The 65,581-nt window shown below is 39.9% G+C and overlaps 1 protein-coding gene across 1 annotated transcript; it reads right to left on the bottom strand.

Moving 5' to 3' along the window:
* Nucleotides 1–35,100: 35,100 nt before the first annotated feature.
* On the bottom strand, nucleotides 35,101–47,756 carry LOC134965360 (nicotinamide N-methyltransferase-like). Its single transcript, XM_063941828.1, has 3 exons — nucleotides 47,606–47,756; nucleotides 42,276–42,483; nucleotides 35,101–35,524 (listed from the first exon to the last, which is right to left on the bottom strand). Exons 1-3 carry the CDS (start codon nucleotides 47,754–47,756, stop codon nucleotides 35,101–35,103), a joined length of 783 nt encoding a protein of 260 aa, XP_063797898.1.
* Between the last annotated feature and the right edge of the window lie 17,825 nt (nucleotides 47,757–65,581).

The raw sequence follows: 65,581 nt of genomic DNA, 5'->3' as shown, positions 1-65,581 counted from the left end.
CTGCTACTGCCCTAGACAGAAAGGGCTTTCAATGACAAGGAGTGCATGCAGATGTACCTCTTTTGTCATTTATTAGAAAGCCTTTTTGGATTGGAGGGTTGCATGGAGGGGTTGGGGTGTAATGAGGTCAAAGCCATGGGGTGCCTAGCAAACAGCAGGGAACCCTGCCTTTTTCATTTGTAATGGTCCTTACAAAATCTACAGAAGTCACAGGGGCCATTTTGTCAGCCTTAAGATGGGTATACACTAGACAATATGTATGTCATCCGATCTGGGATTATGTGAATCCCCTACAGTATGTCGCTGACGATGTGCACTACCATGTGGCATCAGCAACATCCTCCAACACCCCTACATGCAGGAACAATGGAAGACATTGCTATTGAGAACCATGCTGCCAAATGCAGCACAGCTCCCCCATCATTGCTGCCAGCATCAGCTATTTTTCATGCACTTGCCAGTGCCTGTACCCCTGCCAGCTCCCGTTGCTGCTGATGTCACTGGTTACACACATCGTGTAGTGTGTACCCAGCTTATCATCAAAGCTGGACCTGGCAGCTGCTGACACTACATCTGATTGCATAATTGTGGCATGCAGAGGAGTCTATTGGCATAATAGTGGCATGCAAAGAACTCTGATGGCATAATAGTGACATGCAGTGGAGTCTAATGGCATAATAGTGGCATGTATAGGAGTCTGATGGAATAATAGTGGCATGAGGAGGAGTCTGATGGCATAATAGTGGCATGCAGAGGAGTCTTATGGCCTAATAGTAGCACTTGGAGGAGTTTCCATACTGTCCTTGGAGGAGTTCAGTCTGCTGTCTTCTATGCCATCTATTTTATCACGGTGTCACTATCAACATTATTTCTTTTTGCCCTTTGTAATTTTCCTTTGTTGACCTGTGTCTCTGTTTATTCCTGAATTGTAGTATGTCAATCTATTATGCTCCATCACTATATTAAAGTTCTCTTGTACAGAATCACTGCCTCCCTTTCTCTTGCAGTCTCTCCCACTGCCCCCTGCAGTGTCTCTCACTGTCTCCTTTTACTCTGCACAAGTGGTGATCAAATGTGCTATAACCTGCATTATTTAACAGTGAATAGAGGTTATAGAAATGACTCATTGCACAATATAAGCAGCCAGTCAGTATTAGAAACTACTAAGACGTTTCCTCACCACAAGTGCAAAATATAGAAAATTGGAGCAAACACTTAGCCAGCGCTTAGACAGGTTCTCTTGGTCTGATGTACTCTTTATGCCTCCACCATAAATCAGATTACCATATAGAACAATAAAAATATGTATATATAGTGTGATACCATTTAATACATAGACTTAAAATACATTAAACTCCAAACAAAATGGGTCAACTTCAACACAAATCCTAATTACGGGTAATTACTGAATATTATCAGAACTGTGGCCAAACAGTTTCTAAAAGTGGGAAATTTAGGGATTCCGAATAGTCCCCAAAAAACCTGGATCGAATCCGCTGATAATCGGTCATCCAGTCCGCCCAACTCTGCTGCCATAGGAACATCATCAAGTTTCTACCCCGGGCTGGGGTCTTTTTCATGGCGCTGCTCAGAATTTTGATCAGTCTAAAATGCAAGTTATTTAAATGTTCAAGCTGGATCCTATACACAATGATGACTACATGTCCCATGATTCTCTGCTGCGTACATATACTCCTCCGATACAGCCCTTTGAATATCCGGAATGTCATGGTAACCCGATGCCCAATAGTGACTCGGCACGGAGCTGCAACGTCACTTCCGGTCTCCGGGCATCATCCTGATGTTCTTTTAAAATATTCCCCATGGAAACAGTAACGGCCTCTTGTATTTTCTCTTAGCTCCTGTCTCACATTTGTTAATGGAGCTACTGGAGTCTTTTCATCCGAACAGGGCTGGAAGTGACGTTACACAAATTCTGATACTAGAGGGTTCTGTGATTCAAAAAAGTTTGTGAATCACTGCCCTCGATGTTTCTGCATTACTACAGTATCTATGGTGGGATTAAAGCAAAGATAACAAAATCTTTTGACAAAAAGTATAGATTTCAGTTGTTTTTTTTTAAATATATGAGATTTGGCTATAAATGAAAGCATAAATTAGAGTCAAGGTAAACACTGAGCGTTTCATTTGCTATTGGCCCCAAAGTTTTTTGTATAACTTTTAAAGTAATTGAAATACAGACCTTGGTCTATGATAAGCATGAGGAAGTTATAGCAAGTGTTGAAAGTGTTTTCTTCAATTGCTTTAAAAGTTATAAGAAAATATTTGGGGCCATCAGCTAGTGAAACACCACTGTACATTAGAGATGGGCTGTTTGGTTCTTAAGAAATCTGAAGCCACGTAAATTTTGCTGATCCAAACCAATTCCTAGTTCGATGCACCACACATTTTGAATTTGGATTTGAAATCCAAATTTCAGGTGTTGGATTGCAAAAATTGATTGATTTTAGCTATTTTCATCCATTTTCAAGAAATTCAGAACCTAAGATTCAGGTATTTGGTGGGATGTAATGCAGTCCAAGATCACAGTTGAGCATAACCACGCCCCCGAAACCACTCTTTTAACATTATGGAAGACAGAGGTCAAACTGGTCATCGGACAGAAAAACCTGTAGGGGAAAGTGTTAATTGGCAAGAATTATCCTGAAGAATATTATAAAAAGTAGGGCGATGCATCACATTAAAAAGAAAGATTGGCTGAATCTTGACAATGCACTAGCATGAGAGATAAGATTCAAGTAATACTGACACTGAATAGCCCAGTAGTCAATGTCTTCCAGTTTGTCTTCAACTCATGCCAAATCAATGTGCAGAGGAGAGAGAACAGGACCATACCATGGATTCTGATTTGAGTTCTGTGATTGCTCTGCTGATTTTACACTGGAATGTAATTTTTTTATTCTATAGAACATTGTTTTTCTTTGTTATAGACATGATGGATTTGCTTTGTGTCTGGGCTTGGAGGAGAGCTAAGAGTCTTACTTGCTTAAGATCAGTATATCTTTCTGAAGCATTGGGAGGAATCAAATAAGGGAATGTGGAGGAAAGTGCATAGGAAAGAAGGTAAGCCAGGTCAGAAAAATGGCAGTACAGATTACAAGACAGTAGAACTATTAGTTACATATGAAGCATTAGCATCGGGCAGGTATTACAATTGTTTATAATATCTGAAACATTAGAACTAAAGTCAGGTACAATTTATCCTTTATAAAGTTTCTTCTAGTAAATGATTTAACTGCTCAAAAGAAAAAACAAGAAAGGGTGTCAGGTGTAACCATATGCAGTAGATCACAACAACTAATTTCTATATACTGTAGTCTACAGTTTTGACAAGACTGAGAGTTGGCATGTTTCAAGAATGAAGAAGGTTCATATGGTGAGGTCAGAAGATTTGCTTCCGGGATGGAAGTGGAATGCTTTTCTAGTACTTTGAAGCCACAAGTAATGCCCAAGACACATCTCCGTGATGCACTACTGACTCAGGCCATGGGAGGACTCATTATACATGCACAGTGGAATCTCTGGTGGCTCTAAAGGCAAGGAGGCTGAACATATATTTACTACAAATGAAGAATACTTTTTTTTGTTGCTATATGCTTTAGACATACTCCTTAGGGCACCAGCCAGAAAGTATATCATTAAATACAAAAATAAAAAGGGAAACAGACATTTCATTTATGTTCTGTGCAGATTATATCCTTTCCTCATATACTGGTCCCACTAATGCAGAATGTTGCATCCCACCTGTAACAGTAGATGTCAGCCCTTTAATTGATCTGACTTAATAATATGCTCATTCATTGACCATAAGAGGTCAATAATGATAAGCCAACAGAATGGTTTCCCATGTTGCAGCCAGACTCACGCCCGGTTGTATATGTGCTACATGGCTCCTCTTGAAAAATTCATAGTTGTACTCCACGAGGAGCAAGTTCATGTCCCTCATTAAAGGGTTTTTATTATTTCTACCTATGGCTCTACTTCAGGAGAGAAGAGAACAATAATCCATATGGATTTAGGTGATGAATGAAATTAAATCCTAGGGATTTGGGCAAGGTGTTTATTTCAATGAAAGAATCAAGCAGTAAGGGGTTTAGTAATATTAAGCAAAAACTGCTTAACTACATGTACCAAACCATGGTGTGTACTGTACAACAGAGAAAAAACAAAAATCCATCCAAGACTACTTGACAACCAGTAAGAACTCTGTTTTATTTTTGGTGGGTAAACATTTGGAATAATTTTTTTGTGTACTGACACTGGGATTACTCACGATAGATGTTTAGGAAAATATGTTACCTGTTTCCTTCCAGGCATTTCATATATGTCATTATGTGAGACCAATCAAAAGCTCCGGTACGTGTGTTAATCCATCTGTTCAGCTCCATAATACATTGCTCAAAGCACTTCAGTACAAGTATCTGTTTTAAAAATCCACTGGCTATATAGAGATGATGAATGAGTGATCCAATACTGATGTCAATCAAAAGATCTCCCTTAATGTGACCTGAAGGGAAAGATTACAGTAATTACAGAATATAATATGTTATGTAGCATCTATTCTATTTATCATTCTGTACTATCTCCTTCCTTCATTTGCGATGCAATTGCATATGGGATGAATATCACAATCATCGATAGCAATGTTTATCTGCGATGACAGCCTGAGTAATCCTGGGCTTACTCAGGCTTTCCGTCATAGAGCGGCTTGTGAGAACAAGGAAATTGCAGTCCTTGGCCTCACCACTCCCAGAAAATAAGGGCAATACACATCCATTACTGGCAATGTCAGCTACCCCCACCCACTCCCTCCCTGTCAATCAGGCAGAGGCATTTGCATCCCTGCTTTGTGATCGCAGGACCTGCTCTGCACATGTCCCGAATGGGGTGTGGTTCATAGGGTCGACAGTGTCTAGGTCGATCATGTTTGGGTCAACTACTATTGGTCGACATTAACTAGGTTGACAGGGATGCTTGGTCGACAGAGTCTCTAGGTTAACATGGTCTAAGTTGACAGGTCAAAAGGTCGACATGAGTTTTTAATTTTTTTTGGGTGTCGTTTTCTCCGTACAGTGACCGGGAACCCCAATTAGTGCACAGTGTTTGCTTGCCATGGTTTGGGCAAAAAGCCTCACTCTGCTACCACTGCACTTGGCACAGCTTACTATTCCCAATCATAGTCCATGTGGATCATTAAATATGAAAAAGTTCAAAAAAATAAAAATATGTGAAAAAGTCATGTCAACCTTTTGACCTGTTGACATAGAACATGTCAACCTAGAGACCTTTTGACCTTGACACCCTGTCAACCTAGTTACTGTTGACCAATAGTGGTCAGCCTACACATTTTCAACCTAGTTACTGTCGACCTAGAGACCAGATCCCTGCCGAATGAGCAGGACCCCACCATAATAAGGACCTTTGTGAGCTTTTATTCAGTACATACTTTACTGTTACTTGGGGGGAAAAAAATGTGGGGAGTAAAGGTGTTGGTTAGGATTAGGGGTTTTTATTATGATGTGAAGGGCAGTGGCATATCTCTAATGGGTGCATTGTGTGTGGTACACCTGGGGTCCTGGATCCAACAGAGCCAAAGCACACACCTTGTACCCATTTCTTTAACATTTACTTCTCCGGACTCTTACACTGGCAGCGGCAGCTCTGCATAAATCAATCATGCCAAATTTTCCATTAGGCATGTGAGGCACATGCCTAGGGGCGGCACTTGTGTGTTGGAGACAATTAGATGCTTGTGTTAGTAATGTCAGCCCAAAAAGTATTAGTACCTGCAAAATGTTTTCACTGTACTTTACCATATTCCATCTTGAATAGAGTGTAAATGGGCAGAACATGCACAGATTGCCCCTGTAAGCCACCTCATAGCTCACAATACTGGTGAAACTCAGAAAATTTGAATATCTTGCAAAAGTTCAATTATTTCAGTAATTCAATTTAAAAGGAGAAACATATATTATAAAGACTCATTACATGCACAGTGAGATATTATAAGCCTTTATTTGTTTTCATTTTGATGATATAGAAGAATTTGTGATATACTGTATGTATATTTTAGCTTGTATGGTTGGTCTTTTTTGGTGTATTGAGATATATATATCTATATACACATTGGAATGATAGAAATATTTGAAATGTATTTTTATTATTTTAACTGAATTCGAGCGCTTTCAAATTTCTTTTTGGCTAATTTAAGGGAGATGAGTAACTCCCTCATCTGTGAGCTGCAGGAACTCAATTTTAACAAATATTTGATCACGCCAGGTATATTTTTTATTTTTAAACTTGCAGTCCGGTTCTAACTGCATGAATCACAGGGATTATAGATGCACGTGAACGAAGTGCACTAGGATAAAGCGCACCAAACAGTACAAACAATGGATTTATTGTTTGTTTTTTCTATTTTTAAAGTTGCAGCTCTTTTCAAACCATATGTACTACATGGCTTCTACATGCATGTGAACTAATGCAATACCAAACAGTACAAAGAATAAATATAAATAATTTTTTATTTTATACTTTCAGCTCATTTCAAACTGCATGGATCACAGGGCTTATAGATTCATGTGACCAAAGTACACTAGAGTAAAACAAACCAACCAATCAGAACAAAACAATAAAAATATATTTTATTTTTTATATTTTTAAACTTGCAGCTCAGTTCAAACTGCACAGATCACAAGGCTAAAGTAAAGCACAGCCAATATAGGAGAGTACAGTGCAACACACACCAGCATGCAGCGTGCCCCTATATACACAGTCACTATGCTGCACAGCCACAATGAGTCTGGAGTTTCTGGATGGATACAGCCAGCTAAAACAGCAGCATATGGTGCAGCATGCCCCTATATACAGTCACTATACTGCACATCCACAAGTAGTCTGGAGACTCAGAATTGACACAGCAGAATATAGTTCAGCATGCCCCTATATACAGTCACTATACTGCACAGCCACAATTAGTCTGGTGTCTCTGGATGGACAGTGCAGAGTATAGTGTAGTGTGCCCCTATATACAGTCACTATACTGCACAGACAAAATGAGTCTGGAGTCTCTGGATGGACACAGCAGAGTATAGCGTATTGTGCCCCTATATACAGTCACTATACTGCACAAACACAATTAGTCTGGAGTCTCTGGATGGACACAGCAGAGTATAATGCAGTGTGCCCCTATATGCAGTCACTATACTGCACAGCCACAATTAGTCTGGAGTCTCTGGATGGACACAGCAGAGTATAGTGCAGTGTGCCCCTATATACAGTCACTATACTGCACAGACACAATTAGTCTGGAGTCTCTGGATGGACACAGCAGAGTATATCGTAGTGTGCCCCTATATACAGACACTATACTGCACAGACACAATTAGTCTGGAGTCTCTGGATGGACACAGCAGAGTATATCGTAGTGTGCCCCTATATATAGTCACTATACTGCACAGCCACAATTAGTCTGGAGTCTCTGGATTAACACAGCAGAGTACAGTGCAGTGTGCCCCTATATACAGTCACTATACTGCACAGACACAATTAGTCTGGAGTCTCTGGATGGACACAGCAGAGTATATCGTAGTGTGCCCCTATATATAGTCATTTCACTGTGCAGCCACAATTAGTCTGTGGTCTATTGGCTGGTATTTTTTACCTCTAAATATTACCAATCTCCAAGCAATGATGCTTCCATCTCTGACTATATTGATGGATTCAATTACTAATATTATTTCAAACTTCAAAATATTTTGCAATTAAAAATAACCATTAACTTTATATACACATATGTACCAATATCCAGTGGCATCACAAGGGGGTACGGGGGGTGCATCCCGCACCCGGGTGTCACCTGCCAAGGGGTGACCCCAAAGTGCCAGCTCCTGCTCAGTGACATGAGTTGGGTCCTGCACTGTAATATTATGTGCAGCAACCTGGCTCCTGTCCTCATGCAGAAGCAGTCACTGAAGAAATGCCAGTCTCCAGGGCCAGGCTACATCTCCAGGATACCTGAGGTGACAAAAACAGGGGTCGGAATGAAAAACCACACCCCTCTCCTGTGAAGCCATGCCCCATCTCACACAGCCACAAGCATCCCATGAAGCTGTGCCCCTTTTGCGACCGGCCGCACCGGGTATTTTAAAGGTGAGAGACGCCTCTGCCAGTATCACTGAAGATTTTCAAAAATGCATCTAAAATTACAAATATATAATCTTAGTTCCATCATAATGTATCATTATTATTATTATTTATTTTTATAGTCTGTGTATATTATGCATCGCTATTACCGAGAATATATTTGTCATATGCAGTATATAAATCCCTATCCCACTGGAGAATGGAGTCTAACACAACTGCGCACATCCATGCACCTACCCTTAGGATAGCTTTGTTACTGTACATACCCTCACTGAAAACACGGTGTAAACATTCCATTGGAAATTTCATTGTATCTTCTCCAAAGGCCATGTCTGGTCTTTTAGAAAAATATGTTTCCAGATGTTCTCTAGAATCAAAGCCGTGTTCAGGATAGAATTTATGTGAGCTGGAATCCATCTTGTATTACTGTATCACAGACTGGCTGACTCTCACGTCTTCCCTCTTACTGTATATGTGACTGGCCCAGGATATCTGTATACAGTATACTCACCAGGACCCAGTTATTTATATTCATCAGTAACCAGGATATCAGTGTTATCACATGATGGGGTATCAGCCTCAGGAGCTGTCATGGGAATGCAGGTGACAGAGTGATCATCTCTTGAAACAGAATAAATTATCATAACATTAATTTTTTTATTACATATTTAAATAGTGCACAATATTTCAGTGATTTAATTAAAAGTAATTACATTTGATAATTTAAAATGGAAATTTTTTAAAATATTTCTTGTGCAAACACATATACAAATAATGGCCTTAATTCAGATGCAGATGCAATACCAATATTAACACAGTGGAGTGATTATTAGTGCACCAAGGTACTTTTGCATGGACGCTCACAGTGAGGACTCAATCTCAAATGACTGACAGCAGGAGGGTGTTTTGCGGGAGGCAGTGCCATTCCAGCAGCAGACGAGTCATGCGACTACACAGGGCTCCCACCACAGCACTTTTTCCTGTCCATAGATTGCTCCCACTCCTCCCTGTCATAGTACCCTGATCGGGGGTGGAGTTTCGCAGAATGACGTGTTTGCTTCGTGATGTCACGGCACAATGCATCATTTCATGAAACTCCAACACCTGAGTGGAGTACTATATTGAGGAGGAGGGATCTGGCATGCAGGCACTGGTGCCGGCCCTACACACCCCTGACAACGAGCATTACACACCCCTGGCAATGACATTACCTCTGAAAATGAGCATTACCTCTGGCAATGAGCATTACACATCCCTGACAACAACATTAAACCTGGCAAAGAACATTACCCCTAGCAATGAGAATTACACACCCCTGGAAACGAGCATCACCCCTAGCAACTAGCATTACACACCCCTGGCAATGAACATTAACTCTGGAAATGAGAATTACACACCCCTGGCAATGAGCATGACACCCATCCCAGAGCTTGAAAACCCAGACAAAGATAAAAAACCCAGCCCATGAAACCCCTGGAAATGAGCATGACACCCAGTGCATGAAACCCCTGGCAATGAGTATGACACACAGCATATGAAATCATTGGCAGCAAGCAGGTAATTTAAAAGAAATTAGAAGCTTTACTGTAGGGCATAATGTATCATAGGAATTGTGGTGTGTGGCATAATATGGTGCAGGGGGCATAATGTGGTGCAAGGGACATATCACAGCCACTGTGAGTCAGTGTGGCTGCAAAATTCAAAGCCATATTCATTTGTTTGAAAATAAAATTGAAGATTGAACAGTAAAAGTAGAATAGTAATAATATATTTATGCCAACCACCATATAATTGTGAGAGAGTAAAAGAAGGTGCGGAAAGAAAAAGGAAGAAAATATTTGGAGCAACATGGACATTGGTGCTGAATAGAGACTATTCCCATGCTTGTGAGTAGCCAAAATGGGCAAGATGTGCTTCCTTCAGCATCAGCTGTGGGTACACAACCATGGGTTTGTAAGATACAATGCATGCACAGTTGCAGCATAAAATCATTAGGCTATGAAATTGCAAATTATTATGAGTGAGGCTGTTGACAAGTAAAAGGAAATAGACACCAAATGAAGCCATTACAAAGTCCAGAGCAACTGAGTACACATACGGTGACAACATCTACACAATAACAAGGAACATCTAGTCCTAGAGTGAGTTTATGATCACACAATCTGTGGCAGTAATGATGCAGGTGCCAGTTTCTTCTACATCAGGGGTGGGGAACATCCAACCTGTGGGAAATATATGGCCCGGAAATATATTTGGTCTGGTCCGGGGCCCTGCCAAGGCAGTTGCAGATTGTTCAGAGCCATCCATCATGCACTGTATACAGTGTGAGAAAGCAACATCTCCCATGATGCAGTGCATGGCAGATGGCTCCAGGTGGTGATGTGAGGCAGCTTTGGAGAAGGATCTCAGTGGAGCTCTGCTCTGCTGGCTGCATGTGGGTGGGAGGAATGGCTGTGCTGCAGTGCGGAGTGGACCCAGGGCCTGGACCGATGGTGAGCAGAACTCTGGATTAGACCTGTCCTGCAGTGGTGGTGAGTGCCCTACTAGCACTATACAGGTGGCATTATGCATATATGTCAATACCGTTTGCATTACTGTGGACATCATGTGTTAGGAGCACTAATGTTACCATTATGTGTAAGGCCATGTCGGCTTTCCAAAGAGCATGCGCAACTTCGGTGCGCGCATTGGGGGGCAACTTCAAAAATGGACCATAAATGATGTAATAAAAATCCAAATGGCCCACAGCAGAAAAAAAGCCCTGAACTCAAGGGCTGCTACCTCTGCAGTTTTCTTAATTGGAGCCTCCCTACCTGTGTTGATATCCCAGAAATCTCAGTCCAGCTGTTCACTTATCCTGGCACAGCCTCTTCCATAAAGCTCTACAGATCTTCAATGGCTGCATAAGCCTCACCTCAGTAACTTTCTGTGGGAACCCATGCTTCACTGCCTCAAGCAGGTCACGTAGCCAACAGAACTGTGTAACTCTGCCATTCTCCTCCTAACCACAACAGTTCCACTGCTCACCAGTTCCCCTCCTACCCGTAACATCTGTACTTGTCCCCCAGCTTGTCCTCCAGACTGCTTATGCATATTATATGGGTGCAGCCCCTGGGCTCCTGACATTTTGCTATACACTTCTCAGTTCTAACCAGCCTCATACCTGCAAGGTACTCCTCTCCACATAGCAGCTACCACTGTTTTATTCTCCACAGCTCACTTCTGCTACATGGCTTACATCCTCTTGTACATGGCAGTAGAGAGCCTGTCTGGGCCCAGGTACTTTTTGGGGGCGTGGCCAAATCATGGAAGGCATGGCCATGCACGCTTAGAAAAAATATACAGAAAAATGAGTGCCTCCCTGGCCACACAGCACTCTATGATGGACTGTGGAGAAGAGCTGCAGCTGCCAGGAAAGGAGGGGATTTAAGCCACGTCTGGGCCCCTCCATCAGGCCTTGGTAAATAGTACCTGCCCCCCTCCAGGCACCAGTGCTCTTGCATACTATATAACTATATAACTTGACAATCATCATGTTTCTTAAACTATTTCTCTACCAACTCTGCAGGACTGTCTCACAAACTGACCTCTCAACTGGGGTTCTCCTTTAACAGTAGATAGGAGACATTGTGCTGTTCACTTTAAGCCCACTGACCCACTGTCCAGAGACATAATAGTCTACCTCCACTAAGTCAGTGCAAAGGATAAATAATGTGGCTGTGGCCCTGATTCTGATTTGGATGTAAAGTAAAAAAAGCAAATTACTTTATATCCTTAACAAACCATGTTGCAATGCAAAAGTAGCAAATACATTTTGTATTTTTATATTTTTCTGTGCACACAAACTGAATCTTAATCTCTTTGTGTATGTTACAGCTGCCCCACGTGCAGTGCAACATGGTTTGGCCAAGTACACAGTTACTTGTTATTTTCTGCTTTCCTTTCAAATCAGAATTTGGGGTGTATTCAATAGGTGTCAAATCCATTCCAACATGCATTTGTCGGAATGGATTCGACAAGGGCTTTTCAATGGACGGACAATTCTAACTGTTGGATTTTAGCCAAATCCGACTGTTGGATTTTTCTGTACCCGGGGTCCTGTACTGCTGCTGTCAGCGACTGCCTAGTGCACTGATAGTGGCAGCGGAGGGAGCAGACAGCGGCAGATGGCGAAAGGAGGTGACGGTGGCAGGGGGAGCTGGATGGCGGCCAGTGGGGGGAGCTGGATGGCGGCAGCTAGCAGGGAAAGCTGGATAGCAGCAGGAGGCGGAAGGAGGCGGAAGGAGCTGGACGGCGGCGGGCAGTGGTTGGAGCTGCCAATGTTGGCTGGAGGAGGGAAAAGTCTGTGGCAGCAGGGTTGATGTCTGCGGCGGCAGGGGAGGCGCTTCCGGGTTTGAAGAGCCTGGCCGGTATGATGCCCTGCTCAATCTGACTTTTTTAAAGTTGGATTGAGATTGTCAGAAAGTGGACCAAAACCTGTTGGATTTGGCCCCATTTCTGACAGAAGCACGAAGATCAGCGCCTATTCCACTGATCCATGTGTTTTCCAAAAAGTCAGGAATTCCCGACTTGTCAGAAAAAAGTGCTCTTTTTGAATAGGTCAGAAGGGGTTCCGACAAGCTAACAGCTTCAAACAGATTTTGAATACACCCCTTTGTGATCATGGACTATCAGAACCTTCATCTGCAAATCTTCCAAGATTTTCTACTTTACGCCATTCAAAAATGTAGACACTTACCACTTTTTACAAGCTTTTTAAATATTTTCCTTAGGTTCAAGATTAATGTTTGGCAACCCTGGACATCACACTTTGGAACTTGAACCCCATTTTCTTGTGACTATCAAATTTCTGCTCATGAGGACAGACCTCCACCTCCACTACCCAAACTTTTTCTTTTTTTGTTCTTGGCTACCTTTTTCTTTCTGCTGTTATTTATTTTTCTCTATATCCATTTTTATATACAGGTATACTTAAAAATAAAAAATAAGTGACATTATGCTAATTTCTTGAGTATATCACTGAGTTGCTTTAACAGAGGAGGGGAACCCATGTGCACTCCCCAATTATGCCCCCTTCTCCCTGGCGGTGCAGTAGACTCTGGCATTGTGCTAGATTCTACTGCACTTGCACAGGTTTCCAGGAACATAGCACCCACATCTCATTCTGTGCACATTTGCCACTCTGCAGCAAATGCTAGGCTGGCAGAGAGATGAGAATAAGTAAATGGGTGCAGTGTGTGCAATGTCTGGGCCTCACTGGACCCAGGGGCCCCTTGTACCCATTATACTTATGCCAGTAGTCTAATTTTTATTTATTAATCTTTGATCTGTTTTGATGTTCATGATATTTATATCTTGATTGCCATGTATAGTACCTGCTAGTTATATTACATGTTATAATTATGAATAAAGTCTCTCAATAAAGAAGCTGCAAAGCTATTTTTGTGATCACTGTATCTTGCTGTATTTGCACATCTGTGTGTAACTAAGTCAAAAATCTGCGTAAGAAGGTTCTGATATGAATGGTCACAGTTATTTATCCCACCATGTTCCCTTATGTTGAATCTGTGGCTGTTTACATCAGTTGTACTAATTCCTTTATGACAAAAGTCACTGCTTAGCATCTCTGATACACTGTGCACAGCATTGTATGCCACTATGATGTGACTAAGGCTCAGTACTTATTGTCTTATTTGCCTTATTGTCTACAACTGAAGAGTAAAGAGGAAGCCTGGCGGGCGGAGAGTGTGATTGTCTTAAAGACAGTTGGAAGAAGGTTAGGTGGAGAGTATTTAAGGTTTAGATATAATAGGGTCTGAGTTGCCAGAAGGGTGGGACTTATGGTGAGAATTCCCATATTTTTAAAGCGGCAACCATTTACAAGGAGTAGAGAGAGCATACTTTTCTATCAAATAAAAGGTGACAGTTACTCCACCCACACCACGCCTAGAACCCCAACCCCAGCAAATGTAATATACATTTTTTCATCAGTCATGTCTGCTATAACAAAAGCCTCTTACAAGACATGTGTTGTGGCAGATAAGACTTACATTACCACACCTTTGTGTTTGATATCATATGATACTTGTTTTGGTATTAAGAAACTAATAACCTTAGACTGCAGCAGTTTGAAATGTCCCAGTATGATACACAATAAGAGTATTAAAAAAAGGATGAAAAAAATATATTACACATTGTTAAACCCCAGCAGATATTGCTGCATTGGTAAATATTATAAGGTTGATAAAGGTGTTTTTAAACTAATAAAATACATGGTAATTTTAAAAGTCTGCACAGTCAATTTGATTTAACCATCTGTTCAAAGCAATGGATCTAAAACCTGGGTGTCTTAAGGACCAAACTTGATTTAACCCAATGTGTATTGAAATGGATTTACCTTAAACCTTGGTGTCCTGAGGACCACATTTGAGAATCACTGGTCAAAAGTCTACTACAAAAGAAAGCTCAAGATGTAATATGTAGCAACTTCTAAATTCTCACAGAAACCGCATTGTTGGTCATGCATGTAAAACCACCAACATATAAAGTGTCTTAAGACCTTTAGTGTACACGCCATGAATTAAAAAATTTCCTCCAAAAAATTCTGTTCACTTCCTTTCTGAAATATTCCCTTATATTTGTAAATATGTACATGATCACCAATAACTAAACACATAAGAGTTTTCTTAATTCTAAAGTAATCGACGTATGTCATCTTGAAAACTCTCAGAGAGTGAGAGAGGCTCACATCGCACAGTGTACACTTAATCATTTTATGGTAAGTGTTATTATAACTGTATATGAAATTCTGTAAAACATCTATATATCAGTAAGTATTGTAAGTATATGTGCATATGTGGAGCTGTGAAATAGCTCCACATAGGCACATACTTGTCTTTAAAGTCCTATTGAAAAATTCTATAACAGCTGCTTTCACATAATTATTGGTCATGTAATGTTGTATACCCTATTTTTCTAACACTTTTTTAGGACCGTGTTTAGAAACTCTTTACCGTGATCGGTTTGCAACTTCTTTGCACCACTTCTGTTGAAATATTTTTTCTAAAGCATTAGCGACTGTTGTAGTGTTCGTGGCTGTTAGACTGACCACACACGCTCTCTTTCTGAATTATGGCGATTATGGTTAATATGTATTTAAAACCATTGTTGTACTTTGTGAGGTCTAAGAGCGAGACCAGATCGCATTGCCATTGCTAATTTATAGCCGATACACAAATCATGTTCATTTTATTCACAGCATATCCTGTCATTTGTTTTGCATGTGTGACCAACAATGCAGTTTGTGTGAGCTAGTAAGCTACAGATTACATCTTCAGCCATCTTTTGTAGTAGACTTTTGACCAGTGATTCTCTTGTGGGCCTCATTGCACCCAGATTATAGGTAAATCCATTTGTTTGCACAGATGGTTAAATCAAGAAAACTGTGCAGACCTTTTAAATTACCATTTATATATCTTATAAGTTTAAAAAACCCTTTATTGACCTTATAATATTTATCAACACCTCAATAACTGCCAGGGTTTAACAATATGTAATACCTATTTTTCATCTGTTTTTTTTTAAACTCTTGTGTATCATAATTGTACTTTTCAATCCACTACACTGTCTAAGGTTATTAATTTTTTAACACAAAAAAAAGTATAATTTGATAGAAAACACAAAGTTGTGGTGATGTCTTATCTGCCGCAACACATAAGAGACTTTTTGTTAGAGCAAACATGACTGCTGAAAATATTTATATTAAGTTTATATTAAATTGATATAAAATTGATTTAAAAAATCAGTGAAAGTTATGAGATTGGATTACCAATAATGTACAACACACTGGTATCTGCAAGAAAAGACACAGAGATATGAAGATATGAAGATTTGTCTTTACTAAGTTTCTTTACTATTTGACATACCCTGAAAGAGTATACATAGAATTATTTATGTCATAGTACCCTGATGTATACAATTGGTAAATAAGTACGTTGCTAACACATATAAGTGCAGTGTGTGTTTTTAATATTACATATAATTTAGTTGTATTTATATATGTATGGTATTTTAATATTTCACAGTTACAGGAATTTTTTAATGAACATAATAAAAGTTATATTTTATGAGTGAATTAATATGACTATTAGTGCACCACTATAAGACCAATACCTTTTCTTCCCTTTATGTATATAGTCTAGTATATTGGCAACAGTATCATCATAGCAGCAAACCCATATTTTGGTTTGATTTATGTGATTGTAATATGGGATTTGGTATGCAAAATCAGATATAAACACTAGTGCAGTAGCTTTCCTATCCCTTTTCCCCCATATGAGTGTCTAGCTGGCTGAAACTTCAGCATTTCCATACTACTAGCACTGTAGAATATATAAAATATTTGAATTTCTAAATCAATTTAATACAAATTTTTAGATCATAGCAAAACACTTATAAACCAGAATGTCATCCTTTAGCCTAACTAAAGACCTGGACAATAGATGTGAGAGACTGAAAAACAGTCTAGAAACAGTCTTTTGTAATTAATCATATAGTCCAGGATTAAATATTAGAGACTGGTCAGATGATCTTTTTTCCTTAAAACAACCTTTAATGAAACATGGAAAAACTTGGTAGGACAGACTAACATTTGATAATTATATCAAGCATAACATCATTCCCAGATGTCTGAGACCAACAGTTTTCCCAACATTTGAACTGGCAAATCATGAACTAAAGAAGGAAATGGATACAACATTGACACAGTGTTCAAAAGATCTTATCAAGATCTTAAATAAACACAAAAAAATATTATTAGCACAATATGCTCAGGAAATCTCCGTACTGGGGGAAAAATGTAAGAAATTTGAGACGGTAGAGAAATTTCAACAAACATATAACAAATACAAGAAAGAGGTGGAGGAATTTGAACAGGAAATCACAGAAAGAAAGAAATGGAAATTGTATAGAGATAAAAATGGCTATGCCCAAGATAAGGTATACAGATGGAAATCTTATCCAAAACAAGCAAGAAATACTAACATGAGGAATTACACAACCTCAGATATCGAATCATCAGAAGTAGAAGAATCATTAAACAAAGGTAGACCCCAGAGTAGGGATTTTTTAGGACACACACTGAATGGGACCAAAGATTATACAAGAATGGAAGATCTAAGATCAGGAGGGGGAAATGGGGGGGAGAAGAAAAAGAAATACAAGAGACTGGCAGGAGGAACCCAGAGAACAAAGAAAAAGGCAGTGAATGACGATACTTTGAGAACAATTAACTTTACAGACATTACACTTACTGAAGATCAAACATGCTTATTAAGTATGGGGTTATCACTTTCCCCAGCTCATCAACCTGATTTGAGTGCAAAAAAGACTTACAGCTCTTTATGTGAAAGATAGTCTTAAAAAATGTATTCTATACTCAACAACAAATATGTGCAGAAAACCCTAATATAGAAGCGGGCTCCTCCTCCGTTGTACTGACTCCCTATCTAACGAATGAAGATCAGACCATTTTAGGTATGTTAGAGGATCTGGAATCAGGAAATGAGAACTATACTGATCCTTTCCCCCATGACCCTAATAAAATAAAAAATAAATCTACTTTCTTCCCGGATTTTAAAATCTTTCTTTCAGCTAAAGTATACTATGGTTTGGTATCGAGGCATTTAGATCTCATGTTCAAACAAGAACAACAAATACTGTTTCACACCCATAACCTAATAGAGGGCGAAAGAGTGTTGCTGCAGGAGATTATGACATTGCAGGACATCATTATAAACCCTCAGATAAGGGGATAATGTTGTGGCCTAAATCTATGTACTTGACAGAGCTGAGAAAGCAATTGGGAGACCAGAATTGCCATAAACTTCTAATATTCAATACGACAAATAACTTACTCTGTCAGTACAACTCCATCATTTTAAGAGCCTATAGGAATGGTACTTTAAAGAAAAAAAGACTATGAGTACCTCAATAAGGAGAATCCAAAAAATACAACATTGTACTTTGAAAGTGCACAAAGATTACAAGACCCCTCCCGGAAGACCAGTTGTCTCTGGTGTAGGGAGCCTTACCAAAAGGGCTAGTACATATGTTGATAACATTTTTTACAGGATATGGTTGTAAACCAAGGTACATGGTTAGCCACTTACAATATTGAGAGTTTATATACCAGTATCGATCACAATAAAGGTGTTGCCGCCATTAAATATTAAACATAGGAAAACATCAAGACTGACGATTTCTTTATCACCCTTTTGGAATTTCTACTGACCAAAATTTAATTTATTAGCGAGCAGAAATACTACATCTAGGTTAGAAGGCTGGCGATGCGGATGGCCTGTGCCCGATCACCAACCTCTACCTGGGGAGGTGGAAGAAAGAACATGTGTTTAACGAGACCTTGGAAAAATATACAAAACACACCCTGTTGTACCTCCGTTACATATATGATGTACTGATTTTCTGGGGGGCAGGAGAAGAACTTCTTGAGGAATTTATTACCATCCTAAATCAAAATTATCTTAATTTAAAACTGACAGAAGAATGAATCTAACAGGAAATCAATTTCCTGGATCTAAACATCAGAATAGAGATGGATGGGCGAATCAGTACAAATGTCTTTAGGAAAAAAAAACAGCCACAAATAGTATACTACACTCCACCAGTTCTCATTTACCTGCGACTATCAGAGCAATTCCTAAAGTAGAATCACCCTGGACAAAGAGGAATTGCTCAGATTATCATACATATCAAGTACGAAAAGAACAAGTGTGTGAACACTTAATAAAAACAGGGTACAGCAATAGAATTAAAATTTGCTGTACATTATGTCAAATCCCAATCAAGAGATTCTCTTTTAACCCCCAAGAGTAGACCATCAAGAGAAGAACCCATAAGATTCTTTAGTACCTTTAACCCACAATGGAAAAGCATCAATGGTATCCTACAGAAACATTGGTCTTTTTTCAGACAGATAAAATCCTTAGAGAAGTATTACCGACAATGATACAGATTAGTTGGAGGAGATACAAAATATTTCAAAATGTACTTGTCAGAAGCCACCTTGCGGTCCCTACAAGAAAAATTTACAATAAAAAAGTCTCTTACCAATGCGGCCGATGTAAAGCCTGTAAATACATAGTATCAAAGAAATCATATATGGACAAATTTTGAAAAAAACTGGTCAATTCAGAATTTCAGCATGTCTCTTACTCCTTATACAATTTGGTAGCTCACCTCTGAACCTGTCCAAGTTCTAATATGTCCCTTTTATAGTGTGGTGCTCAGAACTGTACACAATACTCAAGATGTGGTTGTACCAACGAGTTGCACAGTGGCAGAATTATGCTCTCATACCTTGTCTCAATTCCCCTTTTAATGCATGCTAACACTTTATTTGCCTTTGTTGCTGCACTTTGACATTGTGTGACCAGATTTGTGTATTGCTACTAAATCTACTATCAATGAACATCCCCAAATCCTTTTCTAATACAGTTTCCCCTAAATTTTCCCCCATTTAATTGGTAGGTTGCATATTTTTCTAGTCCCAAAGTGCATACCTTTACATTTTTCCACATTAAACCTCATACACCATTTTGTTGCCCAAACTTCCAGTTTAAATAAATCACTCTGAAGAGACTCCTCATCCACATCTGACTTGATTACCCTACATATTTTAGTATCATCTGCAAAAACAGAACCCTACGGTATTCCACGGATTACTTTAGCCCAGGTGGAAAATATCCGATTAATCAACACTCACTGTTCCCTGTTATCAAGCCAATTACTCACCCATGTACAAATAGTGTCTCCTATACCGTGCTCCCTTAATTTGAAAATCAGCCTCCTGTGAGGTACTGTGTTGAAAGCATTTGCAAAACCGAGATAAACCACATCTACTGTGTTTCCCTCGTCGAGATTGTCGCTTATTATCTCATAGAAGCTAATCATATTAGTTTGACATGACCTACTGTATTTCTCACAAAACCATGCTGGTTCTTATTAATGGCATGGGAGAACTCCAAGTAATCCTGTATGCTGTCCCTTAGTATACTTTCCAATAGTTTTCCCACTATTGATGTCAGACTAACCAGTCTATAGTTACCAGGCTGAAGTTTAATACCCTTTTTAAATACTGGAATTACATCCGCTAGACTCCAGTCCTTCAGTACCATGCCTGATCTAAGTGAATTAGTGAAAATCAGATATAGTGGCCTTGCTATTTCAACATTTAGCTCCATCAGAACCCTTGGATGTAAGCCATCTGGACCAGGAGATTTATTAGTCTTAATTTTTTTTAAATTATTCACAGACTACTTTCTCTGACATATAAGTATTAAGCAATGAGCCTTTATCATTACTATTATTATTGTTACTCACTAATCCCATCATCTGGTCCTCGCTAGTAAACAATGATGTAAAAAATGTGTTCAGTATTTTAGCTTTTTCCCCCCATCATTTATCAGGTATTCCAGTTCACTTTTTAATGGTCCTATATTCTCTTTTTTTAGCCTCTTATCATTTATGTACTTAAAGATTTTTTAATGATAGTTTTACTCTTCTTAGCGATTTGCTTTTTGTTTTCTATTTTATTTTTTCTGATTTCCTTTTTGCATTTTTTTACATTCCTTGTAGTACTGGAAGGACTCCTCCTTCCCGTCTGATTTAAAAGCTTTGAATGCTCGCCTCATTTTATCAATTTTTTACTTTACCTTTTTGTTTATCTACATTTATTTGAATTTAATACTCTTATTTTTACTGCCCAAGGGGATGAACTTATGGGTATATTTGTCTAGCATAATCTTAAAGACATCCCACATTTCAGCAGTGTTCTTTCCCTGAAACAAAGTTCCCCAATCTATGTGCTTTAGTGAGTATTTCGGCATGTTAAAATTTGCTTTTTTAAAGTTAAGAGTCTTAAGGGAGATCAGTGCTTCAATTCTAAGTGACTGACTAGATTGCTCAGAATTTAAGCTCTGATCTCTCCATGTGTACCCCCCACAGAGGTAGCGTTGGTGCTAGATTGTTAAATCTAGCACATCACTCATTTCACCCACTGGGTGAGCTGAGCTCCCCCCCATATCCCTCCCCTCACACAGCTCACACTGCTCTGTGCTTGGTGGGGAGAGAGATGTGTGCTGAGCGGTCTGTGTTAAGATCATTTAGCACACCTTTATCCCATCAGTACTGTCTTTTATTTGTACCATTAGAGTGCTGCTTTCGATTGCTAATGTTGAATGTGATCATATTATGATCACTGTTACCCAAGGTCTTATCTACTGTGGTATTCACTATTATCTTCATGATGTTAGTTAGTACTAGCTCCAGTATAGTCCCTACTCTGGTTGGTTTCAACTATTTGCGACAAGTAGTTATCCTTTAGCACATTTAAGAAACTTTTACCCCTAGCTCTATAACATGATTCGCTGGCCCAATGTATGTCTGGATAATGAAAGTCCCCAATGATTAAGACCTCCCCCAGTCCACTAATACAGCTTCATGTATAGCGCTTCCTCAGTCACACTAATACAGTATCAGGCGGTATATAACATGTCCCTATTTAAAGATTTTTTGTAAATATCTTTCCCATAGAAATATCAACCCATAATATCTTGACAATATCTCCTTTTCCATCATGTCAGTGTGAGACAACCTGGACATGGTCTTATGTTAGTGTGAGATAATTGGGAGACACTCTTGTGTCACTCAAAGATGATCAACAGATGGTGTTAGATGATCAGGTGATGGTCTTTTGCCAGTGCAAGATGATTGACAGGTGGTCTTGTGTCAGAGGGAGTTGATCAGGAGATGGTCTTTTATGTATGCGTGAGATAATCAGAAGATGGAGCTGTGTCAGTGTGAGATGCACAGGAAATGGTCTTGTGTCATTGTGATATAATAAGTAGATGGAGCTGTGTCAGTGTGAGATGATTGTCAGATGGCCTTGTGTCAGTGTGAGATGAACAGGAGATGGATTTGTGTCAGTGTGAGAGGATATAGAGATGGTCTTGTGTCTGTGTAAGATCATGAGAAACCATGTCATAAACTTATATACGGAGTGCAATAACACAAATGTTATTATGTGTTCAAACTTGTTCTGAGCAACTTTTAGGCTTTCTTTTATTTAAATTTGGGTTAAAAAAAACAACACATAACCCGTTCCCCTTTTTTAAATGGCGGACCTTTATGTAACATCAGTCACTTGGAGACCCGCCAGTCATTCAGGGAGTGCCACATTGTAGTTCTCTCCTTATTGGCTGTGTGCTCCTCACCTATCACTCGAGCAGAGCCCATAGAGTCCAGAGGGGAAAAAAACCTTATTTAAATCTATGGGTATGGACTGGCGGTCTACCGCAGACCACAAAGTTAATTGAGGTCACACACAAATGTTACCTTATTTAACCTTGTGGTATGCAGTAGACCTATACTGCATGGCACTCCCTTATTGGCTGGAGGATCTCCAAGTCACAGATGTCATGTTGAGGCCCACCATTAAGGTAAAGGTGTATACACATGGATCCCCTCACATCCGGTTGGATTGGTTTACATGGGGTGATTGTTTTTAACCTGTGGATGCCTACATGGAAAGAAGAGGACTGATCTACACAAGATTTAGGTGAATATTATTTTTTTAACAGGTACCCTATGGATGTCTCCTTGGACTATGGGACCAAAGGGCTCTGTGTGATGGTAAGTAAGTGTATGTAAGTGTGAGTGTATATGTGTGCAAGTATTCTTTAAGTAAGTTATACTTTCACGGTGTTTGAGTGATGTCTTTATTGTTAGATTTCTATTACAATAGAACTACAGATACTGGTACTTGTGGTTCTCCAAGTGCCAGCATATGGGGGTAGCTTGCTGGGACCTATAGTTACACTGTAAAAAACAATATTAATTCTTCATTTTATATAATTTTATATAATTGAATATGAAGTCACCACCCACAGCCATTGGGTTGTGGCCATAGCCTGGGCTTCAGCTTTGGCCCTTGATTGTGTGCCTGGAGGAGGGAATCCCTTTATTGGTGCATCCCCACTCCCCCAGGGAACCTCAGCCAGGGCTGTCTAGTTGAAGATTTAATGCTATGGCTGCAGGGACTTATATAAACGTGTTCCTCAACTGTGGCATTATCTCCTTAACTAGTTGAGCCAGCTGTTGGTTTCAAAAATATGTCATCCCCCCATATTTTTAGAACCATGACTGGTCCAAGAGCTGGTTGTTAAAATACAGGGGTAACCCTACAAAATTTTTGCCTGTATTTTAGCAACCAGAAACAGCTAAAAATGGTTATGGTTTGGGTTTTTTTTTATAAACTTTTTTTAACTGGTTCAGCACTTTTTTACTGACAGATGCATGCACAGATCTGTGCATACTTCTGTCAAACATGCACAGTGTAATGAAACAGACATTACAATGTGTAAGTTTTCATTTGAGAAAACTCGTACACACTCGCACAATGTAATAGCCTCACACTTAAAATCTGCAGTTTAATAATTTTGGCTAGTTTTGTGACAAACTTGAACCTTCTAATTGAATAATGGTAAAAAAGCTGTAATTTACATAATTTGATCACTTAAAAAATGAACACAATACATAGATAGATAGATAGATAGATAGATAGATAGATAGATAGATAGATAGATAGATAGATAGATAGATAAAATTGGGTGATATGGGCGGCACTCAAGGCAGACTTCACAGCGTAGCAAGAAGATACTTTATTGGGCTAACATGTTTCGGGGACCAAACCCCGTCCTCAGGGCCAGTCTTGTGAAAACAGAACAATTATTGCTTATTAGCCAAGGATATTCTGAAATGGCCTTGACAGATCAGTTGGTATCCTATTGAAAAGATAATAAAGAATTGGATTATAGTCATATTTAAAACTAATTGCTATCTTGAATTAGCATCACTAATGTTTTCAATCTTCAAATCAATCATTCAGCCATTTTAACTGTAAAAAGTATTCACTCTGCAGTTTGGTATCATCTTGTGCACCACAATGAACATGGCCCAGGGAAAGCAAAGGAGAGTTATCTGTGATCAAAAAGAACATTATAGACATGCACATTAAAGGTAAAGGCTGTAAGACCTTGTCCAATATTCCTGTGACTACAGTTGCAAATATTATTATGGCATTTAAGTCCATGTGATTGTAAGCAACCTCTCTGGATGTGGTCACTAGAGGAAAATCAACCCCAGATTAAACTGAAGGATAGTGATAATGGTAAAAAAGAACCAAGGAAATCTTCTAAAGAGATACAAGCTGAACTCAAAGGTCAAGGTATATTAGTCTCTGATCACACAGTCCAACTCTTTTTGAGTGATAGTGGACTCCATTTAAGAAGACCCAAGAGGAATCCACTTTAAAAAACAAAACACATAAAAAGTCCTGGCTGGAATTTTCTAAATTGCATACTGACACAATGTTTCTGGGAGAATGTACTATTCACTGATGAATCAAAACAGGAGCTGTTTGGCATGTCACATTAGCTGTGTGTACACATATGGAAAAAGTAAGCTATAAAAGAAAAGACCACTATACCTACTGTGACACATGGAGGAAGCTAGGTTATGTTTGGGGGCTGCTTTTCAGTGTCTGGCTTGTATCTGTGTAACTTGTATCTGTGCAGGGTACAAAGAAATATCAAGACTATAAAGGCATTTAGGAGTGAAACATACTGCACATTGTCAGAAAGATGAATCACAGGTCATGGGTCCTCTAAAAGGATAATGACCCAAATGAAATAACTAGTAGTATCCAAGAATGGGTAACAACAGATCATTAATATGTTCTGAAGTGGCATCTATGAGCCCTGAACTGAATCCTATCCAACAAGAAGGAGATGAAACATGCAGCCTGGAGAAGGCACCCATCACACCTGACACAGTTGTAGCAGATTGATCAGAAAGAGTGGCCCAAACTACCTGCTGACGGATGAAGAAGTCTCACTGAGAGCTACCGATATCGCATGATTGCAGTGATTGCCTATACAAGATGAGCAACATAATATAAAGATACAGTAAGAGCCCCATCATATCATATCATTTTTATTTGTTAATTTTTCATTAGTTTAATTTGTTTGATTATTTCAAATATTTCAAATATTCTGTTGAATCAAAAATCTAATGCAAAGACTGATATCTATTAAATATGCCAATCATTTTATTACATTCAAGTTGTTTCAGTGAAAAACATGGGTTCTATTTTTTTCATGGAAAGCGTGACTGGATGCAGGGTCAAAGAGAGCTTGTTTGGGCCCTGGTAATGAAGGGGTCAAACCCCCTTTAGTAGAATACCTTTACAAACTACTATTCATGCATCACAAATCGGCACCAACCTGCCCAGTAGATCAGATCAGGGGGGAAGCTCAGTTCAACTGCACACACCCCTCAGGCAGGGGAGACTGCTGCATTCAATGGCATAAGCTTCCCTGCAACCACAGCAGCCCAACACACAGCAGTGTGTGCTTGGCTTTTGAAAGAGGCTGCTGCTGACTGACAGATAAGATAGGAGCGAGGTGTTTTGGTGCAGTCCTGAGTCTGTCTACTAAGTAGTGGGTGGGTAACTTCGTTGCCACCACCAAGCTCCTAAACTGGCATCTGGAACCACTTCTCCCAGGCTCCTACTATCAGCACTTGGAACTCCCTGCTTCTTGGTATGTGTAGATATGTAATGAGTTAGACACACCAAGTCTGACTAAGATAGTGAGCTCGCTCTGGTGAGTCTGACTAGGGTAGAGAGCTACTGTTACTATTCTGAGTCTGAATAGGGTAATGAGCTCACTATGCTGAGTCTGACTAGGGTAGAGAGCTAGTGTTGTTATGCCAAGTCTGACTAGGGTAGTGAGCTAGCTATGCTGTGTCTAACTAGGTTAGTGAGCTAGGTATGCCGAGTCTGATTAAGGTAGTGAGCTATTGTAGCAATGCCGTGTTTGATTAAGGTAGTGAGCTCGCTCTGTTGCACCTGACTAGGGTAGTGAGCTAGCTATGTCGAGTCTCACCAGGGTGAGACTCGGCAAGGTAGTGAGCTAGCTATGTGAGTCTAACTAGGGTAGTGAGCTAGTCATGTTGAGTTTGACTAGAGTACTGAACTAGCTATGCCAGAAGTCTCAATGGTAAACTTTGTCATAGTGACCAGAATATAAAATGTAACAATGTATATTGGCCCTCATTCCGAGTTGTTCGCAGCGGATCATCGCATCGCAAATGGCAAGAAAACCTCAAACTGCGCAAACGCAAAAGCGGAAATACGCATGCGCAAAGATAGCGATACGACACTTGTGCAGAATTACTATAAGAAAAGCTGCTCGTAATACACAAAAGAAAACGGGGAGTGACGGAGGCGTGGCAGAGGCACGGCTTCGCAATCCTACGAAATGGGCGTGAAAGTGGGCGGCTAGTGTGGGAGTATGCATCCAGCAGTAGGCGTGTTTTTGGCAAAAATACGTATCCTATGTTAAAAGTACATAACAAATGTTCGCTATCTTGACGCAGCCGAAGAGTGAGTCTGCAGCTACTCAGCACTTGCGAAGTACTGTTACAAGTGTGTGTCTGCTCTAATTAGCAATTAATTAGCAACTGAATTCACCTGTTGAGCATTTACTCGCAACATACTGCTCTTATAAAATAATACAAACAGCAATTATATGGCCACTTCATATTTGTATTGTTAGCACAAACAAATCTGACACACTCACAAATAATGCACTGTATTTTTTGTACAAATAAAAATTAACTGATGTTAAATGCATGTTTTAATTATTTGTTGAATAATCTCAAATGTGACTAAATAAACTTATAAACTACACCAGCTAAATCTTCTCAACATAGACATATTCCTTTGTACATACCAAATAACATGAGCACCAAAAGGCAGCCTACATTTAATGTGACTTAATATGTTTTTTTTTTTTTTTTTTTTGGGGGGGGGGGGGGAATATGTGTCCATATCTAATACTATGGCATGTTGCCCCTAGTAACCCAAGTTTTTTTGTTTTTTTTTTATATGGTAAATTAAGTGTTGTGCAAGGCATACAGATTTAAAATTACACTATGCAATGTTTGTCTTAATATTCTGATTGTTCCCTTGTTCCACAAATGTCAAAATGCCATGTTCAAGTTTACAGGGCATAGTTTTCATGAGTGCATAACCTTTAATAAAACACACAGACAATTGTAAAGTCATTTTTTTTACTTCAAAAACAAATCAAAATCAACAACACAACATGGCTACAAATGAGCATCACATACAGAGATGGACATAGCAGCAAGCAGATGGCATTGGGCAAATGCACATAGCAGAACCCAGTACTATGGTAACCCCTTCTTCTGACAAAATATGATGTTTTCAATTAAGTAAGTGAACCCCCAGCCAGACTAAACTTTTAGGGGAACTGAGGTAGATTCCGGAAAAACACAAACATACACAGCACGCTAGGAAGAGGAAGATGGCTCAGGTGTAGGCACAAATAACTCACAGGCTACAATTTAAAGAAAACCTTTCACTTTGAGGGAGTTCTACATTCTGGCCACACAAGCCAAAAAAAAAAAAATACATCGAGGCAACATGTAAAACATGGGTGCTGCCCATCTGGAGAGACATCACTTTCTCTTTTTTTCCCCGCCTGATGATGTTCTTCTTGGCTTGGTCTGCGGAGCGACCTTCGAGTGCCCTGCCCAGTGGGATGTTCTTCCTGGGCAGGGTGAGGGGAGGGAGCCGATGTGGCTGGCTCTCTGCCACTGTGGGCAAGGGAGACAGCGATGTCCTGGAGCCCTTGCCGAATGGAATTGGCAAGTTCATGGAAGGAGGAGGCGAGTTGATCTTGTCCCTGCCTGATCTCTGCCAGACCTTGGCAGAGTTGAGCTACACCTTGCTCCACACTGGTTCTGTGCTCAGTGAGCCGGACAGGTATCTGGCTTACCTCCCGGAGCATCCTGTCCTGAAAAGCATTCAGGCTCTCACCATACCTGGCTATTTCAGTCAGCATTTCCGGGATAGCAGAGGGTTGGGTGGGGGGGCCAGTTGGAATCTGGATGGGTGGGATTTGTGGTCCCACACTGCCAGACACACTAGGTCCCTCCGCCTCAGCCACATAACCATCCTGTGACTCTACCTGCTCACCCCCCTGTGCTGTGTTATGTGCAAAGCAAATAGAAGAATGAGTGGAAAAAGAGTAGATAAAAACAATATGAGACTTTTGTATCCAAAAAAAATTAAAATTAAAAAATATGTGTGTAAACTTACCTGGCAAGTCATGTGCATGGAGTATTTCAGGCAGGTCCGTGTCCATATAAGACACCCCAACCCCCTCCTCGTAGCTCACACAGTCCATCGCTATCTCCCTCCAGATCTGTGTATTCCACAGTGGCAGCTGGTCCTCCCCCTGTTGCCCTCGAGGCATTCCACTCCGCAGACCTCTTGCCCTTCAGGCGGGATTTGGAGTCGGCCCAACTACATATGTGGGGAAAAATAGGGGCAAGGTAGTGTTAAATTTAGAAAACATGCTTTAATATATAGTACACATGCTATGCATTTGGTTGCTATAGGCAACATCACATCTAAGTTACTTTTTAATAATACTTGGCAGAGAAAATGGACTGGCAAGATACACTTACCGTCTTCGAACTTCCTGCGAGGTGCGGACTATTGAGCCGACTTTATTAATAGAATTAGTGATGTCCCTCCAAATTCTGTCTTTGGTTGCAGCACCCATGTTTTTGGGTCCTCGATGTATTTTTTGCATGGCCTGTGTGACCAAAATCCGTAACTTCCTCTTAGTGAAGACGGGCTGTCTTTTCTTTTTTTTTGCAGTAGCCTGTGAGCTATCATCCTGACCTTCATCACCATCTTCCTCTTCACTAGCTGCTTGTGTAGTTTGTGTTTGAGCTGCTAGTCCAGAATCACCCTCAGTTTCCCCACTAGCTATGTCTGGCAGGGGATTCACTCCTAACTCCTGGGTAGCAGAAGAAGGAGTTTGTATAGTACTGGGTCCTGCTATTTCAGAGTCAGCATTGGCAAACTCAAGCATCTGCCTCCGCAGTGCTAAGCTTCTGTGTGCTAAAGCTGCCATCTGCTTCTGCACCTCGTCCATCTCTGCTGCCGTCTGCTCACAAGTAGCCATGTTGTTGGTAGCATGTGTGTATGCACGAGTGTTCACCTATTTATAGCTGCTTGCGTTTTCCGGTGCGGAATTCCGCGCAGGTGTATATTATGCTAATTGGTCCAGTAATTGCTGCACTGGCTATATGAATGCCCTGCATGCAGCCTGTGCGTGGGTGTATTCGGAAAATTACTGAAGCAAGGTGGACATTTCTGAGTGAGCACATTTCTGAGTGAGTTTTGAGAGTATTTTATATTGTTTCAGGACATTTTTATTATGTAATATTCTCCTTTTCATGTTGGTTGTGTAAGATTGTTGTATCCAATGGTTATTTAAAAAAAAAAAGTTTTTATTTTATATATATGTGAAGACATATGTTTATGATTATAAGCCATATTGGAATGATATGTGTGTGTGTGTGTGTGTGTGTGTGTGTGTGTGTCCGCGGGTGCGAAGCACTGCCCATGAGAACTAAATAAACTGTTGTGCACATCAATGTACACATTTCAATAAAGTTTATTACAGATGACACCATACATTTCCAATCAATCACATGCAACCACAAACTATAAATATAAGCCCAAATATGGAAAACGCCATTGCCATGATGCGCGCAGCTGCATTCACGCGCCGCGAGCTGCGCGTCCTGGTGGCAATGATGGGCCGCCGCGTAGGCCGCGCAGGGCCCTTTGTCCCAAATAGGGTAAAGGGCGAGGCCTACGTGGAGGTACGCCGCTTATTGAGGACCCACGTCCGCAGCAGGCGGACCATCATACAGCTGGAGAGACGGTGGAGCGACCTCCGCAGGCGTACGCCGGACCTGTTGGCAGAGCTCCGCCAACAAATCCGTAACCTACGTAGGCGCAGTAAGTAAAATATTACAGTACATAACAGATTTTTGCCATAAACTTTGCCTACTTTCACTAAGTGAGAGTGTGAAAATTAGCACACTTACAATAAACTATTGTAGAATACACATGACAGTGTGTGTGGGTAGGGCAAGCAGTACTGACTGTGTATCAAGGTGCTTCTGCAAAAGTGAATGCTGTTGTGCATAATTGCTACACAGGCTGACAACTGAACCCAATAGCTTGCTCATTGGGTTTATTCTTATAATGTGGGTGGTTTTTTGAACTGGTGATGTTGGCTATATCAAACAATCAGATTCTATATATTATCTGATAGAAGCAGCTTAATAAAGTTTACGTATAATCTGATTGGTTGCTATGGGCAACATCACCAGTTTAAACATTTTACAAACTTATTAATGTTACCCCTGTCTCTTTAACATAGGACAGAACAGAGTAATAGGAATATGCTGACGTTAAAAATGTATATGCTAAAACCTAAAAATTACATATGTCATTCTAGGGCGAACACAACGGCAAGCTACTGCTGCTGCTGGGAGCCCACACCAGGACCCTTCTCAGGCCCCCTCCCCTTCTCCAGCCCACTCCCCCTCTCCAGCCCACTCCCCCTCTCCAGCCCACTCCACCTCTCCTGCCACCTCACCCTCTCCGGCCCACTCCCCCTCTCTTTCCCAATCCCCCTCTCCGGCCCAATCCCACTCTCTTTCCCAATCCCCCTCTCCAGCCCAATCCCACTCTCTTTCCCAATCCCCCTCTCCAACCCAATCCCACTCTCTTTCCCAATTCCCCTCTCTGCCCCCCTCCACTATGTGTCCCAAAAAAACACTCCACCACCCTCACCCTATCATTCACAAACCCCCTCTGTAAGGATCTCCCCCTTCCATACGCTTACACAATTAGACCCTCCTTCCCCCATCCAGCACCCATCCCCCATCCAGCCAACCTCACCCATCCAGCCTCCATCCCCCAGCCAGCCACCTTCGCCACCATGTGAATGGGCAGCAGAGGCCCCGGAGCCACTTGAGGGAAGTGGGCAAGTGGCAGAGGAGAGTAAGTTCACACACATTCCTTAATTTTAATTTTGGCTCAAAAACGACACATTCAAATAAATGCAGTGTTGTACTGTGGCCAATCTATTGTCAAGGTTAAATGCTTGTCTTCTTCATCATGGTATGGATGATGCATTTACATTTGTGTAAGGAACATTATATGTACAGTGTCTACATCTGCAATGTTGAGGATGGCCAATCTGGGTCGCCAATCACTATGTCGACACGTTTGGCTGCACAACAGGGTTTGTATGTGAGACATTATATGCAAAACATTTAGACCTGAGCGGTACTTTTTGTGTGGTTTTACTTTTACAATTGTGCATGGGTATTGCAAGATTTACAAATTAAAGTTGCAGGAGTCACTTTGTTAGGCAGGCTAAGGACACAGTGATTTGTGTTGTGAAAGTTACACTCCTACTATTTAGGATTTATACATTTATAAAGCAGTTTGACCTTATGTTGTAAGGCAGGCTTTCATGGAGTGTGGGCATGCTACGATATGTGGTCTTTCTGAAGATGTTGATATGCAGTGTGATGATGCAAGGCCAACCCCAAAAAAGATAAGTTGTCTTCACTCCAGATGTGAATGAATGCCAACATGGTGTTACATTTACTAAGATGGTAGTTCTTTTTAAGATGGGATGTTGCCCATAGCAACCAATAAGATTATACTTGTAATTTTTTAAACCCCTTCTACATAATATGTCGAATTTGTTTGCTTGCTATGGTCAACGTTCCATCTTAAATAGAACTCCCATAGTAGTAAATGTGCCCCATGGTGTGGTACACTTTAAAAAAAAAAAAAAACATTGCTGAGCAGGCTTTGTGTGTTGTTCTGCTACTGATTTATCCTTAAAACAGCCATGATGTAGTCACTTTGCCATTAAAGCAGGCCTCTCCAAACTGCGGCCCTCCAGCTGCTGAGAAACTACACATCCCAGCATGCCCTGAGACAGCTTTTGCATTCTCTGACCCCAAAACTGTGTCAAGGCATGCTGGTATATGTAGTTTCACAATAGCTGGAGGGCCTCAGTTTGGACATGCCTGCATTAAAGTGTGCTTTGTGCCTTGCTTGTATAATAGGTAATGTGAGTAAGTTAGTAATGTTTATGTTGCCTCTTAATTTCAGATGTTGCAGTTGGAGATCCCACAACTTTTGCGGGCATTCTGGCCACCATGAGGCAAAATCTTGTAGCCTTGCTGGCTAATGTGGACCAGCTGGAAAAATTTGTAAAATTTTTATGTAAAGAATTTAATATGTTCTGTTTAAAAAAAAAACATAAAAAAAAAAACAATAAAATCTATATATATTTCAAGTTAAGCGGTTGTTGTGTTTATTAATGCAATAAAGGAACAGCAGATTGGCTAGCAGAAATTGATTACCTTAAACATTTCACACATCTAACGTAAGATTTAAAACAAAAACACAAATACAGTTAGGAGGTTATTGTCTACATAAACATGTAAACACCTTCATTCACAAACTAAACCTCTATACAAAAAAACAAAAACAAAAAAAATTAGAGCAGGCACATTTAAAACATCTATATTTATAATTTAAACATTTAAATGTTGATGGCCAATTATGCCTACAAAGTGTTCTTCAGGTATTTTGTTAAGACTTAATTGGTCGTGAACATTATCATTCATTACACTAATTAGATTCGTAATTGAGGAGGGCTTGTGGACTTTAAACTGAAAGGTGTAATTTCACTTAATAGAAAAAAAACACATTGTTGTGCGTTTTTCCGCAAAAGTGTGCACTTTTAAGAAAAATGTGTAAATCTACGAAAACTTAGTATTTTTACGATGAGGTTTGTGTTAATGCGATGGTTTCGCACTGCTGCGTTGTCATTTGGCGTACGCCCACTTTGTGTTTTACTGCGGACGAATTAGCAAAAACCCGTTGGAGGCGGATATTCGCTATTTTGCAATATGTTCGCAATTTTGCACATACCTTGTGCTAACGAAAAAAATAGCGAACAACTCGGAATGAGGGCCATTATGTTTTAATTGCTTCTGACACTTAGGGGCTGATCTGAGTCACATGCTGCAATTGTTTTATTTGCCATACTTGCATCTGGGAAAAATTCAAGATGCCAGTAAAAGTCCTTCCCATGGTGTAAACGTGTTTTAGGACTGAGACGCTGACTTCCAACATCTTTAGAAGCTGTAATACCATTTGGTGCATCTTAACACACTATCATCGGTAGCACCATAGAAATGTGCCCCAGCTAGCAGATACAGTTTCTCCATCTGAGAATGTCCTCCAATGTGAGTGACTAAACATCTGTGTACGCAACCACTTAGTAGTCTGCAACACTCTCATAAGATGGATAATCTATTCTGGTTCCTGCATTTCAAATCACACATTTATAAGGGCACTATTAGAAGGTGAGACCTTGATAAATGTACAGTATATAACGTGATATTAGGGATGTTATGTATCCATGTGAGGAAGTCACCTGGTCACAGTACATGGGCCCGCATATTTACACAAATGTGTGCTAAGAACTTATACTCCATGTTAATTTTGAGGGTTTATTTAAATTATTCTTATTATTAGTGTTCTTAGTGCTAGGAGTGTGCATCTGTATTTCTCTTCCTCCAGCATTGTATTAGAGGCCTCAGCATTATACCACCTCTTAATATCTTTAGTAATAGGGTGTGCAGTCCAGCCACCCCTCCCCCCATTTTTTCTCTAGATTTGTGTTTGAAAAATGTCATTTAGGAGCTAAGTGGTAGCTACTTTATCTCTCCCCAATGCATCCATCTCCAAGTTGTAGTACATCTGCCCCGATAGTGTCCCCAGTACAAATTACACCACACTACAGTGCCCCAGTTCATCTTATGTCATACTATAGTGCCTCCACTTCATATTGTGCCACATCAAAATGCCCCAGTGTGCGCACTGCTGGAGTTCCCAAAAGTCTTTTACCAACATGCACATTTCACCTGGGAGGCTTGTTCACGGTCAGTGTGTCTGACACATTGACCATAAACAAGTCTCCCAGGTGAAACGTACATGTTGGCAACAGACTATTGGTAACTCCGGCAGTGTGCACACTGGAGTTCCTGCATGAGAGAAGTTAGCAGCACAGACAGGGGTTAAAGTATCTTCTTTCAAAAATCTTTTTTTACATGTCCGGTCTCTCAGAACGGGTAGTGTGTCTGTCCTCACTGTGGGAATTATTCTTAAATTAATTATTTTAGCTTGCTGACACAAGGTTTAAACTGTGGATACTAGTATTAACTCATAGATAGACCTGAAATAGGTTGAATACAAGAGAATGTGAGACCTGACAATCTCCATTCAAATCACAGAGATTGACTCAAGTACCAATGTAATATGACACCTGTACATGACATACTGTACAATACTCTGGGATTTATTGAGTGTAATAATCTTTGACTAGGAGTTTAAAGTCTGGAGATGTCATGCCATTTTTTTGCTTTCAATGATCTCACTCTTCTGTGCTGTTACTTGTATTACCTTTACTACTAGGACACACAGAGTATCTAGTCTAGTGTTTAAAAATAGATTCAGGGAAAACCACCTAAAATTGATCCCTGTTGCAATGAAAAAAGAAGGGAATATACTTCCAATGATTTAATCTTTATTTATTGAGTGTGCTTTATGACAAAAAACAGGATTAACATACAGTAGTTTCATGAGATATACAATAAAAGTTAAGTTTTATGTATATTTACTGTACATACACAAGAGTGACCCCAAAGAAGAGTCTAATCTCTCTCTTTCTTATCCAAATCAGTATGAACATGATCAGGATTCATGTGTAGTGTGATTTATATGCATGTGCAGTAAAATGAAAATGCTGAACTGCGCTCAACAACAACAACATCAACAGAGCATGCGTCCCTGAATCAGCCTTAACACTCTCTGTGAGCTGTAATAAACAAAATTGCCTCATAGTCACAAAGGTCACTCACTGATGTTCTTTTGTGCACTGCACAGTGGTCAATAATCAACCCTTCACTAGTGAAAACTTTTCTTACAAAGTTTTCATCATATTTGCACATATGTATCTTGTCCTGCCCAACCATCCCATAAGTTGCATTTAAACACCCCACCAATATCAGGTATCCTTCAGGTTTCAGTAGCTTTATGAAGTTTCTGAGATTCTTTATATAACCAGCTTGGTCTTTGCTGATGGCATCCAGCATAAACATACTGATGACACAGTCTGCTGGTGGGAGCACCTCTGGGTCTGTGAGATTTTCTTTGCCAATGTTACATTTCATAGTCTTTGTTATTGCTGTCTTCAATGTCATGTCTTTGTCTTGACACAGGTCACTGAAATATACAAACACAAAAGGTTCATTTGGATCTAGGACTAGTCATGCCACCACATGAGAAATAAGATATCGTTTTATATGGAGATTCATTGGATAGGAAGGTATAATTTAGAGAGGCATTTTTTGTTTCTGGAAGGATTCCTTGAAGGTGGAGGAGATTGGACATTATTCTATACTTTCAATGAGGAACCTCTTTCGTTTTTCAGGTGTATTTAATATGGTAGTGGTGGGGAAAAGGTGTCCATTAGGTACCCCTATCTGAAGCACTCAGCACAATACAGCTTTTTTCTATTGTTCAGATTTAGGGGACTATTAAGAGATGACCACAGATCGCTGCATACATAGCTAGGGCTGCATTCATCTCTGCACATGCTCGGGGCCGGCCAGCACAGGGCAAGGTCACCCAACATGTGTGAGGCCACCTTCCGATACATCTGGCTGCACAGTCAGGTGGTTAGTGTCCTTTTTTTTTCGGAGTGGTTGCATGTGTCTTCACGCCCCTGCCCCAAAAATACAGATGATCCTGCCCCATTTTCCTGGCGTAACCCTACAATGAAGTAAATCCACCCCTGCAATGCTCACCGTTGTCAATCACATTGTAGTCGCATCTATGGGGGATACAACCACAATGTGTATGGCCGCGCAGCTGTGGTTGCGGCTGGGTCTCAATGACTACCTTAGTGGGAACAGGATGAGGCACACATGCTGCTGCCTGCCTGCTGCACCTGACTGATAACACTGATGACCAGAGGAGCAGAGTGCAGCAGGTGTAAATATTAGCTGGTCACCAGCATTAAGCATAATAATGATGTCAGAGACATCCTTCATTTTTCTCACAGGCAGCCTCAGCAGGCTGTGTCCTCAGGTCCTGGCACCCTTAGGCAGCTGCTTAAATCTGCTTAATGGATATGCCAGCCCTGCCCGTGGAGACATTTGTGACCAGTGGTGATTTGAGGGCATGTGGGGCATATTTAGGATCAGTGAAGTGTTGAGTGCAGAGTTGCATTTGGAAGATATGAGTAGCTGCATATGGTTGCTATGGTTGCATTTTGAAATGCAAACAGCTGATGTGGGGGTGTGGAAATCATCTGGGAAGTTTCTTTTTAAAATTCTGTTTCTGTGATTAAGTGCAATAACTGCAACAAGAGCTGCACATGCACAGTGTAGAGGGCACCCGTTCCATTTTTTTACAAAAATGTATTATTTTAGAGTAAATTAAACTAATGATGTCAAAGTTTTCAACAGAGAAATGGCTTAAGTAACGTTATATTGCCAAATTATAATTACAGCATTTTGGGAATGTTGTACAAAATGTCTCCAAAAAAGAAGGGTCGTAGCACTCAGTGAGTGGGGAGTCCTATATGTATACCTGGGGGCAGTAATAACTCACAAAAATCTATTGTTAAAAATGTCACATTAGACAGGAAGTAACAATTAATTGTTCCAAATTAAAATCCAATTATTGGTGAATTTACGAACATTTTGGGCCACATGTAATAGCCTAAGGGTTGGGGAGTTTGTGATATCTCAGCGGTTTAACCAGTGGTGGGGGGCTGCTTAATATGTATTTTAGCACTGTCTTGCTGTATTGAGTGCAGGCAGCAACTTTCATGCTGCTAACTTCCCCCTCCCTCCCACAGGCATGACTCATGCAAAGATAAGCTCCATGCGCACCAGACATTGAGGAGCTGATGATAGCAATGCTGCTGCTGCCCTGGACATAGGGGGTTTTCAATGACAAGGAGTGCAGGCAGCTGTACCTCTTTTGTAATTTATTAGAAAGCCTTTTTGGATTGGAGTGTTGCATGGAGGGGTTGGGGTGTAATGAGGTCTAAGCCATGGGGGTGCCTAGCAAACAGCAGGGAGCCCTGCCTGTTTCATTTGTAATGGTCCTTACAAAAATCTGCGGAAGTCCCAGGGGCCATTCTGTCAGCCTTAAGATGGGTACACACTAGACAATACGTATGTCATCCGATCTGGGATTATGTGAACCTGCTACAATATGTTGCTGATGATGTGCACTACCATGTGGCATCAGCAACATCTTCCATCGCCCCTACATGCAGGGCCAATGGAAGACATTGCTAGTAAGAACCATGCTGCCAAATGCAGCATAGCCGCCCCATCATTGCTGCAGCATCAGCAAGTCTTTATGCACTTGCCGGTGCTCGCACCCCTGCCAGCTCCCATTGCTGCCAATGTCACTGGTTAAACACATTGTGTAGTGTGTACTCAGTTTAACTTCAAAGCTGTACCTGGCAGCTGCTGACACTATATCTGATTGCATAATAGTGGCATCCAAAGAACTCTGATGGCATTATAGTGGCATGCAGAGGGGTCTGATGGCATAATAGTGGCATGTGGAGGAGTCTAATGGCAGAATAGTGGCATGCATAGGAGTCTGATGGCATAATAGTGGCATGCATAGGAGTCTGATGGCATAATAGTGGAATGATGAGGAGTCTGGTGGCATAACAGTGGCATGTGGAGGAGTCTGATGGCATTATAGTGGCATGTGGAGGAGTCTGATGACTTAATAGTAGCACTTGGAGGAGTTTCCATACTGTCCTTGGAGGAGATCAGTCTGCTGTCTTTCATGCCATCTATTTTATCATGGTGTCACTGTCAACATCATTTCTTTTTGCATGTATGCATGTCCTTTGTTGACCTGTGTCTCTGTTTATTCCTGAATAGTAGTATGTCAATATTTTACGCTCCATCACTATATTAAAGTTCTCTTGTACTAAATCACTGCCTGCAGTCTCTCCCACTGCCCCCTGCAGTGTCTCTCACTGTCTCATTTTCCCCTGCACAAGCGGTGATCAAATGTACAATAACCTGCACTATTTAACAGTGAATAGAGGTTATAGAAATGACTCAGTGCGCAATATAAGCAGTCAGTCAGTGTAAGGAACTACAAAGAGGTTTCCTTTATCCCTCACCACAAGTGCAAAATATAGAAAATTGGAGAAAACACTTAGCCGGCGCTTGGTCAGTTTCTCTTGGTCTGATGTACTCTTTAGGTCTCCCCCATATATCAGAGTACCATAGAAAGTAACAAAAATATGTATATATAGTGTGATGCCTTTTAATATATATACATAAAATACATAAAACTCCAAACAAAATGGATAAACTTCGACACAAATCCAAAGGCAGCATGCTATGCGGGTAATTACTGAATATTATCAGAACTGTGGCCAAACAGTTCCTAAAAGTGCATGGGTTCAATTTAGGGATTCCGAATAGTCCCAAAAAAACATGGATCGAATCCACTGATAATCGGTCATCCACTCCGCCCAACTCCACTGCCACAGGAACACCGTTGTGTTTCTACCCCGGGCTGGGGTCTTTTCCAAGGTGCTGTTCAAAATGTTGATCAGTCTAAAATGCAAGACATTTAAATGTTCAAAGCACCAATCACAGTCCACTGTGTGCAGCTGGACCCTATACACAATGATGACTACATGTCCCATGGACCTTTGCTGCATACGTATACTCCCCCGATACACCCCTTTGTATATCCGGGATATCATGGTAACCCAATGCCCAATAGTGACTTGGCACGGAGCCACGATGTCACTTCTGATCTCCGGGCATCATCTTGATGTTCTTTTAAAATATTCCCATTGGAAACAGTAACGGCCTCTTGTATTTTCTCTCAGCTCCTGTCTCATATTTGTTAATGGAGCTCATGGAGTCTTTTTCATCAAAACATGGCTGGAAGTTACGTTACACAAATTCTGATACTAAAGGGTGCTGTGATTCAAAAAAGTTTGTGAATCACTGCCCTAGATGTTTCTGAATTACTACAGTATTTATGGTGGGATTCAAGCAATGATAACAAAACTTTTTGACAAAAAGGATAGGTTTCTGAATGTTCTTTTTAAAGAGCTGAGATTTGGCTATAAATGAAAGCATAAATTAGAGCCAAGGTAAATACTGAGCTTTTCACTCATTATTGGCCCCAAAGTTTTTGTACAACTTTTAATGTAATTGATATAAAGACCTTGGTTTATGATAAGCATGAGGATGCCATAGCAAGTGTTGAAAGTGTTTACTTCAATTGCTTTAAAAGTTCTAAGTAAAACTTTGGGGCCATCAGCTAGTGAAACACCATTGTACATTAGAGATGTGCTGTTTGGTTCTAAATAAATCCAAAGCCACATAAATTTTGCTGATCCACACCAATTCCTAGTTCGATGCTCCAGATATTTGGAGATTGGATTTTATACCCAAATTCAGGTGTTGGACTGCAAAAATTACAAATTACTTGATTTTAGCTATTTTTAACCATTTTCAAGAAAATAAAAACCTAAGATTGAGATATTCAACGGGATGTAATGCAGTCCAAGATCTCGGCTGAGCATAACCACGACCCCGCACCCACTCTTTTATTCTTATGGAAGACAAAAGAAGATGTCAAACTGGTCATTGGACAGAAATACCTGTAGAGGAAGGTATTTGTTGGCAAGCATCATCCAGAAGAATGTTATAAAAAGAAGGGCAATGCATCAAATCAAAAAGAAAGGTTGGCTGAATCTTCACAATGCACTACCGTGAGAGATTCAAGTAACACTGACTAAGGAATAGCCCAATAGTCAATGTCCTCCAGTTTGTCTTCTACTCATGCCAAATCAATGTGCAGAGTAGACAGAACAGGACCATACCACAGTTTCTGATTTGAGTTCTGTGATTGTTCTGCTGATTTTACACTGGAATGTCATTTTTTTATTCTATAGAACATTTTTTTTTTTGTTATGGGACATGATGGATTCGCTCTGTGTCTGGGCTTTGAGGAGAGCTAAGAGTCTCACGTGCTTAAGATCAGTCTTCCTTTCTGAAGCATTGGGAGAAATCAAATGAGGGGATGTGGAGGAAAGTGCATAGAAAAGAAGGTAAGCCAGGTCAGAAAATGGCAGTACAGATTGCAAGACAGTAGAACTATCAGATATGTAGCGTTAACATCGGGCAGGTATTACAATTGTTTATAATATCTGAAACACTTGAACTAAAGTCAGGTACATTTTATACTTTTGAAAGTTTCTTCTATTAAATAATTTTATTGCTCAAAAGCAGAAAACAGGAAAGGGTATCAGGTATAACCATATGCAGTAGATCACAACAACTGAGAAATTTCTATATACTGTAGTCTACAGTCTTGACAACACTGAGAGTTGGCATGCTTCAAGGATGAAGAAGGTCCATATGGTAAAGTCAGAAGATTTGGTTCAAGGATGGAAGTGGAATATAGATGTTGTGATTACTGCGCAATAGGTACAGTGTTAGATTAGCAGCACATACACTTACAGAAAAAATCACCAATTTTCCCACAAATTGCATTGTATAGTAAATAAAATGTATGATTGCGCTTACACTGTACAAAGATGCAAAGTTCTGGATACGAAGCTTTCATATGATCAAATGAAAGAACCAATGAACCATAGGGGAATGATCCCTTAGATGGTATAAGTGTTAGCCGAGATCTTTCCACTTATAAAGGTATCTTTGAATAAGGATCCAATAGAGTTGGTGAATGGAAAAAATTATTCTCTTTATTTCTTCAAAAAATACTGAATAAAATTACAATAAGCAAGATGACCTTGTATAACACTGCAAAGTGCCTACTGGGGCATTTGGAGCAGATGTGAAAACTCCAATACAAGTGGGGAATCCGTAATACCCACTGTATTTAAACCCCAGTGTGCCCTGCAGGTGAAACAAGTGACAAAACTTGCTTTGAAAATAAAATGAAATAAAATATCCACTCTCAGCATGCACCAACGCCGTTTCGACCGTACAGGTCTTTTTCCAGGATGGAAGTGAAATGCTTTTCCAGTACTTTGAAGCCACAAGTTAAGCCCGAGACCCATCTACGTGATGCACTACTGACTCAGGCCGTGGGAGGACTCATTATACATGCACAGTGGTATCTCTAGTGGCTCTATAGGCTTAAAGGCTGAACATAGATTTACTGCACATGAAGAGGCACTTCTGGGATTTTCTTGTGCCACAGAGCCAGAGGACCCTTGAGAATACTGTTTTTGTTGCTATATGCTTCAGACATATTCTTTAGGGCACCAGCCATAATGTATATTATTAAATACAAAAATAAATAGGTAAACATACATTTAAATCTTCTTTGCAGATTACATGATTTCCTCATATACTGGTCCCACAAATGCAGAATGTTGCATCCCACCTGTAACAGTAGATGTCAGCCGTTAATTGATCTGACTTAATAATATGCTCAATCATTGACCAAAAAAGGTCAATAATTATCAGCCAACAGAATGGTTTCCCATGTTGCAGCCAAACTAACTCCCGGTTGGATATGTGCTACACTGCTCCTCTTGAAAAATGAATGGCTGTACTCCACGAGGAGCAAGTTCATGTCCCTCATTAAAGGGATTTTATAATTTCTACCTATGGCTCTACTTCAGAAGAGAAGAAGAATCCATATAGATTTAGGTGATGAATGTAATTGAATCCCTGGGATTTGGGCAAGTTGTTTATTTCAATGAAAGAATCAAGCAGCAAGGGGATTAGTAATATTTAGCAAAAACTGCTGAACTACATGTACCAAACCATGGTGTGTACTGTACAAAATAGAAAAAAAATTCAACCCAGACAAAATGACACCGAGTAAGAACTCTATGTTTTATTTTTGGTGGGTAGAACATTTGGAATAGTTTACTGTGTACTGACAATGGGATTACTCATGATAGATGTTTTGGATGATATGTTACCTGTTTCCTTCTAGGCTTTTAATATATGCCATTATGTGAGACCAATCAAACGCTCCGGTACGTGTGTTAATCCATCTGTTCAGCTCCATAATACATTGCTCAGAGCACTTCAGCACAAGGATCTTTTTAAAAAATCCACTGGCTGTATAGAGATGATGAATGAAAGATCCAGCACTGATGTCAATCAAAAGGTCTCCCTTAATGTGACCTGCAGGGAAAGATTACAGTGATTACAGAATATAATATGTTATGTGGCATCAATTCTATTTATCATTCTGTAATGTCCTGTTACAGGCAAGCAACTGCCTCACCACACACCTGTTGCTACTTCAGTTTACTGTGTGAGGAATGTACTGTAATGTACTTATTTGAGTAGAATTTCCAGTATCTGGGGCCACCTATCCTGCCTGCAGTAAATACACAGACATTTGTCTGTAATGTTCCATAATGTAAACCCTTAGAAAACATGCACACCTAGAGAATAATTCACTAAGGATTGCAATTGCAAAGCAGTTTGCAGCAAATTTGCGATTGATATCCTTAACAATGCAAAATAAGGAGGAGGTGCATACTATCTCCTTCCTACATTTGTGATGCAATCGCATATGGGATGAACATCATAACCATCGATAGTAATGTTTATCTGCGATGACAGGCTGTGTAATCCTGGGCTTACTCAGGCTTTCCGTCATAGAGCGATTTGTGAGAGCAAGGAAATTGCATCTCGCGATGCAGTCCTTGGCCTCGCCACTTCCAGAAAATGAGGGCAATACACCCCCATTACTGGCAACGCCTGCTGCCCCCACCCCCTCCATTCCTGTGAACACCTCTGCCTGTCAATCAGGCAGAGGCATTCGCATCACTGCTTTGTGATCGCAGCACCCGTTCTGCACATGTGCCGAATGGGGTGTGGTTCATAGCGTCGACAGTGTCTAAGTCGACCATGTTTGGATCGACCACGATTGGTCGACATTAACTAGGTTGGCAGGGTCTCTAGGTCGACAGGGTCTCTAGGTTGACATGCTCTAGGTCGACAGGTCAAAAGGTCGACATCAGTTTTTAATGGGGGGTTTTGTGTCGTTTTCTCCATACAGTTACCGTGAACCCCAATTAGTGCACCATGTTTGCTCGTCATGCTTTGGGCAAGGTGCACCGCTGCACTCGACACAGGTTACTATTACCAATCGTAGTCCCCGTGGATCGTTAAGTATTAAAAAGTTCAAAAAATGAAAAATATGTGAAATACTCATGTCGACATTTTGACCTGTCGACCTAGAACATGTCAACTTTGAGACCCTGTCAACCTTGACACCCGGTTGACCTAGTTACTGTAGACCAATAGTGGTCAGCCTAAACATTGTCGACCTAGTTACTTTGTAAACTTTTATTCAGTACATACTTTACTGTTACTGAGAAAAAAAATGAAATGTGGGGAGGAAAGGTGTTGGTTAGGATTAGGCGGTTTTATTATGATGGTGAAAGGCAGTAGCATATCTATAATGGGTGCATTGTGTGTGGTGCACCTGGGGTCCTGTATCCAACAGAGCCCAAAGCACACACCTTGTACACATTTCTTTAACATTTACTTCTTCGGAATCTGGCAGCGGCAGCTTTGCATAAATCAATCATGGCAAATTTTCCATTAGGCATGTGAAACAAATGCCTAGGGGCAGCACTTGTGTGTGGGAGGCAATTGGATGCTTGTGTTAGTAATGTCAGACCAAAAAGTACTAGCACCTGCAAAATGTTTTCACTGTACTTTACTATATTCCATCTTGAGTGGAATGTAAACAGGCAGGACATGCACAGATTGCCTCTGTAAGCCACCTCATAGATCACAAAACAGGTGAAGCTAAGAAAATAAGACTATCTTGCAAAGGTTCATTTATTTCAGTAATTCAACTTAAAAGGTGAAACTAATATATTATAAAGACTCATTACATGCAAACTGAGATATTTCAAGCCTTTATTTGTTTTAATTTTGATGATATAGAAGAATTTGTGATATACTATATGAATAATATAGCTTGTATGGTTGGTCTTTATTGGTATATTGATATATATATATATATATATATATATATACATACACATTGGAAGGATAGAAATATTTTACATTTAATTTTTTTTCTTTTAACTGAATACCTGCGCTTTTAAATTCCTTTTTTTGGTGGGGGCTAATTTTAGGGAGACGAATAAATCCCTCAACTGTGAGCTGCAGGAACTCAGTTTTAACAAGTATTTAATCACGCTAGGTTTATAAGAGTTTGGTCTCTTTTTTATTTTTTAACTTGCAGCCTAGTTCAAACTGCGTGAATCACAGGGCTTATAGATGCATATGAACAAAGTGCACTAGGGTAATGCACAACAAACAGTACAAACAATAGATATATATTTTTTTTTCTATTTTTAAACTTGCAGCATAGTTCAAACTGCATGGATCACAGGGCTTAAAGATACATGTGAACAAAGTGCACTTGAGTAAAGCGAACTAACCAATCAGTACAAAAATACGGACATTTTTTGGGGTTTTGTGTTTTGGTTTTGGATTCGGTTCTGCAGCCGTGTTTTGGATTCGGACACATTTTGGCAAAACCTCCCCTAAAACTTTTTGTATGATTCAGGTGTGTTTTGGATTCGGGTGTTTTATTTAAAAAAACCCTCAAAAACAGCTTAAATCATAGAATTTGGGGGTAATTTGGATCCCATAGTATTATTAACCTCAATAACCATAATTTCCACTCATTTCCAGTCTATTCTGAACACCTCAAACCTCACAATATTATTTTTAGTCCTAAAATTTGCACCAAGGTTGCTGGATGACTAAGCTAAGCGACCCAAGAGGGTGGCACAAACACCTGGCCCATCTAGGAGTAGCACTGCAGTGTCAGACAGGATGTCACTTAAAAAAATAGTCCCCAAACAGCACATGATGCAAAGAAAAGAGAAAAAGAGGTGCACTGTGGTCACTGGATAGCTTAGCTAAGCAACACAAACACCTCAATATCACAGGAATTATTTGTTCTAATAAATAGTATTATTGGTCTAAATCACTGGAAGAAAATGAAAAAATCACTGGAATTATTTGTTCTAATCAATGGTATTATTGGTCTAAATCACTGGAAGAAAATGAAAAAATCACTGGAATTATTTGTTCTAATCAATGGTATTATTGGTCCAAATCACTGGAAGAAAATGAAAAAATCACTGGAATTATTTGTTCTAATCAATGGTATTATTGGTCCAAATCACTGGGAGAAAATGACAAAAATCACAGGAATTATTCACTGGAATTATTTGGCAAGATCACTGTAATTAATCATTATAAATCACTGATATAAATTGGTAAAATCTCGCTATCACCTGCCTATTGAAGTGGAATCTAGATGGGATTTTGTACTGGGGACACAATAACTTCATCAATTGTCTATATCCCAATGCACTAATGGTTGAAAATGGGCGCACATTTAACAGTGCACTGATTATACTGAGAACTGATTATACTGATCACTGATGATACTACGGAGAACTGACACTGAGCAGCGAGAACTGCACTGGACTATTGTACTGTAGTATACTGGTCACCACAATGCAGCACTGACACTGAGCACAGATATTAAGCACTGATCAGGATACTAGATGTGACATGGTGCAGCAAGATACAGCAATGGACTACTGTACTGTACTACTATATATTGGTGGTCACCACAATGAAGCACTGTACTACTATATACTGGTCACAACAATGCAGCAGATATTGAGCACTGATCAGGAGAATAGAACTGAGTCTGACACGAAGCTGCAAGATACAGCAATGGCCTACTGTACTGTACTACTATATACTGGTGGTCACCACAATGCCGCACTGTACTACTATATACTGGTCACAACAATGCAGCAGATATGGAGCACTGATCTGGATACTAGAACTGAGTCTGACACGGAGCTGCAAGATATAGCAATGGCCTACTGTACTGTACTACTATATACTGGTGGTCACCACAATGCAGCACTGTACTACTATATACTGGTCACAACAATGCAGCAGATATTGAGCACTGATCTGGATACTAGAACTGAGTCTGACATGGAGCTGCAAGATACAGCAATGGCCTACTGTACTTTACTGTACAACTATATACTGGTGGTCACCACAATGCAGCACACTGAGCACAGATATTGAGCTTTTCAGGCAGAAAACGTAGCCACGTCCTCTCCAACCAATCGACAATGCACGAGTGAAAATGGCGGTGGCGCGCGGCTCTTTATGTGGAATCCAAATCTCGCGAGAATCCGAGAGCGGGATGATGATGTTTTCCCCCATTTGAGTTTTGCGTGTTAGGCGGGAAGAACCGAGGCTGCCTCTGACCCGTATAAACTACATGAAGTTTGCGGGGGTTCGGATCTCAATTAACCGAACCCGCTCATCTCTAAAAAAAATATATTTTATATTTTTATATTTTTAAACTTGCAGCTCAGTTCAAACTGCATAGATCACATGGCTAAAGTAAAGCACAATCAATACAGCAGAGTACAGTGCAACACACACCAGCATTCAGCATGCTCCTGCATACACAGTCATTATACTGCACAGCCACAATTAGTCTGAAGTATCTGGATGGACACAGCCAGCTAAAACAGCAGTGTATGGTGCAACATGCTTCTATATATAGTCACTATACTGCACAGCCACAATTTGTCTGGAGTCTCTGTATGGACACAGTAGAGTATAGCACAGTGTGCCCCTATATGCACAGTCACTACACTGCACAGCCACAATTATTCTGGAGTCTCTGAATGGTCACAGCAGAGTATAGTGCAGTGTGCCCCTATATAAAGTCACTATACTGCACAGCCACTATTATTCTGGAGTCTCTGGATGGACGCAGCAGAGTATAGCATAGTATGCCCCTATATATAGTCGATATACTTCACAGCCACTATTAGTCTGTGGTCTTATTGGCTGGTACTTTTCCCTCTCCATGTAATCACACTCCAAGCAATGATGCTTCCAGCCCTGAATATATTGACCGATTCAGTTATTAATACTATTTCAAACTTCAAAATGTTTTGCAATTAAAAATAACCATTAAGTTTTATACAGATTACACATATGTGCCAATAAACAGTGGCGTCACAAGGGGAGTGCATCCCGCACCCGGGTTTTACCTGCCGAGGGGTGACACCAAAGTTCCATCTCCTGCTCAGTGACAGGATCCTGGTGCTACACTGTTATATTACATGCAGCAACCCCCATTGGAGAATCGGGTCTTACACAACTGCGCACATGCATGCACCTACTCTTAGGGTAGCTTTGTTGCTGTACCTACCCTCAATGAAAGCACGGTGTAAACATTCCATTGGAAATTTCAATGAATCTTCTTCAAAGACCATGTCTGGTCTGTTAGAAAAATATGTTTCCAGATATTCTCTAGAATCAAAGCCATGTTCAGGATAAAATTTATGTGAGCTGGAATCCATCTTGTAATACTGTGTCACAGACTGGCTTACTCTCACGTCTTCCCTCTTACTGTATATGTGACTTGTCCAGGATATCTGTGTACAGTATACTCACCAGGACCCAGTTATTTATATTCACCAGTAACCAGGATATCAGTGTTATCACATGATGGGGTATCAGCCTCAGGAGCTGTCATGGGAATGCAGGTGACAGTGTAATCATCTAATGCAGAATAAATTATCATAATATAAATTTTTAATTACATAATTAAATATTGCACAATATTTTAGTGATTTAATTAAAAGTAATAAATATGATAATTAAAAATGTAAAAAATGTTTAATATTTCTGGTGCAGACACATGTACAAATAAAGGGTCTGATTCAGATGCAGACACAATGCCAATATTAACACAGTGCAGTGATTATTAGTGCACCAAGGTACTTTTGCATGGACGCTCACAGTGAGGACTCAATCTCAAATGACCGAAAGCAGGAGGGTGTTTTGCGGGAGGCAGTGCCAGTCCAGCGGCGGACAAGTCATGCGAATGCACAGGGCACCCACCGCAGCACTTTCCATGTCCCTAGATTGCTCCCCCTCCTCTCTGTCATAGTACCCCCATAGGGGGTGGAGTTTGTAGAATGACGCGTTTGCATCGTGATGCCACGACGCAACGCATCATTTCATGAAACTGCAACACCCGAGTGGAGTACTATGCCGAGAAGGAGGGGGAGCTGGCATGCAGGCACTGGCGCCGGCTCCACACAACCCTGAAAATGAGCATTAACCCTGAAAATGAACATTACCCCTGTCAATAAGCATTACACATGCCTGACAACAACATTAAACCTGGCAACGAACATTACCCTTGCAATGAGAATTACACACCTCTGGCAATGAACATTACCCCTGGCAACTAGCATTACACACACCTGGCATCGATCTTTACCCCTGAAATGAGCAATACACACCGCTGGAAATGAGCATGATACCCATAACAGAGTTTGAAACCACTGGCAACGAGTCAGATACCCAGCCCATGAAACCCCTGGCAACGAGCAAGACACCCAGCCCATGAAACCCCTGGCAATGAGTATGACACCCAGTGCATGAAACACCTGGCAATGAGCATGACACCCAGTGTGTGAAACCCTTGGCAATGAGTATGACACCCAGCAAGTGAAACCCTTGGCAACTAGCAGGTAATTTAAAAGTAATTAGAAGCTTTACTGTAGGGCATAATGTATCACGGGCATTGTGGTGTGTGGCATAATATGGTGCAGGGGCATAATATGGTGCAGGGGGCATTACTGTGTTGGGCTTAATATGGTGATTTTTTTCCTGTGGTGGCCGAGGTCTGTTAGTGCAGGGTCAAAACTAGGGTGTAAGGTAGTCTTTTTTCTGTGAGGCCACGCCCATTCAGCAAGACCATGCCAATTTCAGCAAAGTCACCCCAGTTATATTTATGCGAGGGGGGAGCACATCTTGAATGTCAATGGGGGGCACATTTTAAAATCTCGCACTGGGAGAAAAATTGTCTAGAAACAGTCCTTGTGGGAGGTAACAGGGGTTGGTGGAAAAACGCTGGCATATCACGGCTGCTGTGAGTCAGTTTGGCTGCAAAGTTCAAAGCCATATTCATTTGTTTGAGAATAAAATTGAAGATTGAACAGTAAAAGTAGAATAGTAATAATACATTTATGCCAACCAGCATATAATTGTGAGAGAGTGAAAGAAGGTGGGGAAAGAAAAAGAAAGAAAATATTTGGAGCAGTGCGGACATTGTTGCTGAATAGAGACACCCCCATGCTTGTGAGTAGCCGAAATGGGCAAGATGTGCCTCCTTCAGCATCAGCTGCGGGTACACAACCATGGGTATGTAAGATACAATGCATGCACAGTTGCAGCTGAAAGTCTTTAGGCTACGAAATTGCCAATTATTGCTAGTGAGGCTGTTGACCAGTAAAAGAAAATAGACGCCAACCAAAGCCATCACAAAGTCCAGAGCAACTGAGTACACATACTGAGGCAGCATCTACACAATAACAAGGAACATCTACTCCTAGAGTGAGTTTATGATCACACAGACTGTGGCAGTAGTGATGCTGGTGCCATGTTCCTCTACATCAGTGGTGGGGAACATCCAGCCTGTGGGAATTATATGGCCTGTAAATGCCATTGGTCTGATCCGGGGCACTACAAAGGAAGTTGCAGAGTGTTCAGAGCCATCCACTGTGCACTGTATACAGTGTGAGAAAACTACATCTCCCATGATGTAGTGCATGGGAGACAGCTCCAGGTGGTGATGTGAGGCAGCTTTGGAGTGGGATCTCAGCGGAGGTCTGCTCTGCTGGCTGCATGTGGGTGGTTGGAGTGGCTGTGCTGCATTGCGGAGTGGAACCAGGACCTAGGTGGTGAGCAGGACTCTGGAAAGAACCTTTCATGCAGTGGTGGTGAGTGCCCTACTGGCACTATACAGGCAGCACTATGTATAGCTGTCAATAACATTGGCATTACTGTGGCCATCATGTGTTAAGAGCACTAATGTTGCCATTATGTGTAAGGCCACATCGGCTTTCCAAGGAGCATGCGCAAATTCGATGCGCGCATTGGGGGGGGGGGGCAACTTCAAAAATAGACCGCAAATGATGTAATATAAATCCAAATGGCCCTAAGCAGAAAAAAGCCCTGGACCCAAGGGTTACTACCTCTGCAGGTTTCTTAATTGGAGCCTCCCTACCTGTGTTTATGGTCCTGAGCACTCTCAGTCCAGCTGTACACACATCCTGGCACAGCCTCTTCCATAAAGCTCTACAGGTCTTCAATGGCTGCATCAGCCTCCCCTCAGTAACTTTTTGTGTGTACCCATGCTTCACTGCCTCAAGCAGGTCACATAGCCAACAGCTCTGTGTGAGTCTGCCATTCTCCTCCTACCCACAACAGCTCCACTGTTCCCAAGTTCCCCTCCTCCCCGTAACAGCTGAACTTGTATCCCAACTTGTCTTCCAGACTGCTTATGCATATTAGATGGGTACAGCCCCTAAGCTCCTGACATTTTGCTATACACTTCTCAATTCTAACCAGCCTCATACCTGCAAGGTACTCCTCTCGACACAGCAGTTACCACTGTTTTATTCTCCACAGCCCACTGGCTGCATACATGGCTTACATCCTCTTGTACATGGCAGTAGACAGCCTGTCTGGGCCCAGGTACTTTCTGGGGGCATGGTCTACTCATGGAAGGCATGGCACTGTACGCTTAGAAAAAAAATACAAAAAATGAGTGCCTCCCTGGCCACACTGCAACCCAGCACACAGCAGTCTATGCTGGACTGTGGAGAAGAGCTGCACCTGCTGCTGCCAAGTAAGGAGGGGATTGAATCCACCTCTGTTCCCCTCCATGACGCCTGGGTAAATAGTACCTGCCCCCCTCGGGCACAACTGTTCTTGCATACTATATAACTTGACAATCATCATGTACCTAATACTATTTTTCTACCAACTCTGCAAGACTGTCTCACAAACTGACCGCTCAACTGGGGTTCTCCTTTTACAGTAGATAGGGCAGATTGTGCTATTCACTTTAAGCCCATTGACCCGCCATCCAGAGACATAATAGTCTACCTCAACTATGTCAGTGCAAAGGAAAAACAATGTGGCTGTCGGTCTGATTCTGTTTTGGAAGTAAAGCAAAAAAAAGCAAGTTACTTTATATTCTGAGCAAACCATTTAAGAATGCAAAAGTAGCAAATACATTTTTATTTTTATATTTTTCTGTGCACACCAACTGAATCTTAATCTCTTTATGCATGTTACAGCTGCCCCACGTGCAGTGCAACATGGTTTGGCCAAGAATATAGTTACTTGATATTTTCTGCTTTACTTCCAAGTCAGAATTTGGGGTGTATTCAATATGTGTTGAATCCATTCCAACATGCTTTTGTCGAAATGGATTCGACAAGAGCTATTCAATAGACGGTCAAATCCGACGGTTGGATTGGAGCCAAATACGACTGTTCGATTTGGCTGTACCAAGGGTCCTATCCTGCTGCTGCTGTCAGCGGCTGCTGGGTGCACTGACAGTGGCAGAGGGGGGAGCAGATGGCAGCAGATGGCGGGAGGAGGTGACAGCGGTGGGGGAGCTGGATGGCAGCAGGCGGCAGAAGCAGCTGGACTGCAGTGGGAAGCCACGGAATGCTGCCAACGGCAGCTGGCAGAGAGAAAAGTTTGCGTCATCAGGGTTGATGTCTGTTGCGGTGGGGGAGGCTCTCCCGGGTGTGAATAGCCTGGCCAGGATGATGCTCTGCTCAATCCGACTATTTTTAAAGTCGGAATGAGATTGTCGGAAAGGGGGCCAAAACCTGTTGGATTTGGCCCCGTTTCCAACAGAAGCACGAAAATCAGCGCCTATTCCGCCGATCCACGTGTTTTCCGACAAGTCGGGAATTCCCAACTTGTCGGAAAAAAGTGCTCTTTTTGAAAAGGTCGGAACCCCTTCCGACCAAAATCTGTTGGATGCTGCCGTCTTTCTGACAAGACGGCAGCTTCCAACAGATTTTGAATACACCCCTTTTTGGCTATAGACTATCAAGACCTTCATCTGCAAATCTTCCAAGATGTTCTCCTTTCCACCATTCAAAAATGTTGACACTTCCCACTTTTTACAAGCATTTTAAATATTTTCCTTTGGTCATACATTAATGTTTGGCCACCCTGGACCTCACACTTTTGAACTTGAACCCAAATTCTTTTGTGACTATCAAATTTCTGCTCATGAGGACAGACCTCCACCTCCACTACCAAAACGTTTTCTTTTTTTTTTGTTGCCTACCTGCCATACTTCTTTCTTCTGTTATTTCTTTTTCTCTCTCTCTATCCATTTTTATATACAGGTATGTACTTAAAAATAAACAAATAAGTGACATGCTAATTTCTTGGGTACATCACTGAGGAGCTTTAAAAGAGGAGGGGGACCAATGTGCACTATCCAATTATGCCCCCTTCTCCCAGGCAGGGCAGTAGACTCTGGCATTGTGCCAGAGTTTACTGCGCTTGCGCAGGTCTTTAGGAATATGGTGACAACATCTCATTCTGTGGACATTTGCCAATCTGCAGCAAACTCTGGGTGCAGGGTGTGCAGTGTCTGGGCCTCACTGGACCAAGGGGCCCCTTGTACCCATTATACCTATGCCAGTAGTCTAAGAAATTATATTAATATTTGATCTGTTTTGATGTTCTTGACATTTATATCTTCATTGCCATGTACAGTAACTGCTTGTTGTGTTACATGTTCTAACTATGAATAAAGTCTCAGAATAAAAAAAAGCTGCAAAGCTATTTTTGTGATCACTGGAACTTGCTGTATTTGTACATCTGTGTGTAACTAAGTCACAAATCTGTAAGAAAGGTTCCAATATGAATGGCCAAAGTTATTTCTCCAACCATGTTCCCTTATGCTGAATCTGTGGCTTTTTACATACTGTAAGTTGTACTAATTCCTTTGTGACAAAAGTCACTGCTTAGCATCTCTGGTACACTGTGAGCAGCATTGTTTGCCACTATGATGTGACTAAGGCTCGGAATTTCATGCCTTATTTGCCTTGTCTACAACTGAAGAGTAAAGAGGCAGCCTGGCAGGGGCAGGAGAGTGTGATTGTCTCAAAGACAGTTGGAAGAAGGTTAGGTGGAGAGTATTTAATATAATTGGGTCTGAGTTTCCAGAAGAGTGGGACTTTTGGTGAGAATTCCCATATTTTTAAAGAGGCAATCATTTACAAGGAGTAGAGCCCACTTTTCCATCAAATAAAAAGTGTCAGTAACTCCGCCCACACCACACATTGAACCCCACCCCCAGCAAATTTAATATACATTTTTTCATCAGTCATGTCTGCTATAACAAAAGCCTCTTACAAGACGTGTTGTGGCATGTAAGACTTACATTACCACACCTTTGTGTTTGATATCAAATGATACTTGTTTTGGTATTAAGAAATTATTAACCTTAGACAGTGCAGCAGTTTGAAAAGTCCAAGTATGATATAAAATAAGAGAATTAAAAAAAATGAAAAAATATAATACACATTGTTAAACCCCAGCAAATATTGCAGCGTTGATAAATATTATAAGGCTATTACAGGTGTTTTTAAACTAATAAGGAGAATAAATGGTAATTTAAAAGGTCTGCATAGTCAATTTGATTTAACCATCTTTGCACAGTAATGGATCTAAAACCTGGGTGCCTTAAGGACCATACTTGATTTAACCATATGTTCATTGAAATGGATTTACCTAAAACCTGGGGTTCCTGAGGACCACATTTGAGAATCACTGGTTAAAAGTCTACTACAAAAGAAAGCTCAAGATGTAATATGTAGCAAATTCTAACTAGCTGACACAAACCGCACTGTTGGTCATGCGTGTTAAACCACCAACATATAAAGTGTCTTAAGACCTTTAGTGTTCACGCTATGTATTAAAAATATTTCCTCTGAAAAATTATGTTCATATCCTTTCTTAAATATATCCTTATATCTGTATATATGTATATTATCACCAATGGCTAAACACGCCAGAGTTTTCTTAATTCTAAAGTAATCAACGCATGTCATCTTGAAAACTCTCAAAGAGTGAGAGGGGCTCACGTCGCACAGTGTACACTTAATCATTCTATGGTAAGTGTTATTATAACTTTATATGAAATTATGTAAAACATCTATATATCTGTAAGTATTCTTAGCCGTGAAATAGCTCCACATATTCACATACTTGTCTTAAAAGTCCTTTTGCAGTGTTTTTTAACAGCCACTTTCCCATTATTATTGGTCATGAAATGTTGTATACCGTATTTTTCTAACACTTTTTTAAGACCGTGTTTAGAAATTGTTTACCATGATCAGTTTGCAAATTCACAGCATATCCTGTCATTTGTTTTGCATTTGTGACCAATAATGCAGTTTATGTGAGCTAGTAAGAATTTTCTACAGATTACATCTTGAGCCATCTTTTGTAGTAGACTTTTGACTAGTGATTCTCTTGTGGGCCTCATTGCACCCAGATTATAGGTAAATCCATTGTTTTTTACAGATGGTTAAATTAAATTAACTGTGCAGACCGTTTAAATTACCATTTATACAGTATATCTTATAAGTTTAAAATCCCCTTTATTAACTTTATAATATTATCAACACCGCAATAACTGCCAGGGTTTAACAATATGTAATACCTTTTTTTATCATTTTTTTTCTTAATACTCTTGTGTATCATACTGGGACTTTTCAAACCGCTACACCATCTAAGGTTAATTGTTTTTGAAAACAAAAACAAGTATCATTTGATAGAAAACACAAAGGCATGGTGATGTAAGTCTTATCTGCTGCAACACATGTCTTGTAAGAGACTTTTGTTAGAGCAAAAATGACTGCTGAAAATATTTATATTAAGTTTATATTGAATTTATATAAAATTGATATAAAAAATCTCAGTGGAATTTATGAGATTGGATTACCAATAATGTACAACACACTGGTATCCGCAATTAGGACAAACGTTATACATTTATAAGAAAAAACACAGAGATATGACGATTTGTCTTTAATAAATGTATTTACTATAAGACATACCCTCGAAGAGTTTACATAGAAATACCGGAGGTCATAGTATCCTGAGGTATACAATTGTTAAATAAGTACATTGCTAACCCATATACTGTAAGTGCAGTGTGTGTTTTTAATATTACATGTAATTTGTTTGTCTTGATATATGTTTGGTATTTTAAAATTTCCCAGTTAGAGGCATTTTTAATGAACATAATAAAAGTTATATTTTATGAGTGAATTAATATGACTATTAGAGCACACTATAAGACCAATTAATTTTCTTCCCTTTATGTATATAGTCTAGTATATTGGCAACAGAATCATCATGACAGCACCCTCATATTTTGATTTGATTTATGTAATTGTAATATGGGGTTCGGTATACGAAAACAGATATAAGCACTAGTGCAGTAGTTTTCCCATACCTTTTCCCCCATATGCGTGTTTAGCTGGCTGAATCTTCAGCATTTCCTTACTACTAGCACAGTAGAATATAAATCATATTTGAAATTCTAAATCAATTTAATACAGTTTTTAGATCATAGCCAAATACTTATAAACCAGAATGTCATAATTTAGCCTAACTAAAGACATGGACAAAAGACATGAGAGACTGAAAAAAAAAACAGTCTAGAAACAGCCTTTGGTAATAAAACATTTAGTCCAGGATTTAATAATAGAGACTGGTCAGATGATCTTTTTTCCTTAAAACAACTTTTAATGAAACATGGAAAAACTTGGTGGAACAGACTAATATTTGATAATTATATCAAGCATAACATCATGCCCAGAGGTCTGAGACCAAGAGTGTTGAACTGGCAATTCATGAACTAAAGAAAGAATGGGAAACAACATTGACACAAAGTTCAAAAGATTTTATCAAGATCTTAATTAAACGCAACAAAATATTTTCAGCAAAATATGCTCAGGAAAGCTAGATACTGGGGGAAAAAATTTACAAAATTTGAGATGGTAGAGAAATTTTAACAAACATATAACAAATACAGGTTGAGTATCCCTTATCCAAAATGCTTGAGACCAGAAGTATTTTGGATATCGGATTTTTCTGTATTTTGGAATAATTGCATACCATAATGAGATATCATGGTGATGGAACCCAAGTCTAAGCACAGAATACATTTATGTTTCATATACACCTTATACACACAGCCTGAAGGTAATTTTAGCCAATATTTTTAATAACTTTGTGCATTAAACAAAGTGTGTGTACATTCACAGAAATCATTTATGTTTCATATACAGCTTATACACACAGCCTAAAGGTCATTTAATACAATATTTTTTACTAACTTGTGTATTAAACAAAGTTTGTGTACATTGAGCCATCAGAAAACAAAGGTTTCATTATCTCACTCTCACTCAAAAAATTCTGTATTTCGGAATATTACGTATTTTGGAATATTTGGATATGGGATACTCAACCTGTACAAGAAAGAGGTGGAGGATTTGAACAGGAGATCATAGAAAGGAAGAAAAGGAAATTGTATAGAGATAAAAATGACTTTGCTCAAGATAAGGTATGCAGATGGAAATCTTATCCACAACGAGCAAGAAATACTAACATGATAAATTACACAAACTCAGATATTGAATCATCAGAAGGAGAATCATTAAACAATGGTAGACCCCAGAGTAGGGATTTTTTAGGACAAACACAGAAGGGGACCAAAAACTATACAAGAATGGAAGATCTAAGATCAGGAGGGGGAAAGGGGGAGAAGAAAAAGAGATACAAGGAACTGGCGGGAGGAACCCAGAGAAGAAAGAAGAAGGCAGTGAATGATGATACTTTGAGAATAATTAACCTTACAGACATAACACTTACTAAAGATCAAATATGTTTATTAAGTAAGTGGTTATCATTTTCTCCAGCTCATCAACCTGATAGGTTTGAGTGCAATAAAGACTTACAGCTCTTTATGTGAAATATACTCTTAAAAAAACTCTTCTATACTAACAACAAATGCGTGAAAAAAACCCTAGTATAGAAGCGGGCTCCTCCTCCATTATACCAACTCCCTATCTAACGATGGAAGATTACTCTTTTATAGTGTGGTGCCCAGATCTCTACACAATACTCAAGATGTGGCCGTACCAATGATTTGTACATGGCAGGATTATGCTCTCATCCTTTGTCTCAATTCCCCTTTTAATGCATGCTAACACCTTATTTGCCTTTGTTGCTACACTTTGACATTGTGTGACCAGAATTGTGTATTGCTCCTAAATCTACTATCAATAAACATCCCCAAATCCTTTTCTAATACAGTTCCCCTAAATTTTCACCCATTTAATTGGTAGGTTGCATGTTTTTTCTAGTCCCAAAGTGAATAACTTTACATTTTTCCACATTGCCCAAACTTCCAGTTTAAATAAATCGCTCTGAAGAGACTTCCCATCCACATCTGGCTTGATTACTCTACATATTTTAGTATGATCTGCAAAAATTGACACTGTGCTTTCTAGTCAATCTCCTAGATCATTAATAAATATATTAAACAATAGTGGCCCCAGCACAGAACCCTGCTGTATCCCACTGATTGCTTTAGCCCAGGTGGAAAACATCCCATTAATTAACATTCGCTGTTCTGTTATCAAGCCAAGTACTCACCCATGTACAAATATTGACTCCTATACCATGCTCCTTTAATTTGAAAATCAGCCTCCTGTGAGGTACTGTGTCGTAAACTTTTGCAAAATCCAGATAAACCACATCTACTGCGTTTCCCTGGTTGACATTGTCGCTTACTATCTCATAGAAGCTAATCCAATTAGTTTGACATGACCTATTTCTCACAAAACCATGCTGGTTCTTATTAATGGCCTAGGAGATCTCCAAGTAATCTTCTATGCTGTCCCTTAATATGCTTTCCAATAGTTTCCCGACTATTAATGTCAGACTAACAAGTCTATAGTTACCAGGATGAAGTTTAATACCCTTTTAAAAATAATGGAACTACATCCACTATACCCCAGTCCTTTGGCACCATGCCTGATCTAAGTGAATCAGTGGAAATCAGATACAGTGGCCTTGCTACTTCAGCATTTAGCTCCATCAGAAACCTTGGATGTAGTCCATCTGGACCAGGAGATTTATTAGTCTTAATTTTTTTAATCATTCCCAGACTACTCCTATGACATATAAGAATTAAGCAATGGGCCTATATCATTACTATTATTATTGTTACTCACTAATCCCACCATCTGGTCCTCTCTAGTAAACACTGATGAAAAAAATGTGTTCAATATTTTAGCTTTTTTTGTCTTTATTTATCAGGAATTCCAGTTCACTTTTTAATGGTCCTATATTCTCTTTTTTTTAGCCTCTTATCATTTATGTATTTAAAGAATTTTTAAGGGTTAGTGTTACTCTCCTTAGCGATTTGCTTTTCCTTTTCTATTTTATCTGCTCTGACTTCCTTTTTGCATTTTTTGTTACATTCCTTGTAGTACTGGAAGGACTCCCCCTTCCCGTTTGATTTGAAAACTTTGAATGCTCACCTAATTTTATCCATTTTTTAATTTAACCACATTGGTTTGAATTTAATACTCATATCTTTACTGCCCAAGGGGATACACTTACAGAATGGGTATATTTGTCTAGCATCATTTTAAAAACATCCCACATTTCAGCAGTTTTCTTTCCCTGAAACAAAGTTCCCTAAACTATGTGCTTTAGTGAGTGTTTCAGAATGTTAAAATTAGCTTTTTTAAAGTTAAGAGTCTTAGTTGTACCTGTAGAGTGCTGCTTTTGAATGCTAATGTCGAATGTGATCATATTATGATCACTGTTACCAAAGGTCTCACCTACTGTGGTATTTACTATTATCTTCACGATGTTAGTTAGAACTTGGTCCAATATAATCCCTACTCTGGTTGGTTCTTCAACTATTTGCGACAAGTAGTTATCTATATTTAAGAACCTTTCACCCCTAGCTGTATAACATGATTCGCTGGCCCAATTTATGTCCGGATAATGAAAGTCCCCAATGATTAGGACCTCCCCCAGCCCTTTAGCGTTCTTGATTTTCATCAAGAGTTGCGCTTCCTCAGTTACAATAATACAGTATCAAGTGTAATATGACATGTCCCTATTTAACGTTTTTTTACATTTCTTTCCCATAGAAATATCAACTCATAATGTCTCAACAATTTCTCCTGTTCCCTCGTGTCAGTGTGAGTTGATCTGGACATGGTCTTGTGTTAGTGTGAGATTATTGGGATATGCTCTTGGGTCATTTGGAGATGCTCAATAGATTGCTCTTGGGTCATTTGGAGATGCTCAATAGATGGTGTTAGATGATAAGGTAATGGTCTTTTGTCAGTGCAAGATGATTGAGAGGTGGTCTTGTGTCAGAGGGAGTTTATCAGGAGATGGTCTTTTGTGTATGTGTGAGGTAATCAGTAGATGGAGCTCTGTCAGTGTGAGATGCACAGGAGATGGTCTTGTGCCAGTGTGATATAATCAGTAGATGGAGCTGTGTCAGTGTGAGATGATTGTCAGATGGCCTTGTGTCAGTGTGAGATGATCAGGAAATGGATTTTTGTCAGTGTGAGAGGATACAGAGATGGTCTTGTGTCTGTGTAAGATCATGAGGAACCATGCCATAAACTTATATACGGAGTGCAATAACACAAATGTTATTTATGTGTTTAAACTTGTTCTGAGCAATTTCTCGGCTTCCCCTTTATTTAAATTTGGATTAAAAAAGAACAAACCACATAATCTGCTCCCCTTTTCCCAAATGGCGGACCTCTATGTGACATCTGTCACTTGGAGACCTGCCAGCCATTCTTTGAGCGCTACATTGTAGTGCTCTCCTGATTTGCTGTCTGCTCCTCAACTGTCACTCAAGCAGAGCCCATAGAGTCCAATGGGGGAAAAATCCCTTATTGAACTCTATGGGTGGGAACTGACGGTCTACCTGAGACCACAAAGTTAATTGAGGTCACACACAAAGGTGACCTCAGTTAACCTTGTGGTATGTGGTAGACCTATACTGCATGGCACTCCCTGATTGGCTGGAGGATCTCCAAGTCACAGATGTCATGTGGAGGCCCACCATTAAGGAAAAGGTGTATACACATGGATCCCCTCACATCTGGTTGGATTGGGTTACATGTGGTGTTTGTTTTTAACCCATGAATGCCTACATGGAAAGAAGAGGACTGATCTACACCGGATTTAGGTGAATATTCTTTTTTTTTCACAGGTACCCTATGGATTTCTCCTTTGACCAGGGGACCAAGGGGCTATGTCAGACAAAAGGTAAGTATATGTAAGTGTGAGTGTGTATGTGTGCAAGTATGCTTTTATAAAGTGATACTTTCACAGTGTGTGAGTGATGTCTTTATTGTTAAGTTTCTTTTACAGTAGAACTACAGATACTGGTACTTGTGGTTCTCCAAGTGCCAGTATCTGTAGTTCTACTGTAAAAGCTTCCTGTGACCTATAGTTCTACTGTAAAAGACAATATTAATTCTCCTTTTTATACAATGGACTATGAAGTCACCACTCACAGTCCATGGGTGGCAGCCATAGCCCTAGGATTCAGCCCTGACCATTGGTTGTGTGCCTGGAGGGCAGGAATTCCTTTATTGGGGCATCCCCACTCCCCCAGGGAACCTCAGCCAATCCTGGGCTGACTAGTTGTAGATTTAAAACTATGGCTGCAGGGACCTACTGTATATAAGTGTGTTCCATGGCTGTGGCTTTATCTCCTTAACTAGTGGAGCCAGGTGTTGGTTTCAAAAATACGTCATCCCCCCCCCACCACCATATTTTGGAACCATGACTGGTCCAAGAGCTGGTTGTTAAAATTCAGGTGGACCCCTGCTAATTTTTTTTCCTTTAGTTTAGCAACCAGAACCAGCTCAAAGAGCCTGGGGCTGGTTATGTTTTTTTTAATAAACTATTGTTAACTGTTTCAGCACTTTTCCTGACAGATGCATGCACAGATCTCACAGATCTGTGCATGCTTCTGTCAAACGTGCACAGTGTAACTAAACAGACATTACACTATGGGGGTAATTCCAATTTGATTGCAGCAGGAATTTTGTTAGCAGTTGGGCAAAACCATGTGCATTGCAGGGGTGGCAGATTTAACATGTGCAGAGAGAGTTAGATTTGGGTGTGGTGTGTTCAATCTGCAATCTAATTTGTAGTGTAAAAATAAAGAAGCCAGTATTTACCCTGCACATAAATAAAATAACTCACCCAAATCTAACTCTTTCTGCACATGTTATATCTGCCTCCCCTGCAGTGCACATGGTTCTGCCCAACTGCTAACAAAATTCCTGCTGCGATCAACTTGGAATTACCCCCAATGTACGTTTTCATTTGAGAAAACTCATTCACACTCGCACAATGTAATAGCCTCACACTTAAAATCTGCAGTTTAATAATTTGGGTTAGTTTTGTGACAAACTTGAACCTTCTAATGTGCGAGAAGGTGCGCTTTTGTTTTCTTCTCACACGTACTTTTCAAATTTTGCTGTTTTTGTTTCTACATTTTAAAGAGTCATAATAAAGGTTACATTTTTTTGTCATATCAGTTATTAACCACTTAACTTTCTAAAATGTTTAAAAAAAATCCTCAAAATTGCTGTTTTAACAAATATGCAGACTTGTAAATAAAATTATACTGAATAAGGGTAAAAAAGCTGTAATTTACATAATTTCATCACTTAATTTTTTTAACACGATAGATAGATAGATAGATAGATAGATAGATAGATAGATAGACAGATAGATAGATAGACTAAATGTATTTTACAAGGGGTTGGTATGGGATCCTGGCTGGCGGGATAACCACAGTCATGTGACCGCACATAAGCATCCTGACATTAAGAATACTGACAGGAGATCGAAACAGCTGCTGGATTGGGGGACACTCTTGTCATTGGGGATCTTAATTACCTGGATATAAACTGGAGTAACGATTCATGTGCTAAAACAAGGGGCATCATGTTTTTAAATATATTAAAGTATCATTACTTGTCTCAATTAGTTGAGGACCCAACTAGGGGTAAAGCTACATTGGATCTAGTAATTACTAATAATGTGGATATTATATCAAACACTAAAGTTCTGGTGACCTTGGGTAACAGTGATCACTATATGATCACATTCGACATCAGTTTCAGGAAACAAAGCTACAGGGGTTCCACCAAAACTTTTAATTTTAGGAAGACTAATTTCAGTATGCTAAGATGTGCACTTAACGACATAGAGTGGGAGATTTTGCTTACTACCAAGAACACTTCAGAACTGTGGGATGTTTAAAAGGGGTTGCTGGATAGCAATATTCATAATTTTATTCCCATGGAAAGTAAACGCAGGAGTACTAAACTCAAACCGATGTGGCTTAACAAGAAGGTTAAGGCAGAAATGGATAAAAAAGCGGGCTTTCAAAGCATTTAAATCTAATGGAAAGGAAGAGTCTTGCAAGTATTACAAGGAATGTAATAAGAAAAGCAAAAAAGCAATAAGAGCAGCTAAAATGGAAAATGAAAAGCAAATTGCTGTAGAGAGTAAAACCAATCCAAATTTTTTTCTTAAATACATAAACGGTAAAAGGTTAAAAAAGGAGAATATAGGTACATTAAAAGATGAATTTGGAAAATTGATAAATGATGACGAAATAAATGCTGAAATACTGAAAAAAAAATGTCATCAGTATTCACCAGAGAATAACTGATGGTGGGAGTAGAGAATATCAATTGTGACAGTAAAGATCCATGGTTAGAAACTTGTTTAAGTGAAAAAGTAATCCGAGAGAGACTAAGCAAAATTAAGGTTAATAAATAACCTGGTCCTGATGGACTTCACCCGAGGGTTCTTATGGAACTTAGTTCACAACTAGCACGAACCCTATACTTGATTTTCAATAGATCAATCAGATCAGGCATGGTACCGAAGGATTGGCGTATAGCTGAGGTAGTGCCATTATTTAAAAAGAGATCCAAAAATCTTCTGGGTAACTACAGACCAGTTAGTTTGACGTCTATAGTGGGGAAAATATTGGAAGGAATTCTAAGGGACAGCATACAGGAGTATCTACAGAGCACTAGGATTATCAGCAAGAACCAGCATGGGTTTGTGAGGGACAGGTCATGTCAGACTAACTTAATTAGCTTCTATGAGGAAGTGAGCAATAACCTTGATCAGGGAAAAGCAGTGGATGTGGTCTTCCTAGATTTTGCAAAAGCCTTCGATACAGTGCCTCACAGGAGACTGATCATCAAATTAAAGGAGCTTGGTCTAGGAAAAACTATTTGCACATGGATAAGCAACTGGTGGGATAGCAGGGTACAGTAAGTAGTGGTCAATGGGAAGTCCTCAACCTGGTCACCTGTAGTTAGCAGAATACCACAAGGGTCCGTACTCGGTCCACTACTGTTCAGCATATTTATCAATGACCTAGAAATAGGTCTGGAAAGCACAGTGTCAATCTTTGCATATGATACTAAACTGTGTAAGGTAATTAACTCGGAATTGGATGTGTGGATGTGAAGTCCTTGCAGAATGATCTATCTAAACTTGAAATCTGGGCATCTAAATGGAAAATGAGGTTCAATACAGACAAATGCAAGGTTATGCATTTTGGGACTAAAATCAAACTTGCAGTCTACATATTAAATGGGGAACAACTAGCTAAAACAGATTTGGAAAAATATTTGGGGGTACTCATTGATAATAGGCTTAATAACCATACACAGTGTCAAAGCGCAGTAAAGAAGGCAAGTAAGGTGCTAGCGTGCATAAAATGGGGAATTGAGTCAAGGGACTCGGATGTAATCCTGCCGCTGTATAAAGCATTGGTATGTCCGCACCTGGAATATCGTGTTCAGTTTTGGGCACCACTGTATAAAAAAGATATTGGTGAACTCGAAAGGGTTCAAAGGCGAGCTACTAAATTGATTAAAGGCCTAGAGGGACTGGGTTATGAGGAAAGGCTTAATAGGTTGAATATGTACACACTGGAAAAGAGGCGTCTAAGATGGGATATTATTATCTTCAAATATGTAAAGGGACATCACAAAGAGTTATCAGATGAATTATTTATTAAAAGAACACAGTTTAGGACACGTGGGCACTCACTTGCGGCTGGAGGAGAGAAAGTTCCGAACGCGACGGAGGAAAGGGTTCTTCACTGTTAGGGCAATTAGGATGTGGAATTCCTTGCCAGGTAGGTAGTAATGGTGGACTCTGTAAATGGATTTAAAAAAAGAAATGGATACATTTCTGAATGAAAATTCTATCCAAGGTTATAATATTTAAAATATCAACATGGTTAATCCAGGGGTTATATGCGTTATAGTAGTTAACTAGTCATAAAACATTATTCAGCGGTTATGTATATTCATCACAACTTATTACAGGTTGAACACGATGGGCAAATTGCCTCTTTTCAACCTCAATTACTATGTTACTACTATGAGGTAATTATTTTACCCCACCCCTGTTCTCTACCCTAACCTTAAGCCACCTGAGATGGTGGCTAAGGCTAAGACTCTGGGGGTGCTGGCAAGGGCTAAGATTTGGAGGGAGGGCTATGGATAAACTTCCCCCCTAGTCTACTGCTTCAGTCACTGAAAAGTGATTTCATTAAAAGCTTTTGTGTCATGTGTACCTGCTTGCCTTGTCATAGAATAAAGCAAACTGTAAAAACAGAACAATTATTGCTTATTATCCAAAGATATTCTGAAATTACAGATCTGTTGGTATCCCATTGAAAAGATAATAAAGAATTGGATTATAGTCATATTTCAAACTATATGCTTTCTTGAATTAGCATCACTAATATTTTCAATCTTTTAATTAGCCATTCAGCCATTTTAACTGTAAAAAATGAATTACTCTGCACTTTGGTATCATTGTGTGCACCACATCGAACATGGTCCAGGGAAAGCAAAGGAGAGTTATCTGAGATCAGAAAGAACATTATAGACATGCACATTAAAGGTAAAGGCTTTAAGACCTTGTCCAATGTTCCTTAGACTACAGTTGCAAATATTATTATGAAGTTTAACTCCATGAGATTGTAAGCAACCTCTTTGGATGTGGTCACAAGAGGAAAATCAACCCCAGATTAAACTGAAGGATAGTGAGAATGGTAAAAAAAGAACCAAGGAAATCTTCTAAAGAGATACAAGCTGAACTCCAAGGTCAAGGTATATTAGTCTCTGATCGCACAATCCAACACTTTTTGAGTGATAGTGGACTC

This window comes from Pseudophryne corroboree, chromosome 10 (assembly GCF_028390025.1).
Source record: "Pseudophryne corroboree isolate aPseCor3 chromosome 10, aPseCor3.hap2, whole genome shotgun sequence".
NCBI lineage: Eukaryota > Metazoa > Chordata > Amphibia > Anura > Myobatrachidae > Pseudophryne > Pseudophryne corroboree.
This window is presented reverse-complemented; position numbering and strand designations above follow the sequence as displayed.

Excerpts from the sequence above, each read along its gene's own strand:
- LOC134965360 (XM_063941828.1), bottom strand. The coding sequence starts at position 47,756 with ATGGATTCCAGCTCACATAAATTTTATCCTGAACATGGCTTTGATTCT. Across the intron at positions 42,484-47,605 it reads ACACCGTGCTTTCATTGAGG|GTCACATTAAGGGAGACCTT; the intron begins GTAGGTACAGCA and ends CTTTCCCTGCAG. Across the intron at positions 35,525-42,275 it reads AAAAGCCTAGAAGGAAACAG|TGACCTGTGTCAAGACAAAG; the intron begins GTAACATATCAT and ends TGTATATTTCAG.